Source organism: Lathyrus oleraceus, chromosome 7, assembly GCF_024323335.1.
Source record: "Lathyrus oleraceus cultivar Zhongwan6 chromosome 7, CAAS_Psat_ZW6_1.0, whole genome shotgun sequence".
Taxonomy (NCBI): Eukaryota; Viridiplantae; Streptophyta; class Magnoliopsida; order Fabales; family Fabaceae; genus Lathyrus; species Lathyrus oleraceus.
The window spans coordinates 983843-1055931 of NC_066585.1; the positions used below are offsets into that span (position 1 = coordinate 983843).

Sequence of the window (72089 nt, forward strand, 5' to 3'; positions counted from 1 at the left end):
GCTTAAATGGTGGCACTGTGAGCTTGAAAAGTTCAATGCAAGATGCAGTTGCTGATTCTACAACTGAGGTCGAGTATGTTGCTGCCTTAAATGCAGCAAAGGAAGCTGTTTGGATCAATGAACTTGGCATAGTCCCTAGCATTGTGAATCCCATTGGTCTCTGTTATGATAACAATGGTGTTATCACACAAGCTAAGGAGCATAGATCTCACCAATGATCCAAACACATACTTAGACGTTGTATGAAAATATGTAAAGTACCTACACTTGACAATATAGTTGACCCACTGACAAAGCCTCTTGCGCAGCAGAAGCATGATGGCCATACTAGATCAATGGGCATACGGGGTATGCCTGATTGGCTCTAGTGCTAGTGGGAGATTGTTGGTGTAAGCCCTAGAGGCCAATACATTTTGGTACTTGTATCGAATAACAAAAGGCATTCTCTTTATTATGGTTGATTAATAAAGTCCCTGGAATAGATAGTCCGTTTAATGTATTAAGTGTGACTTAATCATGAGAACACATTAAACATAAGGACACTATTCCTAAAGTATCCGTAGTCGAGCTTTAGTGTGAAGTGGGATAACATTAAAGCATTAAGACTATTATGTTTGTAGACTGATGATCACATCTCATGGATCATGGATAAAGAGTTATCAAGTCTTAAACATAGGTATGAATATTAGGAGTAATATTTATACCGGATTGACCCGCTATGAGAATACTATATAGAAAGTTATGCAAGGTGTCATAAGTTATTCTCATGGTGATAATAGTGTATTCCACTCTTCGACCTGAAACCACTATGGATCCTAGATGTTGAGTCGAGTGCTTTATTGCTGATCCAACATTGTCCGTAACTGGATAACCATAAAGACAGTTGATGGGTACTCCACAAAGCATGCTGAGGGACATGAGTGACCTAGATGGAATTTGCCCATCCTGCATAACAGGATAAATGTCTATGGGCCCAATATTGAACTGGACAAGGATGACACGGTCTATGCCTTATGTTCAATATAGACATAAGGGCAAAAGGGTAATTATACACATAAGTATTATCACATAAGGAATTGTCAGATCACATGACATTTTCGTGTCTTGGGTAGCAGTGATGTGTTGCTAGATACCGCTCACTGTTTATTATGTTAAATGCGTGATTTAATATAATTGCCAACGTCACGAAAACCTACAGGGTCACACACAAAGGACGAATTGATGAGAGATAGAGTAACTAAGGAATATCGTAAGGTACGGTGCCCTTAAGTGAGTTATAGAGCATCGTAAGGTACGATGTACTTGAGTAGAATACGAAATATGGTAAGGTACCATGAGATTAAGTGATTTTGGGCATATTATAAGATATGGGCCAAAATACACTTAAGTGGGCTTTTAGCTTGAAGCCCACACAAGTGGTTCTATAAATAGAACCCTTGTGCAGAAGCAAAAATTTGCGGTTGCATTATTTTCGTTTTCTCACTCTCTCTCTCTCACTCAAAGCCTTCATTCGTACCAGCTAACACTGAGATTGAAGGAACCCGTTCGTGTGGACTGAGTAGAGACGTTGCCATCGTTCAACGTTCGTGATCGTTTCGTGGATCTACATCAAAGGTTTTGATCGCCACAAGAGATCTGCACCAAAGGTTTCGATCATCACAAGAGGTAAATATTCTATCACTGATCATGACCATTCGTAAGGATCTCTAAAGGAGAAAATTTTATTTCCGCTGCGTTTTGGACCGCAATTCTCCTTCAGTAATATGCTACCTGTTTTGAATGATCGATTTGATCTCTATCCGCTGCGCATTGTGCAATGCTTTATGTTTTGATTAAATAAATGAGCATGACAGGATATTTTGGAAAATGGTGTGAAGTATTTGTGTGACACCCTTAATTGCACCTTTACTCTGATGATATATGTTGTTATTTTAATTAAATAATTAGGGTATTTTAGAAGGGTGTTACATCCATCATACTTCACTGCTGTATTTTTGTGAGTCTTGTATTAGACATATCTTGTAAGCCAAGCCATTGTCACGTTGATGATTGCTTTGGTATAGGGTGTTCATTGAGTTGTAAGTGTTGTGTCACTCAAAGCTTTTAAGCGTGAGTGTTGTGTATCTTGATTAAAGCTGTGAAGCACAATCAAGAGTTGTTTGAAGTGTGACTTCAAATTGTCTTTAATATTGATTAAAGGTAGTAATCACTGAGGTGATTGAGGGGGAGTGAGTAGGAACTCTGATCTTAGTGTAAGATTGAAATTGCATTGGGTAGGGATTAAGTGATAAGTTGTAAACGGGTGAGTTTAGCTTTGAATTGATACTACTAAAAGTGGATTTCCTCCCTGGCTTGGTAGCCCCCAGATGTAGGTCATGTTGGACTGAACTGGGTAAACAATCACTTGTGTTATTTACCGCACTTACATTTAAGTTCTGTATAATTCCTGTCTATGCAGAATTGGATGTCATAACAACCCGTGTGACATCTAAAGTCTGATAACTAGAATTTCAGTAAATCCTAATTCTAAGTCCTTTCCCCTTTTGCATTTTGGTTCAAATCAAAACAAACACAAAAACAACACAAGATAACAATATATTTATATACAATAATGGGCTCAAATGAGCAAACGAAAAATGGCATAAACATAAAATATATGCTCAAGTGAGCAAAATGAAAATCAAGATGAATAATGAGCAAGAAATAAATGACATTAAAACTAAATGACAAGAATTTAAAAGCTCAAATTAAAGTTAGTAGTTAGTAGAGTTATGTTAGCTTGTCATGAGACAATGTAGCGCTATGTTAAGCAATCGTAAGTGGACTAATGTAGTAGTCACACCTATCTGAGGCCGGTCACTAAGAATATAGGCAAAGAACACAAGTTAGAGATCATGACTAGTAAGCCAAGCTCCATAAACTTGCCATGCCAAACAAAAAGGGAAGGGCCTTGTATTGACTTTTGGTTATTTGCTTGACCAAAAAGTAATCTATCTTTGACACAAAATAACTCACTTGATCATGGATAAAGTTGAATTTGGTTTGGATCAAAGAAGATTAAACTTTTATTTGTCAAGACCAACCTTAAGACTTTAACTCATTGGCCATTAAGGGAAAGAAAGGGATGAAGATGAAAGGGAGGGGGTAAGAAGTCAACAACAAATCCCAATTGATCAAGGGATAACTCATCCTTGATCAAATTCATTCATCTTTCTAGGTGATGGTCCTTAAGGATTTTCAAACCACAAGATCCAATGAATTTGATCAAAGTTGAATCAATTCAACCTCAATCAACACCAAACAGAAGAGAAATGAAGATAACAAGTCAAGAAGTCAACAATATTTTTTGGTATTTTTTGAATTAAAAGAAAATATAAATAAAAGATAAACAAACAAAGTTAAACCTCAAATTCAATTCAAAACAACTTTAATAAGTCCAATTAAATTCTCATAGGTTCAATATAGTCAAACAAACTTTGACTAATTTTCTCACAAATTTTTGAAATCAGAAAGTAATTAAAATCAATTAAAAACAACCAAAAATTATGAGCAAATTCTTTATTTTGAATAAGTTTTGAATGATAGCAAATTGTGTGATCATTGTCTAATTGTTGGTTGTGCATTATTTTACATGTCTCATTTGTGTTTTTAGCCTATACTATTGTATCATGTCCATACATAAAGATCCACATTGATACATTTCTTAAAAGAACTCATAAAAACTATTTTGTGTCAGTATGTATCAATACATGTTCATATGCATCGATCCATAAAATTGTTGTAAATCACAAAACGTTTTTGCTTTAGTATGTATCGATCCATACGAATCTTGTATCGATCCATACTTAGTTAAAATACTCTATGTATCGATACGTACGAGTTTTGTATCGATCCATGCTAGTTAAAATGTTCTATGTATCAATACATACGAGTTTTGTATCGATCCATGCTAGTTAAAATGTTCTATGTATCAATACATACGAGCTTTGTATCGATACATGCTTGTATTAATCCTCAAAAATAAACCAAAGCTACAGTATGTATCGATGCATAAACTCTTGTATCAATACATAATTCTGTTTTGTCTACTAACAGCTTCTGTCTTTCATATATAAGAAGTATTTTGACAGCAGTAACATGAAACGAATTCAGAAGAGAAAAACAGTTGAACACAAGATCAAAGGAGTGTGTAGCAGCAAATGTTTTTGAGCAGTTAGAAACCTGAAAGAGACTTCATCTTCTTCATCTTCTCAATCACTTTTCTTCAAGAACATCAACACATAATCATTCTTGTTCTTTGGATTAAAGGATCAACGAGATAACGTTCAGTGGAACGATCAAGGATCTAGCTGAGGTGTTCAGTGGAACGATCGAGGATCTAGCTGAGTTGAAGGTTGAAGGGGGTTTCGAGGAAAAACCAGTCGGTTTGTCCTTCAAGAACTGGAGTGTTCTTGCGGGTTTGTTAGTCACGTTTGCATAACAGATTCAGCCGTAGCGTAGGGTTTGGAAATCGGGTGATTTCGCAAACAGGTCGTGGAACCGGTGAATTGTTTGCAATTTCTTGCAGGAAATTCTTGATCGAGCTCAGATCAAGTGGAGGTTTTATACAAGAAGAAGTTCTTGGGATTTAGAATTCTGTCTGTGTATTGTAACCTTGTATCAACGAATTCGGCATTATTGATAATTACAGTTCTCAATTTCATTTGAAATTGAGAGGGAGACGTACCCACACGCGAGGACGACGTGGGGAACTTCCTTACCAAATCTCTGCGTATCGTATTCTTTCCTTATCTCTCTTTACGTTTTCAACAGTTTTGCAATTTCAGTTAGTGTGTTGTGGCTGTATTTTTCACGATACAATAGTGGCAAGAAAACTTCTTTAACTGAAGTCCACCATTGTTCATCATTGATCACATACACACCAATTATTTAACAAAACTATCTGCTGAGTTTTATTCATTGGAATTAGGATCTAGTGATAAGTGCATTCAATTTGATAAGACTCTGGTGTTAATAATCTCTATCGTTCTAATTCAAATCCAACAATAAATTCGCGTGTCCGGTTTTCTAGCAGCGGTTCAGAATAGACGGAAGTCGATTCGGGACTGTAATTTTCCACTAAGTTTCAATAACTCTGATAAAATCTTTAAATCCGTTTATTTTAAAGAGGTGATCTATTCACCCCCCCCCCTCTCGATCACTAGCCACACCGTCTAACAAGTGATATCAGAGCGCCGGTTCGCTGGTGCTCTGTGGCTGCCTGTAACGATATGGATTCTGAACCAAAGGGGGCGTATAATAGAGCGCCTATTTTCAACGGTGAAAATTACGCCTACTGGAAAGACTGCATGTGAGTTCATATAAATTCTGTGGATAGGCTAGTATGGGCTGCCATTGAAAATGGTCCTTTTCAAATTACTATGACAAATGCGGCTGGCGCCATAGTTCCTAAACCAGAAGCTGATTGGAATGAGAAAGATGAGAAAAAGTGGTCGTGTGATTGGAGAGCTCGAAATATGCTAATTTCAGCACTTGGTGTTGATGAGTATTATCGGGTATCCCACTGCACGACAGCTAAAGAAATGTGGGATGCTTTAGAAGTTGCTCATGAGGGTACTACTGAAGTAAAACAGTCCCGCATTAACACACTCAATCAAGAGTTTGAGCTCTTTCGCATGAAACAAGGAGAATCTATCTCTGACATGCAAAAGAGATTCACTCATCTCACTAATAGGTTGAATGCACTTGGAAAACCTGTTTCCAATGAAATAGCTACTAATAAAATTCTGAGGTGTCTTGGTAGGGAATGGCAACCTAAAGTAACAGCTATTAAGGAAGCCAACGATCTAACGACACTTACGATTACAACTCTGTTTGGAAAGCTGGAAGAACATCAGCAAGCATTAGAAAGTCTTGAAAAGTTTGAGAACAAAAGTAAGAAGGAAAAGGAGAAGAAGAGAGACAAATAAGGAGAGAAGAAGCCAATAGCTCTTGTAGTGACAAAGATTCGGATGATGAAGAAATGGGACTGTTTGTAAGAAGATATAATAGATTCATTCGAAAGAATGGAGTCAAGCATTCCGACAAAAACCTCATGAAGTTTCGAAGACAATCTACAGATTCAAAACAGGAAGAGAATAAGAAGTGTAGAGGAAGAGGATCTTGCTTTAATTGTGGTAAATCTGGACATTATAAAACAGACTGTCCTATGAAGTATAAGGATCAAGGAAAAGCTCAAACAAAAGGGTACAGCAAACAAAGAAGAGCTTACATTGCATGGGAAAGTGATAGTGATTCATCAAGCACACAAAGTTCAAGTGATAGTGATGAAACCGCAAATCTGTGCCTTATGGCGCACACCAAAAATCTGTCCTACCACAAGAAGAAAATCAATGATAGAAAGGTAAAACAAGCCTACTATAATAATTTCTCTTCTATGACTTTTTCTGAACTGAAAATAGCTTTTGAAAAACTGCATAACGAAGCTGTAGATGCTTTTAAAAGATTATCTTCCGATAAACAAATTTTTTCATTTCTGGAAGGCAAAGTATACAAAGCTGAAAAAGATTTAGAATGGTTAAAAGCTAGTATTGCAGAAAATTCAAAAGATATTGACATTGATGGATGTAGTAAAGTTAGGTATTGTGAAGCTTGTCATATTTGGCAAAAAGAGGTAAACACTCTCAAGGTCAAATTGGAAAAAGCTTTACAACCTAAGGTTACTTATGCCGTTGACTCTAGGTTGTTTAAGAAGTCATTAAATCCACCATATGCAAAATACTCTTTTATTCCAAAGGATTTAATGAACAAGAATAAACAAACACATCATCATGGTTTATGTCATTATTGTTGTCGTGCTGGCCATACCATTGAGAAATGCAAGTTTAGGAGATTTCTTGTTCCTAAAGGTATTTATCAATGGAAGCCAAAAGGCAACCATGCTAGCACTTACCCACTTGGACCCAATGAAAATTGGGTACCAACTTCTCTCTTTCGATATTGTAGGATGAGTGCCTTGCTTCCGTAGATAGGAGATGGTTTCTTGACAGCGGTTGCTCAAGGCACATGACCGGTGACATATCGCTTTTTATAGACTTCAAAGCAAAGAAGAAGGGATATGTTACTTATGGAGACAATAACAAAGGAGCTATACTCGGCAAAGGTAGTGTAGGTAATCCCTCTACCATTACTATTTCTAATGTCCATTTAGTAGAGGGGCTTAAACATAATTTGTTAAGCATAAGTCAATTGTGTGACAAGGGTTATAAAGTTTCCTTCACAAAAACTTGCTGCATAATTGAACATGCTGAACAGAACGTTGTGTTTAAGGGAGTAAGAGTAAATAATATCTATATGCTTGACCTTTTTGATGTATCTTTAACAAGTACTAAATGTCTAGTTACCTTGAATGATGATTCTTGGCTTTGGCATAGACGTTTAGCGCATGTTAATTTCGATTTGCTAAATAAGGTTGTATCTAAGGATCTAGTGGTCGGTCTTCCAAAAATAAAATTTTCAAAAGACCACCTATGTGACGCGTGCCAAATGGGAAAGCAAACAAGGGTCTCTTTTAAATCTAAAAGTGTAATTTCAACTTCACGACCCCTTGAGCTTCTCCATATGGATCTCTTTGGACCTTCTAGGACTAAGAGCTTAGGTGGAAATTATTATGGTTTTGTAATCGTTGACGACTATTCTAGATTTACTTGGACTATATTCCTTCATAGCAAAGATGAAACTTTTTTTGCTTTTAAGAATTTTGCAAATCTGTCCCAAAACAAAATGAATTCCAAAATAGTTACAATTCGTAGCGATCATGGTGGTGAATTTCAAAACTATCACTTTGATAAGTACTGTGACAAGTATGGTATTGAGCATAACTTTTCAGCTCCTCGAACTCCACAACAAAATGGCGTTGTGGAGCGTAAAAATCGTGTTTTAGAGGAGTTGGCAAGAACAATGCTAAATGAGGGTGGATTACCAAAATACTTTTGGGCTGATGCAGTTGGCACAACTTGTTATGTTTTAAACAGGATCTTAATCCGTCCTATTTTAAATAAAACTCCTTATGAGCTTTTAAAAGGAAGAAAGCCAAACTTGTCACATCTTCACGTATTCGGTTGTAAGTGTTTTGTTTTGAATAATGGTAAGGAAAATATTGGGAAGTTTGATGCAAAAGCGGATGAAGGTATCTTTCTTGGATAATCACAATCAAGTAAAGCATATAGAGTGTATAATAAGCGTTTACTTACTGTTGAAGAATCTGTCCATGTTTCTTTTGATGAGTCTTATCCGAAAAATGTCGGAAAAGGTATTTCTTTTGATGACGCAGGTGTATCTACAGAAGACATACTCAAGGAAGCTGTTACGGAAACTGATCAATCCATAACAGCTGCCCATGAGAAGGAGGAAGATACTAGTCATGAAGAAGATGAGGAAGAAAGGACAGCTGAAGTGAATGACCTTCCACCAGCTTGGAAATCTTCAAAAGACCATCCTATTGACAACATCTTGGGAGATATTTCAAAGGGAGTAATGACTCGTTCTAAGATAAGTAATTTTTGTTCTCACTTCGCGTTTGTTTCACAAGTAGAACCTAAAAATGCCAAAGAGGCCTTGATTGATGAATGTTGGCTAATGGCCATACAAGAAGAGCTTAATCAATTTAAAAGAAATGACGTTTGGGAACTTGTCCCTCGTCCGCGAGATCATCATATCATAGGTACTAAATGGGTTTTTAGAAATAAGCTTGATGAAAACGGAGTGATAACTAGGAACAAGGCACGTTTAATAGCACAAGGGTATAACCAAGAGGAGGGCATAGACTATGAGGAAACTTATGCTCCCATTGCTCGCCTTGAAGTTATACGTCTCTTGCTTGCCTATGCGTGTTCTAATGATTTTAAGCTTTACCAAATGGACGTAAAGAGTGCGTTTCTAAATGGTGTCATAAATGAAAAGGTGTATGTCTCACAACCTCCTGGTTTTGAGAATGCTGAAAATCCAGATTATGTTTACAAATTAAAACGAGCTTTGTATGGTCTTAAACAAGCCCCTCGGGTTTGGTATGAAAGGCTTAGCAAATTTCTAATTGATCATGGATACTCAAGAGGTAAAGTGGATAATACTCTCTTTATTAAACACAAGGGAAAGCACATCCTTTTAGTTCAAGTTTATGTAGACGATATAATTTTTGGTTCAACTAACATACACTTGGTCGAAGAATTTTCTAAGGTTATGCAGGGTGAATTTGAGATGAGTCTAATGGGGGAGCTGAATTACTTCCTAGGACTTCAGATAAAGCAACTTAATGAGGGTACAGCAGTATGTCAAACAAAGTACTGCAGAGAACTACTCAAGCGCTTTGGAATGAATGACTCAAAATCAATTGACACCCCTATGCCTATCAATGGAAATCTAGATAAAGATGAGCATGGTAAGAGTGTAGATGTCAGAAAGTTCAGAGGTATGATTGGATGTCTTCTGTATCTTTCTGCCTCCAGACCTGACATCATGTTTAGCGTTTGTATGTGTGCACGATATCAATCAAATCCTAAGGAATCACACCTAAAAGCTGTTAAGCGTATATTTAGATATCTTCATGGAACATCTAAATATGGGCTTTGGTATTCCAAAGGAAGTGATTGTAGCTTAGTAGGTTACTCCGATTCTGATTTTGCTGGCTGCAAATCAGATAGGAAAAGCACGAGTGGTACATGTCACTTGTTTTCAAACTCCTTGGTAAGTTGGCATAGCAAAAAGCAGGTATATGTGGCTTTGTCAACTGCAGAGGCTGAGTACGTTGCAGCCGGTAGTTGTTGCGCTCAGATTTTGTGGCTAAAGCAACAACTACAAGACTTTAACTTTCAACTCAAACGTATTCCAATAAAATGTGACAACACTAGTGCCATCAACCTTACTAAAAATCGTGTTTTACACTCACGCACTAAACACATAGAGATTAGACATCACTTTCTTCGCGACCATGTTGAAAAAGAAGACGTTGTATTTGAGCATGTTGATTCTAAAAACCAGCTTGCTGATATTTTCACTAAACCTTTGGCAACGGAACCGTTCTTCAACATTCGTCGTGAATTAGGGATTTTAGATCTCTCTTCGTTATTGTCTTAAGCATGTTTATTCTTATCTATATTATGCCTCACCTTGGTTGATGAGATTTGTTTTAGATTTCATTTATACCTCACAAGATTACATCAACAGAGGTAATATCACTCCTTTCTATATTTCTTTTACACCTATGTGATTGTGTATGTTAGAACAAAATTCCTCACTCTCGTTTATGTGAATTTCTTTGCATATATTGTTTGAACATTAAAATCTGATTTGTGAATCATACTTGGGCATACTTATCATAACATACCTCATAATGCATATCCATACTGCATAAAATTAATAAAAATTTGGTGTAGCATCAGTATGTATCGATACGAACATGTATGTATCGATTCATGTCTTTCTCATTTCAAATCTGTCAAAATTGGTACAGTATGTATCGATCCATCTGTCGTGTGTATCGATACATAGACCCTTTAAAAACAAAAATGCGTGACATGGATCGATCCATGCCCATATGCATCGACACATACTGACTCTTATTTGGATTAAATGCACCGACACACACTGCATTTCATTGCATGTTGCTTGAGTTTTTTTCGGATTAGTTGCACAATATATGTCTTAGCTTATGTAATTGTTAAACATTTTCTACTAGTTAAATGCTTATTTCCTGTTGCTTACTTCTGGTGTTATGGCCCTTATTTGTCATTCTTTGTGAGTAATTCTTTACTTTTTAAGCTTTCTTCTTTGTGATTGTTAGCTTCTTTATCATTTTGCTATGTCCTGCTACAACATGTTGCCTTGATAAAACTGTTTTTTTTCTTTTTGATGTTGACAAAGCGGGAGAAAAATGCAGATGCTGACAGATATGCACAAACTCAGGGGGAGAATCACACATCTTGCTAAAAATTTGCCATCATCAAAAAGGGGGAGTTTGTGAGCAAATTCTTTACTTTGAATAAGTTTTGAATGATAGCAAATTGTGTGATCATTGTCTAATTGTTGGTTGTGCATTATTTTATATGTCTCATTTGTGTTTTTAGCCTATACTATTGTATCATGTCCATACATAAAGATCCACATTGATACATTTCTTAAAAGAACTCATAAAAACTGTTTTGTGTCAATATGTATCGATACATGTTCATATGCATCGATCCATAAAATTGTTGTAAATCACAAAACGTTTTTGCTTCAGTATGTATCGATCCATACGAATCTTGTAACGATTCATACTTAGTTAAAATACTCTATGTATCGATACATACGAGTTTTGTATCGATCCATGCTAGTTAAAATGTTCTATGTATCAATACATACGAGTTTTGTATCGATCAATGCTAGTTAAAATGTTCTATGTATCAATACATACGAGTTTTGTATCGATACATGCTTGTATTAATCCTCAAAAATAAACCAAAGCTACAGTATGTATCGATGCATAAACTCTTGTATCAATACATAATTCTGTTTTGTCTACTAACAACTTCTGTCTTTCATATATAAGAAGTATTTTGACAGCAGTAACATGAAACGAATTCAGAAGAGAAAAACAGTTGAATACAAGATCAAAGGAGTGTGTAGCAGCAATTGTTTTTGAGCAGTTAGAAACCTGAAAGAGACTTCATCTTCTTCATCTTCTCAATCACTTTTCTTCAAGAACATCAACACATAATCATTCTTGTTCTTTGGATTAAAGGATCAACGAGATAATCTTCAGTGGAACGATCAAGGATCTAACTGAGGTGTTCAGTGGAACGATCGAGGATCTAGCTGAGTTGAAGGTTGAAGGGGGTTTCGAGGAAAAACCAGTCGGTTTGTCCTTCAAGAACTGGAGTGTTCTTGCGGGTTTGTTAGTCACGTTTGCAGAACAGATTCAGCCGTAGCGTAGGGTTTGGAAATCGGGTGATTTCGCAAACAGGTCGTGGAACCGGTGAATTGTTTGCAATTTCTTGCAGGAAATTCTTGATCGAGCTCAGATCAAGTGGAGGTTTTATACAAGAAGAAGTTCTTGGGATTTAGAATTTTGTTTGTGTATTGTAACCTTGTATCAATGAATTCGGCATTATTGATAATTACAGTTCTCAATTTCATTTGAAATTGAGAGGGAGACGTACCCACACACGAGGACGACGTGGGGAACTTCCTTACCAATCTCTGCGTATCATATTCTTTCCTTATCTCTCTTTACGTTTTCAACAGTTTTGCAATTTCAGTTAGTGTGTTGTGGCTGTATTTTTCACGATACAATAGTGGCAAGAAAACTTCTTTAACTAAAGTCCACCATTGTTCATCATTGATCACATACACACCAATTGTTTAACAAAATTGTCTACTGAGTTTTATTCATTGGAATTAGGATCTAGTGATAAGTGCATTCAATTTGATAAGACTCTGGTGTTAATAATCTCTATCGTTCTAATTCAAATCTAGTAATAAATTCGCGTGTCCGATTTTCTAGCAGCGGTTCAGAATAGACGGAAGTCGATTCGGGACTGTAATTTTCCGCTAAGTTTCAATAACTCTGATAAAATCTTTAAATCCGTTTATTTTAAAGAGGTGACCTATTCACCCCCCCCTCTCGATCACTAGCCACACCGTCTAACAAAAATAGCATAATATGAATTAAAATCTCAAATAATCTCAAAACAATCAAGAAATTTTTGAGACTATTTTTCATTGACTTATCATGATCCATAGATGTTATGAAAATATTTTTGTATTTTTTTAAAAGTCAGAAAGTATTTTAAAATGAATTAAAATCAATAAAACCAAGTAATTCATAAAAAATATCAAATGAAGTCATAAAAATAATTAAAAATCATAATATGAAACTAGATTTTTCAAGAAAATTTATGGAATTGGTCTCATATTTTTCTGACTTCAAATGATTTTTTAATGAATTTTTGAAAATGAAATGAATTAACAGAAAATAAAAAGAAAAATGAAATAAGCGAAAAAGCCTGAGCCACATGATGCGCTTCATTAATTGATGTGGCACTTGTGTATGGTCCAGATCTGAGGACACACGGTACACTCAAGTCAAACGCGCCACAAAACGAATTAAATGAAGTAATTAAAATGAACGCACACGATTAGATCATGGAAGCAAGATCCAAAGGCCAGGGAGTAACACACGTGGTGGTGGTGGTGGAAACCACCGTCTTCTCCGGCGAAGCAACAGATTCCAGCCAAAAGTTGCAGAAAATAAATCTTAACAAAAATAAGAAACAAGGATATGAAAATGAAGCTCGTGTGATGTAGATCATCATTATACCATTGGATTTACCTCACTCTTCCTATATTGAGAGAAAGATGAAGGAGAAAACCATGGTGACCACACGGATTGCTCATGAAATGGAAAATTGAATGCATCAACAGCTTGCCTCAATTATGAGGACTTTAGAGAACCACAGAAACACAAGCAAACTACATTGAATTAAGAGTTTCAGATCCAAAAAGTTTGAGTTTATACCTTTGAATTGATGAACTTCTGGCCACGAATTCTCCAAGATCTTTGTTCCTCTTTGATCCTTGAGTGTATGGAAGATGATTGACTAAGGAATCTAGCTTTAAAACTCAGCTAATGATACTGAATTTCAAGCTCGAAAATCTGGAAAAAAATTGAGTGATTCCTTTGGTGAGGGTTATGGTTTCAGTGCAGCAGCATATGAGATCTCCAAAAGGTTGTGAAATAAAGCTCATGAGGTGTTTATTTATAGCTGAATGTGGCTGATCACACACTTTTCTCATGTGCATGAGAATTTGAAATTTGATTGCATGGGCCTTTGTGGATGTGTGGAAGGCCCATGAATGGTTGCAGAAGCTTGTTGAGTTCACATGAAAGGCATTTGGACGTGCACATTGAATGGGAAATACTTGCATACCAAGTTATAACATGAAATATAAAAAATGCACATAAATGAAGATAATTTCGAAACTCAAAAATGGTGAATCCAAAAAACTATTGTGAGTAATGGTTAGAAAGCTCCTGAAATAAGGAACAAAAGTCATGTTGGGCAAAAAATCATTTGGCATGTGAAAATTGATCAAAACTGGCTTGGAAAGTCCAAAGGTAAAACATATTCAAATCACTTTGAAAAATTATCCCAAAAGTAAGCTTAATCAAACCCATCCGTCTTCATGGTACAAGCTTCAAATGAAAAAATCTCCAACATAAAAGTTGTAGTCCTTTCAAGATAGTCAATATAGACTCAAAGTTTGCATCATTTGGATTTTCTATGACAAAGTTATGGGCATTTGAAGTTGGGTACTTCTTCAAATTCAATGAATTAGGTCCAAGATGACCTATAATGTTTTGCATTATCACATGTATTTCTTTTAGGATTATAAAATTTTGTCCAACATAAAAGTTGAAGTAGACATCTCAAGCTTTCCAATTCCTTTGGTATCACCTCAAAATCATAAAAATTAAGGAAGTTATTTCCTTGGTAAATTGACCCAAAATTAGGGTCTTAGTCAAAATGACCTATAATGTTTTGAAATCATTGATGATCTTACAAGCTTCAAATGGATTTTTGATGAACATGAAAGTTGTTAATATGGTCCATAGGAACATTTTTTCTCTTGGGGTCATCTTTATTTGACAAACACATCAAAAAGTATATCTCATTGAACCTCAGTTTAGTCAGATGACTTGACTGATCAACTTTTCAAGGTCAAACTTCCAATCTTGATGAATAAATGATTGAGGGGCCTCAAATAGGATCATATATGCATAAAATGATGAATGAAATAACTTCCCTTGATTAAATTTGATCAGAGATTGAGATTGCTTCATGGTCAAGGCACAATCAAAGCTCAGTGAAATAAGGGTTTCCTTGGGAAACAATCTTCAAGCCATTTGGGTTATCTTGATCAAATTGGAAAATTGAGATACTTGGGAGACATATATGATGATTAGTATATTTGTGGATCATTGTCATGCTTTTTCTCATCTTCATCTAGCCATTGCATTGGGCTTAGAAGCCTCCTAGGAGCATTGTGGAGCACATGATCACTTGAGCTTCAAAACAAAAAGAGTTAGTGACATATTTTTGTGCTTTTGGTTAGTAATCAAATGCAATAATATACAATACAAGCATGCTTGGTGGTCCCAAAACTCTCAAACAAGTCCCAACCTTATGGTTAAGGAGCTAAACATGTTATGATCCTAGAGGTAATGCACTTGTGCAATAACATGATGCCATGAGGGATCTTAGGGTCAAAATTGGGGTCTTACACCAACCAAGACTCCCATGCATACTACTTGCATTCTAGAGAAGGAAGAGGTAAGTTAAAAGGTTTGTCAGAAACTATGTCGTGGTATGATAGTCTTTTTCCTTTATCTGATTGCTTCTCGTCCTGATATATTATTCAGCGTATGTTTGTGTGCTAGATTTCAGTCAGATCCAAGGGAACCTCACTTAACTATTGTTAAGAGAATCCTCAGGTATCTGAAAGGAACACCTAATCTTGGCTTGATGTATAAGAAAACATCAGAGTACAAGCCTTATGGATATTGTGATGCAGATTATGCTGGAGATAGGTTAGAATGCAAAAGCACATATGGGAACTGTCAGTTTCTGGGAGAAAACCTCATCTAATGGGCAAGCAAAAGACAATCAACCATTGCACTGTCAACTGCAGAAGCAAAATATATCTCAGCTTCACTTTGCAGCACTCAGATGCTCTGGATGAAGAATCAGTTTGAGGACTTTCAGATCTATGAGAGTAATATTCTTATCTTTTGTGACAATACGACTGCTATTTTCTTAAGTAAAAATCTAATTTTATATTATAGAGCAAAGCACATAGAAATTAAGCACCACTTTATAAGAGATTAAGTTCATAAAGGGACAATTGTTTTAAAATTTATAGATACAAACCATCAATAGGCTGATATATTTACAAAACCCTTAGTTGAAGATAGATTTCCCTTCATTCTGAAAATTTTAAATATGGCAAATTACCCATAATGACTCTGAACCCGTGCTTCTCATCTCTAATGTAAAATTAGACTTTGACTCAAGCATATGATGTTTTTTTTGTTCTGATTCTGACACTTCTACAAGTTATAAGATATCTTTATCATAAACATTTCTAGTCAAAAACCTTTTGGTATTCTTGACTCCGAATACATATACACATGGCCTCTCAAACGTGTGGCTCTGGCTCATCTAGACACCTGTCTAGCTCAGAACTCAATGACCAAACTGTTGAAATCCCCTCAAGCAGTGTGCAAATCTTGAGATTAGAATCTCATCATTAGTTGCATTTAATTTTTCCCATGATTGTCAAAACTCGGTTTTAGCAACAATTAATTTTGTGTGCCTTCTTAAGTTACCATTTTTTTACAATAATTAATTTTGTTTATATACTCCCACGACTCCCACTTTCACACCTTCACTCTTCACTACTTACACAAACCTAAACCACCAAATTTTCTCTGTAACTTCTCTTCATCTTTTTCTCTGCAACTTCATCATAAATGCTCAAGAGCAACAAGTCTTCGAGTTCTCTCAAGAAATGAATGCCCTAGAACAACAAGTTGAATCCTCACAACAAGTCGCCTCCACTACTGCTCTTCAAACAACAACCTCTTATTAAGAACCTCATGTTCTTGATCGTCGAGCCCACATTAACTTGTCAACACCATTTGAACAACTGGAAGTTATTGGTGAGTTGCTGATGGACTTTGAAAACCTAAAAGAAAATGGTATGGATCTAACACCAGAATTGAAGAATCAGGGTTGGCTCACCTATTTCAACATTCTCTATGGTCCTATCTACACGAATCTAGTGAAAGAATTATGGAGATTTGCTGACTACGATGATCATTACATCGTCTCTCATGTTCTGGGTATCAAGATAGTAATAACTGAAAAGTCTATTGTTGCACTTCTGAGCATGGAGAAGGCTAGGGGCAGAAGAATTTACAATATCAATCATAGGGCTAAGTACATGTCCCAGAAAATCATCCCCGCCATATTTTCCTAGAACCATGAAGGACAAGCATCCTCTAAGAATCAAGAGCTCCACAAGAATCTGAGGGTGTGACACAAGATAATTCTGGGATGCATCCACCATCGTCCATCATCCAGCTCTTCTGACTACGTCAACACAGATCAGAAGTGTATCCTCTACTGTTTGCACAATATGAATCCAAGGAACTAGATCCCTCTGCGTAGGTTGATTTCATATGTTCTGATTGAGAGTGGTTTGGTGGATCATCTCATTCATATGAATCTCATGGAAGACGTCACAATGGACGTTGGGAAGCCCCTAAATGGGAAGAATTTGAAGAGTATGAGACGGATTGACAAGGTTCGTGTTAAACCCACCAGAAACACCTCCTGGAAAGAACTGAAGGACAAAAGAGAGAAAGCGAATGAGATGTACCTTTTCACCAAGATTGATCCTCCAGAAGTTATAGCATGTTATCTGCAAGATCTGGAACCTCAAGGCTACGACATCTCTGGCTTCAGAATGGATTGGCTCCCAGATCTTCCTCCTAACTTCTTGAAGAGAAAGAGAGAACCCTCTCAAAAGACGATTGTTTAGAAGAAGAAGATTCTCAAGCTGGGAAAGTCTTCAGCGACTGAGAAGAAGCCAGCGTATCTGACCTCTTCTTCAACACCTTCTGGTAAGATCTTTATCTCAGAAGATCTGAACTCCTCCGGCTCTAGGCAACTTACTTAATCACTCCCTCTACCACCTCCCATAATCTCAACCATAGTTACAACTTCCTCCACTCCAGCTACCACACATATTAATTCTCCAATAGAAAAATCCAAATCTCAACAACCAACAACCTCATTCTCTACCTCATTTGAACCAACACCATCCATACCAACTCATTCTGAACCAAACCCATCTAACCAAACCCACTCACAACCTACTCATTCTCAAACCTTTCCATCAGATCCCACAACCTATGACCCCATCCCTCTCAGAACCGTCACATTTTCTCCTTCATTACCTCTCTCCAACCTCCAAACAACCTCCATCCCACACTCTGAAACACTCTTGTTCAACGAACCCTTATCACCAACCCTCTCGACCACCCATAGCTCCCCTCCTTATTATGGCCTAACCCCATACTCTAAACACTCTAGTTCAGATTACACCGACCCAACCTCCCCAAACCTTGAAGAGTTTCAAGCCATAACTGATTCAGAAAGAACTCCTTCTATACCAGCATGCAAACCAATTCCTGAACCCTTTAAACTTGAACTCACCCTACCCACCTTTGATGAGGCATTAGCCAAATTCTCATAAAGTTCAGATTCTAGGTTCAAGAAGCTCTCTTACAAATCTAACACCAGTGAGAATCCTTCTAAAGTAAGTACTAACTATAACAAATTCATCAGGTGGATGACATTTGAGATCTTCAAGATGAAGGGCCTCTCTGAACAAGTCAGAAATGACTTCATCAAAAGTGTTGAGGAAAGGCTAGAAGCTCAGTTGGTGAAGGAAGTGGCTGAAAAGGCTGAAAGGGAAGCAATAGAGAAAGCTGCCAAGGAGGTTGCTGCCAAGGAGGTTGCTGCCAAAGAGAAAGCTAAGCGAGAAGTAGAAGCAACAATGGTTGCAGAAGCTCCTTAGAAGGTTGCATCTGAGAAAGCTCTTGAGGTTGCTCTGATTCATGGATAGTCATCAACAACTAATTTTGCCCATATGGTCATCAAAATTCTGGAAGAGTTATATAAGGAACAACAATTGGTCAAAGTCAGACTTGACAAACAAGATCAGTTCAACACTAACATTCATAACTTGTTAGCTGAGCTACTTCAGAGGATGCCTCCTCCACCTAAACCTTAGACACTTTAGGATTTCTCTGTAATATTTTTCTAAGTGTTTTTAATTTTAAGGCTTTGTTTATGCTCTTTTCTCGCTGTACTCTCTGAAGTTTTTCTTCCAATCAATGAATTTCTGGCTTATTTACTTTTTAAGTCTGACAAAAAGGGGGAGAATTAGATAGAAGTCTTTTGATGAATTATTTTATCTAAATCTCATAAATACACTGCTTACATTCTGACATAAAATAATTGCATAGTTCTAAGTCAATTCTCAGGACCTATCTGAATCAAGGGAAACTAAATTTCTATCTGAGAAACTACTAAATCAAGTCAAGAAACCTCAGAAGATCTGGTAAGAAATTCTCTACCTCAGAAACCCATATTTGATACTAAACATCTTTTAAACTTTTTTAAATATCAGACTTAGGGGGAGATTGCTAATCTCAGGGGGAGTCACTTTTCTATCTGACTCTGGTCATTTTCAGTTTAGTATCTCTGAAAGTACTTATTGTTTCATCAAAATTCTAAGTTTTGTCATCATCAAAATGGGGGAGATTGTTAGAACAAGATTTTGATTCTGCAATATATCTCTAAGTTTTTATGATAACAAATAATGAAACAATTTGGTATCCTAACAAGTTTCTTAAAGTATGAAGGATTCTAAGTTAAAATGACTTTGATAAGTCACCTTTTGATTATTAAGAAACGAATATCTGACCTCTGAATTAGTCCAAAAGCGTTGACCCAACACAAAGAGAAATCACATCTGACACTGAACAGAATGCATCTGAGGAGTAATCACTTGAAGAATCAGACTTTGAAGTTCAAGCTCTGATGATCTGATTCTAAGAACTCTATCTGAAGAATCTGCAAGAGATATTTGAAGACTCTAACTCTAAAGACTCTGATCATGCTCACCTCACTCTAACACATGCTCAGAAACACGCCATCAGATGTCACCTGTCAGAAACTTAAGCTGGAAGTATTCAAATTATAGTACAATCCTTTTAAGGAAACATTTGATTATACTCTGAGTCTGCTATGGAGAGGATAAGGAGTTTACTACATTTAACTCCCACAACTGGCACAAAATCTTTATTGATTTTCCCCCAATGGTATTTTCTCAAGTGCTATATAAGGGTCTCTTCACAACTTGCTAAAATACACAACTTTGATACAACAACATTGTCATACAACTTTCTCACCACTCTTACGAAGAACAACTCACTACATACAATATTATTTCTTTACCATTATTGTTGTAAGAAAAAGTTTCCATACAAGAGTTGTTGCTCAGTATTGTGTGGTTATCTTTTACTATTCTTAAATTGTGTATATACTGCTTATCTAGAAGCATCTAGCGAAACACTTTATAATTCTTGTAATTGCTTTCGATTCCTCAAGTGACTTATTTAGGTTTGTAGACTTGAGAGGGCAAAGAGGTTGTTGAACCCTTAGACAAACCTTGTAATTTGTTGAGATTAGTGGATTAAGTCCTTGTTGAAGGCGAAATCACCTTGGTCGGGTGGACTGGAGTAGCTTTGAATTTCAAGCGAACCAGGATAAATCATTTGTGTTGTTACTATTAATTTTGTGTGTGTTGTTGAAAAAATCTTTTAATTCCTGTGAAAATAATTCAAACCCCTATTTCTTATTTTTCTCTACCTTCATTTCTCTCAATCATTAAACCCTATTGATCAAATCCAATTCACAATGTTGAATGTTGATTTACAACTCAACTAGACAAACCTACAACCATATCAAGTTACTGAAACATATTGTGGTGTACATACAACAATAACAAAGACTCAAATAAACCATAACATTCTAATATATTCAATGTATTGCTTGCTTCTCAATGTAGGTTTTGAGCTCCTTATATAGCATAAGTATTCTTAGATTTTCTCCTTGGTTCTTTGATTTAATTTCGTCCCAAATCTTTGCACAATCTCTTGGATATGATTTGTTTCATAAATATCTCCAACGAAAAGATATGATTTGATTTGTTTCAAATTCAAATTTAAAAACAAATTTATTATCCTATAACATTAAAAATAATGCATTGTTAATGCAATATAATTTTACATAATTATTTAATAAAGTTTTATCATTCAATCATGTCATATCCATATTTTAGAAATAAAATTATAATTTAACCTAATACACTTTGTAAGAAAAAAAATATAAGATAAGAAGTCTAATTATTTTAGAAGGACAAAACCAATTCAAAGGAAAGCTATCACTTACGCATTGTAATGTGAATTTCCTTTTTATTTTATTTTTGGAAAGTCGGTGACTTAAAAAAAATCAATTTTTGTTTAGCTTTATTGTGAGGATATTAATCTTTAAAAAAGAAAGAGAAAGTAATGAAGGTAGAAGTAGATTATTTGGTAAATGCGGCGGGTAAATAATAAAAGAAACAAGAATGACTAATAGAGGAGATGCAAGATGAGTATCGTTAGTAAGTATAAATAATATTGCTATTTTATCATTTAAAAGAGAGAGTATAATTAATAGTACTAGTAGAATAAAAAAAAGAGGAAAAGATATAGGCGAAGTACTAGTAAAAAGAATGAAAAGGAAAAAAAGAAAAGAAAAGAAAAAAGAACAGTTGACTAGTTGCTTTACTGTAGACAGTAGTATATATCTACTCTTACTCGTATTGATTGATGCGTTATATGTTGTCTTGATAATCTCACAGCCTGTACCTCCAACTCATTTCTTCATTTTTTTATTCTTTCTTTTCTTTATCCTCTACTCTAACCCAACAACAACAACCATCAAACGAACCTTCTTCTTCTTCTTTTTTTGACGGTTACTCCTTTCACACAAACAACTAACCATTCATTCATCTCTCTCTTCTCTTCTGTGTATTCTATCTATGTATATGTGACACACAGAAAGAGAGAATAATGAGAAGAAAACACAGATCAATGGATCCAATCTTCACCCTCTTACTAATTCTACTCACTGGACCACAACTAGCTCGAGCAGATCTAGATTCCGAACGAGCTGCATTACTGGCTCTCCGTTCCTCTGTCGGCGGCAGAACCCTTTTCTGGAACGCAACCAACCAGACTCCATGCAACTGGGCCGGTGTCCAATGCGACGACCACCGTGTCGTAGAGCTTCATCTTCCCGGCGTAGCTCTTTCCGGACAAATACCTACCGGCATATTCTCCAATCTAACTCACCTCCGTACTCTCAGTCTTCGTTTCAATGCTCTCACAGGTTCACTCCCTTCAGATCTGGCTTCCTGTGTCAACCTCAGGAACCTTTATCTTCAGCGAAACCTTCTCTCCGGCGAAATCCCTCACTTTCTCTTTAACTTACCGGATTTGGTTCGGCTCAACATGGCCTTTAACAACTTCTCAGGTCCCATTTCAACTTCATTCAACAATTTCACCAGACTCAAAACCCTCTACCTCGAAAACAACCACCTTTCAGGTTCTATACCGGAACTCACTCGTTTAAGCCTCGACCAGTTCAATGTCTCTAACAATATCTTAAACGGTTCTGTTCCCGATAAGCTTCACACTTTCCCTCAAGATTCCTTTTTGGGGAATTCTCTATGCGGTCCACCTCTTTCTCTTTGCCCCGGAACCGAGACAAATGCTTCTTCTTTCACTGCCGACGGAGGTAACACTGGTAAGAAGAAGAACAAGTTGTCTGGAGGAGCCATTGCTGGAATTGTCATTGGATCTGTCGTGTTCCTTCTTTTGCTCGTTTTCCTTTTCATCTTCCTGTGTAGGAACAAGAGTAGCAAGAAAACCAGTGCTGTTGATGTTGCTACCGTGAAGCATCCTGAGTCTGATGTTCCTCGTGATAAGTCTATTTCCGACCTGGAGAATGGCAATGGATATGCTTCAGCTGCTACTGCTGCCGCGGCGGTGGTTGCAGTCAACAAGGTTGAAGCAAATGGAAATGGAAACACTGCTGGTGGAGCTAAGAAGTTGGTGTTTTTTGGGAGTGCGCCGAGGACTTTTGATCTAGAGGATCTGTTGAGGGCTTCTGCCGAGGTGTTGGGTAAAGGGACATTTGGGACAGCGTACAAGGCGGTTTTGGAGTCAGGGCCGATGGTGGCGGTGAAAAGGTTGAAGGATGTGACAATAAATGAGAAGGAGTTCAGAGAGAAAATTGAAGCGGTTGGAGCAGTAGATCATCAGAGTTTGGTGCCTTTAAGAGCTTACTATTTCAGCAGGGATGAGAAACTTCTTGTTTATGATTACATGTCAATGGGAAGCCTCTCTGCACTTTTGCATGGTCAGTTTCTTCCACAATCATTGCTACAATTTACCTTTTTTGTGTTTATTTTTGCCTTTTGGGAATGCATCATACTATGATGAATGCCATTAGATTACAATGTAGAATGATTTAGGAGTTAGAGTATGAGATTATGATGGTTGCCTCTCAAATCCACGGTTAAGGGATTGGATGAATGGTTAATTGACTCAATTTTATTAATTTTCTTCTATTAGATTGATAATCTAAAGCAAATACTGCTAACAGATATTTGAGCTGTATACAATAATATTCCTTATTTGAATTGTGGGACATAGGAGATGATCGAAACCCTGGTCGATGATGGATCGGTATAATGAATTCTGTGATATCTGTTGTTGCAGGAAACAAAGGAGCAGGTAGGACACCATTGAATTGGGAAATGAGATCAAGCATTGCACTAGGAGCAGCCCATGGCATTGAGTTCCTTCATTCACAAGGGCCTAATGTTTCCCATGGAAACATAAAGTCATCGAATATCCTCTTAACTAAATCATATGATGCAAAAGTGTCTGATTTTGGGCTTGCTCAGCTTGTCGGACCATCTTCCACCCCAAACCGTGTTGCTGGGTACCGTGCTCCAGAAGTAACTGATCCTCGCAAAGTATCTCAAAAGGCAGATGTGTACAGTTTTGGCGTATTGCTCTTAGAACTTCTAACCGGGAAGGCACCTACACACGCACTCCTAAATGAAGAAGGGGTAGACCTCCCAAGATGGGTTCAATCTGTGGTTAGAGAAGAGTGGACTTCTGAGGTGTTTGATCTTGAGCTCCTAAGGTATCAGAATGTTGAAGAGGAGATGGTTCAGTTGCTTCAACTTGCTGTTGATTGTGCAGCACAATACCCTGATAAGCGACCATCGATGTCAGATGTCGTACGAAGCATTCAAGAATTACGTCGATCTAGCTTGAAAGAGGAGCAAGACCAAATCCAACATGACAACAATGATATAGAATTGTAGTAAGTTAAGATGGTGGTACATCACTATCTTCTCATTCGGCTTGTCTGCTCCACCTACATGCTGGACTTTGCTACATCAGAGTCACATCACATTCCAATTTTTTTCTTTTTTAAATTGTTAAAAATTAAAATCTTGTGCTTATGTTTGTATTTTATATCTTGAGCCTCAAATTTGTTTGCTCTTTGAATTTCTTCTTCATTTCTCTGCCATCTTCCCTCTTTTTCCTTTTTCTTTTTTCAATTAGTACTTTGGGGGAAGTGGATGGATATCTGTTCCATTCCATTATTAGTTATTGTTGTTGGATTATGGTTGATGTAATTATTACTTTTGCTTTACCATGGCTTTTGCTTTTTGTTGAAAACCTGTATTCCAATTGAGATACTATTAAAGTTGCTGTCATTGGTTGGTTGCTATGTCTTTCTTTAATTGTTGCCAAAAAAGTTGGTTAGTCACCGCTTTGATGTAGTTGGATGAATGATTTATACCCTGGAACCAACCTTGATTGATCGTGGCAGTTGGTTTCAGATTTATTTATATAGTAGGGTAGGGTACTCACATCACAGAGGAAAGAATAATGCTGTGCCTTTACATAAAATAATAACTAGGTACACTAAGGATAGTTGGCAATATGATATAGTGAAAAAATCTATAGAGGACAGAATATCATGGCACAACTTGCATATCATGTTACACTATTTTCAAACCACAACTTGTCAATATATCATCATTTCTAGAATTCTAATATTGACGGAAGAGATTTTAATACATAAGATTCAACAAAAAAAAATCATAAATTTTACATTTAGACACACTAATACACTTAGACAAAAAAATCTTGTTAATGAAAAAAATGAGAGATTTGTTGAAAATCCACCATAAGTTATGGAGACTTTCAATCAATCTTGATGAACAAGATTGTTATCAACCACGCAATGACAATAAATAAATAAAAGAATGATTGAAAAAGAAAGAAAAGAACGTTGGAGAATAAGAATATTTTCTGCGAAAGAAAAGAACATTGAAGAATAAGAATATTTTCTGCAGAGTTTTCTCTCTGCCTACAACGTAACTACAAAATTCTGTGAATACAATGTTATGAGTTTTTCTTACAAGAATAGGCGTTACTCCCTATATTTATAGATTTAGGTTAACTTACTCCCTAAGACAAAATCCAAAACTATAAAAGCCCAAAATAGTTAACACTACTAAAAATAGATCTAAGTCGAAATCTTGTGTGAAGCAACATGCTTCGACACATCGACACATTAATACAACTCTACACATCCTTGTTATGTCGAGCAACCTGCTTTGACACAAGGAATCATAATTCAACACAAGACCTAATTTATTGTGTCTAAGATATCTACATTCATCATAACTCTTAGTCTTCTGAATATTTCGACCTGCACTCCCTTCGTCATGATGTCTGCAATCTAATTCTCGGTTCTGCAGTGTTCCGAATTCATCTTCCTATATGCTACATGCTCTCAAAGATAATGGAATCTTATTTCGATGTGCTTGCTTCGACCATGTGCTATCAGATTCTTTGTCAGATTAATAGTTGATATGCTGTTGATCTTCATGGTAATTGCTCAACGACTCTTCGATGTTATCTCTTCGACCAGATTCACCATCCACGTTGCTTGACATGCACAAAGAGAGGCATCTATGTATTATGCTTTGCACGACGATAATGCCATTACTGGCTCCTTTCTCGAACTCCAAGCAACTGGTGCACGGCCTAGCATAAACGCATAGTCAGTTGTGGATTTTCGATCCTCAGTATCACTACACCAACTTGAGTCGGTGTATCCCACTAGTTTGCATTCTTTTCCTTCATCAGCTGTAGGACACAAAATGCCATAGTCGAGATTTCCTTTCAGATACCTTAGTATCCTCCTCGCCGCTGCTAGATGTGATACCTTTGGCTTCTACATGAATCTACTCACCATACTTACACTGTATGCTAAGACATGCCTTGTGTGGCAAAGGTATTTAAGTGACCTAATAAGTCTTCTATATTTAGTTGGTTTGACATCATCTTCATTTGAATCTTTCGACAGTTGTAATCTGGGCTCAGCTGGAGTCGAAGTTGGATTGCAATCTTGCATCTCAATCTCTTGAGTATTCGCTTGCATACCTTCTTTGATGCATCATCAAACCTCTACCACTCTTGTAGAATTTGATGCCATGAAATATGAAATGTCACCCAGATTTGACATTTTAAATTCCTTGTGGAGATCACCTTTGAAGTTTTCGATCCCCTTCTTGCAGCCACATGTTATCAACAAGTCATCGACATATATACATAGTATAAGCAATTCTCTCTTGATTCTTCTTACATATACTCCATGTTCAGTTGCGTACTTCATAAATTCCTTCTCCCTTAGGAAGTCATCTATCTTCTTGTTCCAAGCTCTTGGAGCTTGTTTAAGTCCGTACAGGGCTTTATGTAGTCTGTACATCCTTCTTTCTTCGCCTTGTTTCACAAACCCAACTGGTTGTGCAGCATAAACTTCTTCTTATAAGGGGTCATTCATGAATGCACATTTCACATCCATCTGACACATCTGCCAGTTGTTCATGTTTGTTAGACCAACAATCAACCTGATTGTTTCGATCCTAGCAATAGGTGCAAAAACTTTATCGAAGCCGATTCCTTCTTTCTGAAGAAATCCTTTCGCCATAAGTCTCACCTTATGTCTAGTCACTTTTCCTTTGGGATTCAAATTCACCTTGTATACCCACTTCACATCGAATGCCTTCTTGTCTTGGGGCAATTCGACAAGTGACCAAGTGTTGTTGACTTCGATTGACTCCAGTTCTTCGTTCAATGCTTTCACCCACTTGGAATCTTTTAATGCCTCGGCTGCATTGACTGGTTCGACATCTGTGTAGAAAGCATAATGTACCAGCTCACCTTCTTCATTTACCACATCATCTGATGTAATCACACATTCCTGTAGTCTTGTAGGCATGTGTCTTGTTCTTTGAGGTCTGCTTGGGACTGCTTCCCCTCTGACTCTTGGCGAGATTCATTAGCTGGTTCATCACATAAGATTCTCATTGATTCTTTCTTAACATTCTCAGTCCAATCCCATTCCTTAAGCTCATCTATGATCACGTCCCTGCTGATACCACTTGCTTGTTCACTGGGTCGAACAACTTGTATCCTTCAGTCGAACGATATCCTATCAGGATTATCTGAATCAACTTGTCATCAAGTTTTCTTCTCAATTGATTTGGTTGTGGTTTCCCTCATGCTGCAACTTTGCATATCAGGAATTTCATGGAGCAATGGTGATGGATCAAACTGCTGCGTTTCAGGTGCATCACTTGGCAGATTAGTGTGGGGTTGATTTATGAACTTCAAATAGGCATGTCCTAACTTCATGTGGTTGCGGCAAGGCATGAGGTTTGTGTTGTTTTGATTCTCCTTTTGGCTTATGTTCCTTACAGTTTGGATTTTGCTTTAGGCAGCTGGTCGGGAAAATATCAAGTGTACTATTTTGTCAATGTAGTAATAATAGGGATGGTGTATGAATATTTCCTACAATGACCCTTGAGTGTATATCTCCTTAATAATGCAAAAGGTTTCAATTACCGGATCTTAAAATTGTTTTCCCCTAAGACCTCAGAGGGAAACCTTTGGATATTCAATCTAATCTCTAAGTCCTTAGGCGATTATGATGAAACCAAGCAATTGCAAATTAACAAGAATAAACCGATAACCATAAGGTATCCCTAGTCCTAGGTGATATCTATTATGGTTTCACTGTACAAAAACCTTAACAATTGCAATCCCGCTAATTGTTAACCATATAGCAATCCTAATTTTTCTGATAAAGAAAGCATTATGAATATTGCACAGTGAAATTAACAATAAACATCATATATTAAGGAAATTATCAATTCAGAGTCATTACACGATCAATTCAGGGGCATCCCCCTGGCTTTGGGGGGTTTAGCCTTTCATATTATTCAAATAAGATACAAAATAAAATTTAGACATTACAAAAGTATGGGAATTCTGTTGATCTTCAATTGCATCCGCTCTTGAAAGACCTTCATTCTTCGCCGCTCTTGATCGCTTCAATCTTAATCGTACCAAATATGTAAACGTGTAAAACTCCTCTTCTCCGTATTCAAAAATCCCCTAAATAGTTCTTGATCACTAGTTTGATGTAGCAAAAGTCCAAAATGCCCTCCGGGATCAGCCGTGCCAAAATACAGCAAAAACTGGAAAATGAGGTATCCAAGCCAACACTGGCCGTGTCAGGAAACATGACAAGCCGTGTCAGGCAACACGACAGGCTGTGTTAGTTGTCTGGCAACCAAGGCTTGACACGCCCTTTCCAGGGACGCTGACACGAGCACCCGTGTCAGCTCCCTGTTTTATGCCCCTGGCTCTCCTCTCCTGACACGGATCGTGTTGGGCAACACAGGTGGTCGTGTCAGGGATATTGTGTCATCCAATTTCCTTTTCCGACAGGCCCGGAACGTTCGATTCCCTTGGCGATCCCTCCGGTATTCTTGGTTACACCTGAAACCAGTAAAACTACCACAAAGAGACATAAAATGGAGTATAACGATGCAAACCAAATATAATCAACAAATTGAAATGATAATGCAAAACATCTAATTTACTAAATAGAACGACAAAACAGGTAGGCTAATGTGTTACCGACTTCGTGAAATTGTATCGAATGAGTGTCAGAAAACAAGTAGAATTGGAGACTGAGCACAACCCCAAACTTATCTCATTGCTTTTCCTCAAGCGATGCTCGAGAAATCAGGACGGTCACCCCTAAATTCTGCATCCATAATGCTACTGTGATCTTTCGCGATTCCTTGTTCATTTTTCATTCACTGTTTTACTCTTTCCCGACTTCCGACTTCCGCTACAATTTCACAATGACACATCTTTTGGCTTGTAGCTTTTCACACTCTCACCAAATCTCTCGGGATCAAAGTGTTTGCACTAAAAAAAACAGAGCATGCAAAGTCAACTCTTAGGTTTGAATCACAGATACCTTCATAACAAGAACACACAACACACATTATTCGATGGCTTTTTGGGTTGTAGTGGGGCTAAGGTGCAAGGTGGGGAAACTTAACAAAACAAAAAGGGAAAAACTAGAGGTTCACGCTCAGAGTCCGTGTTGCTACCCTCGTAATTGTGTTCAATCTTTTAATCAGGAGGTTTTTCTTTTGGGCATCGTTCTTGTTGGGATTCATTGGCTCTTATTTCTCTCTTCTTTTTATTGCTCTTTTGAGCACGCTTTTTGCCAATCTCAATTCTTCTAGATAAGTGCTTCATGATACTTCTCATTTTTTTTTTTGAAGTTTCGTACTTTTCTAATTTTTTCTACACTTATCTACTTTTTATCGGTGTCCCAAAAATTTGATGAAACCCCAAACTTAGGGTTTTCCACAAATCTGGGGTAAACAACACTTATCTAAGCAAGGTACGGTAGTGTTTGGGCTACAATTATTTACAGTGGTTAAACAACAAACAAAAGGAAATATGGCTCGAATTGGGTGAACGAAGGGTAATAATGGCGGGTTTCCTGGAAAGGCTCAGGGTTAAAATAAAATAAAAATGCCTCAGTGTGTACATGTGTGTTATGAAATTCCAGCATCTCTTATGCAAACCCAGAGAGACATAGACATACCTGAAAAGCTCTCATGATGACTAGTGTTTGGCCTTTTTATAGTTCTCACCATGTTTGGTATAGCTTGCAGGCTTCCAAGATACCTCTTAGTGTGATGTAGCTTCGTCTTTGCTTCGGTTACAGAGTATTCCTGAGTAGTCCAGTGACAGAGAGTCGCGTTCGATTATTCAGATCAGTAGCATCAATTTTTGGGGGTTTCTAGAAGAGCGAGTAGAGGAGTGTGTCTTTCATCCAACCACTCCAAGCCTCATTATTCATACGGGACGAATGTCCTCTATCTGTAACACACAGAATACCACACAACTAATTACTTTAAACAAACATAATAAAATGCTGAAAATACTAAGAACAAAAATAACAAATAATACCCCCCCCCTCCCCCCACACACACACACACTTGAACCAAACATTGTCCATAATGTTTAATCCAAGATAGAGAGGGACTCGCACAGGATTAGGGTTTTAAACCCCCTATACTTTGATGCAAGTCCAAGTCACCTTTTTGAAATGATTCCACAGACAAACCTTATCTCCACAAGCCAAGAGTTACGGTGATCCACTAATGAAATGAATGATGCATGTGAATGAATTGCTAATGTATGCAATTTGAAAATGAAGGGTAAATTTTGGGGTATAACACAACCCAACAAATATAAAACACATAAATGCTTTTGTTATGGGGATTGTTCATCTGAAAGCATATTCATAAAAAATCTCATTATTCCCAAACTCATATCTGGAGTAAATCAGGTTACTTAACTTGCTTTTGTTATGAGGATTGTTCATTAGAAAGCATATTCTCAAACCCAGAAATGCTTTTGTTATGGGAATTGTTCATCATAAAGCATATTCATCAAAAATATCCTTATTCCCAAACTCATATCTGGAGTAAACCGGGATTGATCATCAGAAAGCATATTCATAAAAAATGCTTTTGTTGCGATTCTAAAATGTTTTTGCATTTGGGCCATCGATTAGATCCGGTATCAATATCATCTATTTTGATATGAATCGGCTTGATTGGTGAAATGATGAGTGATTTGAAGATATTTTTGCATCTAAATCGGTTGAGGATGTTTTCGGAATCCACAGTTATTGTTCTGTCGAGTTCATTATTCTTATTCCGACAGTTGTTGTTTTCGGAATCTGGAAAATATGGATGAGTCGACATTGTTCTTATTCGTTTTGATGTTCTTTACACTTGCCTTCAAATTCTAAGGATGTTGTTAATTGTGTAGAATTAATTAATTAATTACAGCCACACGAGGTTGTTTCTTAGACTGCCAAGAAATCTATTTATGGCCTTATAATGCACAAGACAAGACCTACAAGTGGACCTTATATCACCTGGGCCTACTTCCCAACCTGCATCACAGTAGACTGTTATGGCTACTTTTATACCAGGAAGATAATATTTAAGATGAAGACCAAGATTATTAGTGCCTCTTAAACATCTAAGAAGACTATGTACCACTTTATAATGATTCTCTGGAGGCTGAGATAGAAATTGATGCTATAGCCACCAACGATTGTAGTAGAAATATCTTTAGCTTGGGACATTTGTGCTCTACCAATAACTATTGAATATATTTGACTCGAAAAAGGATTAATGATATCGAGCCTCCTTACTTCAATCCTCATAAAATAGTCAAGTATCCCAAGATGCCTGTTAGTATATATTTTATTCGTGAAACAAATAAGCAGACATGATATACCCTAGTGGTACACTACCTTTTCAAGTAACTGTGGTGACTGTGATTTGATTCCAGTTGAACGCAAAATTTGGAGGGATTTTATTTTGTAATTTTGGTGACCTTGGTGATGAAGATGAATGTTCTTTTCTAACTCAACTGCCACACATGCATAAACAAATGTTGTTTGAGTAAAATAGATGGAAAAGACTTTTATGGACTTTTCTTGAATTGTTTGAACAATTAAAGGGCTACATTTATTCTTTTTTAAATTAAGGGACCAAAATGGATTCCGCGGTATAGTTTAGGGACCAAAAAGGATATTTTGCCTAAAGTTATCACCAAATAAAAAGTGTCAAGAGTATCAAATTTTGATGTAGTAAGTATAAGGCATAATTAGTCCTTAGGTCCCTTAACTTTAAACGAAGTTTCGTGTTGTTCCCCTAACTAAAAAAAGTTACGTATTGGTACCTTAACTTCTCTTTCGTTAAAGTATTTGGTCTCTTCCGTTAGTTAGGGTGAGAAAATGTTAAGTATGGTTGAGATGGCATGCCAGGTATACAACCATTCAAGTTAAGACTCGGTTGTTGTGTTATAAACCATTTAGGATTTGTGTTTTCCCAATCTTCATCTTCCTCCTTCGTTTTTCACTATTCATACATTCATCTTCCGTCTTCCATCATGCATCCGTATGCTCATACATCCATCTTCCATCGTACATTCGTATTCCTCAATCTTCCATCAATGCTTTAATGTTTAAGAATGCAAGCAATGGCTCAATCACAAGTTTTGGTACATATGGATCTGTGCTTCATAGAAACAAGATAATTGAGTGTTTTTGCCAAGATGATAGTGTTCTTCATACAGTTTCTGATGTGAATAGTGTCAATTATGGGAGAAAATTTTGGGGTTGTAGAAATTACAGAAATCACATGGACAAGAGGTGTAATTTCTTCAAGTGGTTAGGCGATGAATTTGTTGATGAAAGTGATTTGAAGCTTGAAAGACAAAAGAAGAAAATTAACAAATTGAAGAATGAGGTTATCCACACTAAAGGATGGTTGAAAATGTCCATTGTGGTTGGGATGTTGAGCTTAGGGTTGAACCTTGTGTTTGTAAAAAAGTATTTCAATTAGGATTATGGTAATTTAGTGTTTTGTTTTCACAATATGAATGTAATCTTCTATTTATTTAATGAAGAATGTTAGTGTTTGTTTTAACAAAGTGTTGTGTTTGTACCTTATTCATCTGTTTTAACACTGATACATAACTGGTATAAAAGTTGGAACAAAATATAACCTGTTATAATGCATATCTATAACATTCAAAAAGGCATTATAAGTCATTGTCATTAAGCCATTATAAGAAATATCAATAACATTACAAAAAGGCATTACAAGTCATTGTCAATAAGCCACTATAAGACACTAAAATAATATTACAAAAAACCATTATAAGCCACTGTCAATAAACCATTATAAGACACTAAAATAACATTAGAAAAAGGCATTATAAGCCATTGTCAATAAGTCATTATAAGGTACTAAAATAACATTACAAAAATCATTATAAGGCATAACAAACATCATAACAAACATCAAGGTTGACTTGAAACAGACTTCCCACCCTTTTGAAGTTTTTTTTCTTTTTGGATAGTGGCTGACTTGAAATTGTTGGTTATGGTGGTTGACTTGAAACTGTTGGTTGTGGTGGCTGACTTAAAATTATTGGTTGTGGTTTCTGAGTTGAGGCTCCTTCTGCTACCTGAGTTGGAGGTACCACTAGTTATGGCAGTTTACAGATGGCCTTGTTGTGACCTTCCTTGTGGCAACGACTACACTTGATTCCATGGTTTGCCATTTTCAAGTGTCTCTCATCCCTCACCATTTCTCCAGCTTCTCTATTTATCTTTTTCTTTGATCTTTCAAATTATCTCTTTATTGGTGGTGATTGTATTTGTCGTCTTCAGAAAATTATTTTTCCTTTAAAATATAAAAAATTAATTTCATCAATTGCTACAAATGCATGTCCCAAGTAAAATTGCTTGTTTTATGTTTTTGTACGGTTTTTATTCTTTATTTTACTTTTGTTGTGTATATTTTAAATTTAAATTTTTTTAAGAGATTAATTGTTATGCATTGTCAGTGTAAAAAGTTTTACCCTGTCAATGCATCACAATCATCGGTCTGTATTACTTTTTAAATGTTTAAAATAAAAATCAAAACTTTCAAATAAATTAATGGTTATGATGCATTGGCAGTGTAAAAAATCTTTACACTGTCAGTGTATATCAATTAATCTCATTTTTTAAATATAGATTCAATTAAATTTTGATCTCCGATTTTAACTGCCTCATAAAATTAATTTTATATTTAGAACTAACAATGTGTTTATTTTAAAATAATGTGTTCACTTTTAAATTACTCAATGTTAAGTAAATACTTATAAATATAAGATTCATAAATTCACATATTATTTTTCAACCAAAATTTAGAGAGACAGAAATTGTGAAGATCAATTAATGATCCAAAAACTAAATACTTTTTTCCATAATAATAATTATATTTGACGTTCTTTAAAAAAATCTATTTTTTATATGTCGAAATTAACATATACGTTTATTTTACTAACAATGCAAAAACTATAAGAAGAGGAAACCAATCAATAGATCTAAAAATAAATAGATTATTTTAAACGAGAAAAAACATATTTAATTTTTTTTTTAAATACAAACTACTCATTAGAAACCTGAAGAAAGAAAAAGACAAAACCAAGCAAAATAAAGTGATAAGGTGGCACTTGCTACCCGTGTCAAATTCTTATTCTATTTTTTTATGTTTATTTTTAAATTATATGAAAAATGATAAAATAAATAGATTTATCTAAAATATGTAATATTTTTGTGAAAATAATAGTTTGATTTATATTAATTAAAAAGTGATAAATATGATTAAAAAAATTAATTGTCATTTATTTATAAATCATGCCTACGACAAATATTTATTCTTAATTAATTAGTTAAAAGATGATTATTTATAAATAAATTAGCTTTTATTACTTTGACGTAATAAATAGTGTTAACGATTGGACATGGTAGATTATATTTTTTTTTATCTTGTGTAAGTATCTCAATTTTTTTTGCATATATTTATTTTAAAATTATTTGAAAAACAATAGAATTTTAAATTTTATTTTAATTATTATTAGATAAAAATGTGATACTGCGATAATATTATTAATTATAATTTATTATATAAGAGCAAATATTTATTTTAAATAAACTAGTTGAACCGGTCAAAATACTTTATAAAATGGAAAGGGTCTCAAAAAATATCGGAAGATTCTTATAGTGGTATCCAAAATGCCTATACGAATTCAATTTATGGTTTCCAAATAATAATTAAAATAAAATAGGTCATATGAAAAAAATGATATGATTGTTGGAACAAAATTGGTTTGTACCATATCTCTAAGGTTTTAATGATAACAAAGTATTTAAAGAACAATAAGGTATACTACCAAACGTTCAAGTGCGCAGGACCAAAGACTAAAATTTATGAAGAGAACCTAGTACTGGTACTGAGAATGAACATTTAAAGAGAAGCTTAAGATCCATATTCTGAAAGATCTGAAGTTGAAGACCAGACTCTGAGGACTCAAACTCTGAATGAAGTCAGCCTCTGAAGATCCAGATACTGAAGAGTCAGTCTCTAAAGATCCAGACTTTGAAGATCCAGTCAACGCAAGAATCAAGAAGATTCTGATAGGTCACTATCAGGCTCTGATGATATTTTGTCTTCTTCTAATCACGTGAAGACTTAAGCAAAAATCTGCAGAAGACATCTGGGATGCAACATATAGCAAAGGAATTTCAAATGAGTTTTTAACTGTATTAACCATATCAAGAAACATCTCAATGTCTCTGAATCAAGCTTCTCAATGACTCTCTTGTGCAAACTCTTCAACGACTATTTTCTTTATCTCTATATAAGAAGCTGAAGACTTGAAGAAAAAGAACGAACCAATTGACAATAAAAGAGTTGTTACGCTGTCAAACAAAAAAGCACAAGTTTAACTTAGAATTTCTTAACACTTGTATATCCTTAGAAATTCGTAAGTCTTAAAGAGTATTTATGTGTTATATCTTGTATATACCTCTGATTATATATCAAGTTTAGTTTTTCACAATCTCTTAATTGTAAGTTAGAGTTTAAGAAGTCTCTTGTGTGCTTAAGTATTAGAAGTCTCTTACTTGTATGTTTGAATTTTTGAGGTCTCTTGCTTGTGTGCTTGAGCAGTAGAAGTCTCTTACTTGTGTGTTTGAGCATTGGGAATCTTTTTCTTTGTGCTTGAGCAATTGTAATCAATTTTAATTATAGCAAATTTCCTTGGAAGTGAAAGGGGACTGAAATACTCTCAATTTGTGGGAGAAACCAAGATAATTGCTCGTGTCTCTCCTACTTTCCTTTCTACCTCTGAACTTTTTAATTTGCTTCTAAACACTTAACTCTGATTGAGATTCTAGACAATATGTTTAGAATCTCATAAGAGTTTTTTCAAAAGGGAAAAAAATCTAACATAATTCAACCTCCTTCTTGTGTTTTATTCACCTTCAGTTGGCATTAGAGCACGATATGTGCTTTTAACACTTAACAGTGGTATAGAAAAGATCTAGAGAGAAAAACATGCTTGATGTATCTGAAACCTCTGGTGGTCCCAGAAAAACTATTGTAAACTCTGATTCTAATACATCTAAAACTAAGAACTATACTTCTAAACCTCCAACTTTCAGTGGAGATTCTACTGAGTTTGAATGGTGGAAAAGTAAGATGTACACTCACATCCTAAGTGTTGATGATGAGTTATGGGACATCCTTGAAGATGATATTTACATCCTTGTTGACGGAATAAGAATGGTGGCTGATAAAAGAGCCTCACTCCCACTCAAAAGAAAACTTATAGAAAATATCACAGAGTGCGCGACATTCTGGTAGATGCTCTACCTCCTTCAGAGTATATCAAAATCATAAACAAATCTATTTCTAAAACCATATTTGAATCCTTGGTTGATACCTATTAAGGCAATCGACAAGTAAAAGAAGCAAAGGATAACCTTTTGGTCCAACCGTATCAACTGTTCATAATGAAGGAAGATGAAGACGTTGAAACCATGTTCTAAAGGTTTCAAGTTCTTGTATCTGGACTTAAAGTTTTGAACAAGAGTTATACAACTTATGATCATGTCAAGAAGATTCTTATGACTCTTCCTGTCAGATACAAACCAAAGGTGACAACCATTCAGAAAGCCAAAGACTTAAACACTATAAGTCTTGAAATCCTGGTAAGCAATCTCCAAAGTCATTAGATGGAGCTCAATGGAGATGAACCTACTAAAAAATCAAAGTATCTTGCTTTTAAATCTATTGCTCAACCTGCCAAGTCTCCTAAAATCTGGGAATCTGAAGAAGCAGCTCATGCAGGAACTTTGGAAGAAGATTTTGACGATGAATAAATGACTTTCATAATCAAAAGATTGCAGTATCTAGCCAAGAAGAACAAAATATTATATGGAAAAAGCAATGGCTTCAGAGGATCAAGCTCTAGAGAAAAGAAAGATTATTAGAAGGGATGTTTCAACTGCAAGAATCCTGGTCACTTCATTGTTGACTGTTCAGAGGTGCAAAAGGACAAGTCAAAGAAAATAAGCTATCAGAAGAACAACTTCAGAAACAAGTTCAAGAAGAGTCTCATAAAAACATGGTATGAACTTGACAAATGAAGAAGACTCTGGAAAATATGAAGAACAAACCAATATAGCTCTAATGGCTCTTACATATTCAGACACAGAATCTGACTGATATTCTAGATCAGAGTTTGAAGAAGAAGATGAGGTATTCTCTAAACTATCTCGTGTCAATTTAATTACTCTTATTCAAGATATTATGGGTCGTTGTCAAGAAAAATCCAGATATGTGAAAATTTTAAAAAAAGCAATATGATTTACTGAACGATGAGTTAAAATCTTCTTAAAATTAAAAATGAAGCTTTAAAAATAGATCATATTGCTCTAGGAAAATAAAATTTTGATAAACCTCTTGATGGACGTGAAATAGCTCTTTATAAGTTTATCATGTCTGGCTTTAACAGGACAAACCTTACATCCATGATTTATGGTGTAAGTAGGAGAAAATGAGAGGGTCTTTGTTATTCTAAAAAAAGCTTTTAATCCAATGGATGGAACCTTGATTAAACCAATAGAACATTATTCTTAAAGCTTTGCTAAAAAAGGGATAGATTCCTATTTTGTATCTGTTGTTGACAAATCAAAGGTTCAGAAACATTTAGAACCTAAAACTGTAAAGTCAGAGGTTCTTAAGAAATCAGAACCCGAGACTTCAAAGTCAAAGGTTCTTAAGAAACCATAACCAACAACTCTAAAGTCAAAGGTTCTGAATAAACCATAACCTAAGACATCAAAGTCTAAGGTTCTGAAAGATTCATAACCAAAGGCTAAGATTTATTCAAGACATCAAACATTTAAATCAAAAGTCTTGAATTATTCTAAGCCTTACTATATGAAAGCTAAGGTTCAAAATAAGAAGAAGTCTGTCAGAACTAACCTCTAAGGACCCATATGCCTATGGGTACCTAAATCTTAAATTGTTTTTGCATCAGATTTACTTTAAGGGAGAAGCAAAGCAACAATCTTGATACCTGGACAGTGTCTGCTCACGACATATGATAAGAAAAAAGCATATGTTCCAACCCTAACTCTGAAAGATGGGGGAATTATAGAATCTTGAGGAAATTAGAAAGGAAAGATCATCGTTACGTGTACTATTGATAATTCCTCTATCTCTATTATAACATGATTGTCCCGTTTCTCAATTAATAAGGAAGTTTTCTATTAAATGGTGGATCAAATTTAATGAAGAATTACTTTCTTCAGCAAAGTTGGATGTTTGGTTTAAAGCCCATCCAATCCTTTGTAAAATTACCAGTACTATTTCAGAAGATACACATTCCTAATACATCAATCCAAGTTATTAGCCTTTTTGTTGGCTACTACAAGTCACCAAGACTTTATTATTAAAATGAAAGAAGTTATGTCTACTTTATCGGAATGTGAAAGTGCTTTTAACATATCTGATCACGCCAACAATAACGAAGACGAGTGATATGGTATTCCCGATATTTAGGGATAAGAAGTACTTTGAAGATTACCTACAACTATTGGATAAAATCAATTACTATGATGAAAATAAGATTCGTCATTATCACTATTAAAGAGCTAGTTATGTAACTTTACTTCTATTTGTTTAGCTGTAATCATAAAAGGCTACGTGTTTATCAATTTTTTTTTTTGTCTTGTTGTAATTATAAAAATCCACGTGAGTGATCTTTACCTTTGAATTATTTGATTTTTGGACAATTATCAGCCTTGTAGGCCCCTTGTTTGTATATATATGTATGTAGTTTTAAGGTGAATTTAATTTTCAAAAAAAATTATGGGTCATTTCCCTCTATAAAGTATAAAGAGGGATAAGTTTGTTAGCAAACAACATGAATTTAATTTTCTAAAAAAAATTATGGGTCATTTATCTCTATAAAGAGGGATCAATTTGTTAGCAAACAACGTCCGAAAATCCAGCAATTTGATTTAGAAACTCCGAACATTGCAATTCTTGCAAGTATACCTTCCAATAAGAATAATGTTTAAGTATAATATGTCTTCCATAATATAATCTCTGCTTTAATTTCTACTATGATATCATAAATTATATTTCAAAAAATAATACTATTATTCTATCATAAGAAAAATAATATTTATAATATTAACAAATTTATAATGTATCTCACATATATATTTCAAGACTCATAATCATTATCACCCTAAAATCATTTGATTGGTTAATAAGATACATAAAAATTAACATCTTATAAAATTTAATCAAAATATTTAATTTTGATCCATTTCTTTAATATAGATTTTTGATTGATATTAAATATTATAAATATAATCTATACGACTTATCGGATGCATGAGTTAACATCTTAATAACATTTGATCATATATATTCAGACACAATAATTAAATGTAAAGTAACCCCTTGTTTTCTAAAATAAAAATATTCTAAGGGGGTGTTTGTTTCGTGGATACAAATATTATTCCCGGGAATATGACATTGGAATTCACATATTCCCTTGTTTGTTTCAAGTTTTGATAGTTTATGTCTGGGTACTTTTTATTCCCAGGAATATGTTTTGTTCATAAATTTCTCCATTTTTATTCCCATGTCAAATGATGGGAATCTTATATTCCCATGGGAATATAAAAAAACCAACCATAACTTCCCACTCTCATGTTATTTTAACACATTTATTTTTAATTTTTTAATTTTTAAAATTTAATTAAATAAAACTTAAAAATATTCCTAGGAACTTTATTGATTTTGCCAAACACATTGATGGGAATAAAGTTCCTGGCAATACTATTCCTAGGAATGATATTCCCGGAATTATAATTTTAATCCATCAAACAAACACACCCTAATAGTATTAGTAAATTGAAAGAAAGAAATTGATGAGTAACCTGACAAAGGCATAAGTGAGTCATCATATCATGTGAGAGTCATAACTCTACCAATGCAATAATTGGTTTTGCTGGTGGTTTATGGAAGACAACGTCCGATTCCAATAAAAATATGCATTGTTTATTTGATTAAAATTTTTAATAAACTATTCTTTACTTTTAAAATCTGCGTTTATACATAAAGTTATCACTAAGATAAAAACTGATATCAAATTTTGATGTATTAAGTATAAATACTACTTCAAATTCTATTTATAAAAAAGTTCTATTTTTATTTTATTGTTTATTTAGACTGTATCATCCTGGATCAGATAAATTAATTATTTAATAAATCTAATAAATTAATCTTTTTTTATTAATAGAATTTGAGGGAGTATAAAAAAACAGAGATGCTGTGTGAATACTGTATTTGTTATCTTTGGAAAATTATTTATCTTTTAAAGGGTAAAAAACTAATTTCATCAACAGCTGCAAATGCATGTCCCAATTCATCCTTTTTGCCAAATGTTTGTTTGTTTTTGTGTCAAAAAACTTATAAACACGTAATTCTCAAGGTTTGATTGGTTGGGAAGAGAAAGGTTGAAGATAGAAATAGATAAGAGAAAGATGTATGAAATTAAAAATATTTGAAGTATTGTATGTTACAATTTTATTATAATTAAAATATTTCTCTATTTTTCAATAATACAATTTTATTAAATTATTTGAAATGGTCTTAGATCAATTATTTTATTTTAAAATAAAATGAGTACTTTCTATCTTTCATAACCTACACTCATTTCAAAATTATATAGAAACCAAAGGACATCATACTAGTTGTCATCAAAATTATATATATTCACAAAATGTCCTGTCTCAATTTTTATATTGACAAAATTTTACAACCAAAGAATAGTTATCTACTAGTAGTAGAATAGTAGATAAAGTATAGATTCTTATTCTTATACAATCACTCTACAATTTGTGATAGTGAATTCTCTTGGACACATGTGGAGCAACCTACCCTTTGATGTTCTCTCCTCCATCTTCTCTTTTCTCTCCCCAGATTCCTTAGCAAGAGCAAGATCCTCTTGCAAGAATTGGCACACATGTGGAACTTTCATAACCCAATACAAACCTCATGAGAATCCTACACAACCATGGTTCTTAGCACTTCCTATTCGAAATTACCAAAAACCATCTTGTTATGCTCAAAATCCCATCACAAACAATTGGCATGAAATTTCACTAGATTTCATTCCAACCCAAACAATACTTAAACCAGTTGCACCCATAGGAAGCTTGATCCTTTTTAAGGTAACAAATTCAACCACACTTCAATTGGTTCTTTGTAACCCTTTTACAAGACAACTCAAGTACTTACCTAAGTTGAATGTTTCAAGAACCAATCCAGCTTGTGGAATTGTTACAATTAAGGAAGCAAGTGATGTTTGTTACTTTCCTCGTTTTAGAATCTATGTCGCCGGGGGTATGTCCGAGGCTAAACACGGTGGCGCCGTTGCCTATGAAACAACCGTGGAAATGTATGATTCATGTGTTGACACGTGGGAGATTGTCGGGTCGGTGGCGGTTGAGTTTTCGGTTAGGCTAACGGTTTGGACACCAAATGAGAATGTTTATGTAGAAAGAACAAGATCGAAAACGTTGTATTGGATAACCTCGGCTAGGGCTTATAGTGTGATGGGATTTGATGTTGGAGATAATTGTTGGAGGGAATTTGGTGTGCCTCATGCGGATAAGCTTGAGTTTGCCACACTTGTGAGATGGAATGGAGGGTTGGGATTGGTTGGTGGCACGTGTGGTGGGAGTGTTTGTGTTTGGGAGATGAGTGAAGAGGATGATGATAAATGGTGTTTGGTTGATGAGATGCCATTTGAATTAGGGTTGAGATTGTTATGTGGGAAGAGAAATTGGGAAGGTGTTAAGTGTGTGAGTGATGATGATGCTATTTGTTTGTATAGGGAACTTGGAAATGGAATGGTGATTTGTAGAAAAGTAAGGGGGTTATGGGTATGGGTTTGGGTTGATGGGTGTGGTTATATTAAGGGGAAAAAAGTGCTTAATTGTCCTATTAGAGGAGTCATTGTTATTCCAAGTCTTGCTTGCTCATCTATTTTCTTTTGAATTAGGAACTATCTTGGGGTGTGATTGTTTAAGTGTTTTTTTTAGAGGATTTATTCATGTATGAACTTTTTTGTATTGAAAATAAATGCTATTTTATGAAAATCTATTATGTAGAAGTTTAATAATTGAAATGTCATGAGATTTATTCATGCATGTCATGAAATTTAATAATTGTAACATTATTTGGGGTTGATGGGTGTGGTTATTTGGGCTTATGAACTTTCCTAAGATAAATAGATACATGGCCTTATAGATTTTCAACACTGGAAATTGTTTTCTCTCCCCCCAACATGTATTTGTACCCCTACAGCTTCCCCAATTTTTATGGCCTTAACATTTTTGAAAAAACAAAACTCTTTCAGATTCCAACAAAATCAAATTTTGAAATTATTTATATAGTTTTGTTTTTGAAAAGTAAAAAAAAATTGCTTTTCCAAAATGTATTAATTTTTTTATAAGAGAAATTTTTATAAAAGCTAAATGATGTGTTTTTGTTTGATAAAGAGTTTAGGAAATTCAAAAAATTTAGAATTTTTTTCTTTCTAATAACTCATTTTCCCCCACTTTTTCAATGTAATATTTCGGTTAAATGATATTTCACCTTAGACCATTTGAGCGAATTCTAAATTTTATGTCTTTAATTTTTTTTTATTTCACTACTATAATATATAAATTTAACTTAATTTCTTGACATATGACTGCATAATCTCTTAGATGAATTATCTTCTTTGTCTATATCTTATGAATTTAAAAAAGTTATGTTTTTATAATTCATTTGTAATCTATTTTTGAGATTTTTAATTGGTAATGAATTAGAGAATTGCTTTTATTGTTCTTTGAGATTCTTTAGTATCAATCTCCTCGTTTTGGGACATTTTAGTTTTGGGGTCGACCCCGATAACAAAGAAGGAATCCATAAAAATGTGGGATCCAATATCATGAAAAAATACTCCTAATTAGACTATATCCCTGAGATTTAAAAAAAGGTTCATTAGTTGTAAATATGTTGTAATTGGATAAGTTATTAGGAGTATGATGGAACGAAAGGTCGAGAAAAGAAAGAAGAATGCACCAAAATGCAGCACCAAACGCATGTGATTGACAATCAAGAGATTACCCACCTCTTACAATAATAAACCGTGTTCATTTGTACTAAAATGATTAATTAATTAACAATTTCAAAATAGAAGATGATACTATAAAGTTATATAATCTATATACCTGCAATATAGTAACACACCCATTTAAATGCCTTTGTGCCTTGTTTTTTCCCTCTTTCAACACAATCAAAGACTCATATAAACTAGCAACAACAAAGTTATAAACAACAAGACCCTAATTATAACTATCAAGTGAATCCAAATCATCGAATTGTTTAATAAATCCTGTAAATACATTATTCTATATTTTTGGAAAGTAGAACTTCGCAAATGCGAGTAATATGTAAAGTCTAAAAAAATTAACAAATCTATGATTGTGGGCACAAAGTTGTTTGCGAATATTGACAACGGTTATCTCATCCCCTTTAAATACACTTAATGTTTCACATTGTTGGTCTTCTACAACTACTAAGGATTTACCATAGACAATCCAAGAGCAAACCAAACATCAAACGGAGTAAAAGAAACTATTTTATTCTTAACCTTAATTTCTTACTACGTGCATCTCATCTACTTACTAACTTCCATAATAAACCACTAGAGATTGAGAATTCATTGCATATATCAACACCCATTTAAATGGGATGGATGCGATATGAGCTCATTGAACTGGTGTTAAGCTCTCACTTATCAAGATATAGTTATGCCTCATACGTACTTAAAGTTATGAAAAAAATTGATTAATTTTGTTGAAAATAAAATGCAACAGTCCAACCAAAATAACAAAGCAAATAAAGAACTCAACATATGTCTCTTACTTACTTCAGTTTCAGTTAAATTTCTTGAAGATGCCATGTTTCAGCAATAAATCACTCAAAGCTAATAACAAAATAAAACCAAAATTAAATCAGAATCAGTACAACAACCTGAGATTGAGAATTTTACTAGATATATCCAATAACTAAAGCTGATAAACCCTTAAACGCACCAAAACAGAAAAATAAAGATATTTAAATGGTTACAAATATACCTCTTTCAATTTGAACCTAATAGATGAAAGATATCAAATCCTGGTCACTGAGTTGTTGGCTCCCATTTTGAACCTGAAATATATAGGAGTTACTAAAGAAATGAAAATATCATTTAAATCTCAAATGCAAATTCAAAAATTTTCTAAACATCAAAGTTGATTAATCCCTTATAAAAGATCATTATAGTTATCCCTCTTCAAATTACACGAGTTACAATACATAGGAAAGTTCAATGATCATATAGTACCTCTCTAGACCCATAAACAACAACAATCACTTTATATTAGCCACCTCAAAAATGGCTGAGCTGGTTTTATTAGAAGTAATTCATATTTATTAGTTGTACTATTTTCTTAGCCCCTAAGTTTGTTAGAGGGTATTTTAGTATTTTATCCTATTCTAGTAACCCTAGTTTTAGCTTATAAATAGGGTGACAATCATTGTAACTTTTATCATGTTTTTGTAGCCGTCATTCTCTTAATAGAATATTTCCGTTCATCATTCATTCTACCTTTGCACCAACAATTGGTATCTAGAGCTCCGGTTCGGATTCATTGGGAAACACGGGAAACACGAGTGAACGTGAGGTCTTGTGTGTTTGATTTTGATTCTTAGATTCGTGTTGAATCTTGAACAAAATCTGATCAGAATTTTAATTCTGTGGGTTGGGAAACACTGTGAGAAATCTGAGTGTACTGTGCAAGATAGAAAGATGAACGGAAACGGCAACATGAACACCAAACTTCCAGTATTTGACGGTAAAAACTGGAATCGTTGGATGATCCAAATGCGTGTACTGTTCGGTGCTCAAGATGTTCTAGATCTTGTCACTGATGGTTATGTTCCGGTAGCAGCAGATGCGACGGATGAACAGAAAAACGCGCAGAAGGAAGTAAGGAAGAAGGATCAGAAAGCATTGTTCTTCATTCATCAATGTGTTGATGTAAATGTGTTTGAGAAGATTGCAGATTCAACGACAACAAAGGCTGCGTGGGACACACTGGTTAGATGTTATGGTGGTGACGCATCAGTGAAGAAGGTGAAACTTCAGTCCTTGAGAAAGCAATATGAGAATCTCAACATGAAGAATAATGAGAAAGTTTCTGAATACATCTCCAGAGTGATTCTGATCACTAATGAGATGAAAGCGTGTGGAGAAACTCTTTCTGAAGAAACAATCATGGAGAAGGTATTGAGATCCCTTACCTCTCAATTTGATTACATTGTGGTAGCAATAGAACATTCCAAAGATCTGAGCACCATGAGAATTGAAGAGCTGCAGAGCAGTCTAGAAGCGCAAGAGTTGCGTTTGACTGAGAGAACTTCTGAAAGGGAAGTAGAGCAGCAAGCTCTGAAAGCAACTTCTGATAGGAGGTATCAGAAGCAGTCAGAAGCCAGGAGAAGATCTGATGGTGGTCAGAAGTCAGAAAGCTCAACCTCTGATAGACAAAAGAGTGCTCAGAAGGGAAAAGAGAAGTATGACAAGAAGAAGATCCAATGTTACTGTTGTAAGAAGTTTGGTCACTTTGCTAGAGACTGTTGGTCAAACAAGGAGAGAAAATCAGAAGAAGCAAATATATCCAGAAGTTCTGATGACAAATCTGTGCTATTGATGGCCTCTGAATCTGATGATATGGATCTGATAGACTGGTGGTATATGGACACTAGCTGTTCAAATCATCTTACTGGAAACAAGAAATGGCTGGTTGACTTTGACTCTGAAAAGAGGACAAAGATCAGATGTGCTGATGACAAATATCTTAATGCAGAAGGTATGGGAAATGTCAGAGTGATTCTGAACAATGGGAAAACAACATTGATTCAGAACGTGTGGTATGTACCTGGCATCAGAAGCAATCTGATGAGTGTGGGACAATTAATTGAGAAAGGTTTTTTAGTTAACATGAAGGACAATCTTTTGAAGCTGTATGACTGCAATCAGAAGTTGATTATGGAGTCAGAACAAGGAAGGAATAGAACATTCAAGGTGAATGTCAGAACTGCAGACTCAGAATGTCTTAGTGCAACAAGTGCTGAGAAGGAGAGTGAGTTGTGGCACAGAAGATTTGGTCATTTGAATTTCAGAAGCTTAAAACATCTGAATTCAAAGAAGTTGGTACATGGAATTCCTGCAATTAAGAAGCCTGAAAAGTCATGCAAAGTTTGCATGGAAGGAAAACAACCACGATTGCCATTTGCGTCAGAAACTGCTCCAAGAGCAAAACACGCCTTGGGAGTTGTACATTCTGATGTGTGTGGTCCATTTCCAGTAGCATCGATTGGAGGGAATAAATACTTTGTGTTATTTGTTGATGAATTCACAAGAATGACATGGGTATCCCTTATTAAGTTTAAATACGAGGTGTTTGATGAATTCAAGAAGTTCAGAATGAAGGCTGAGAATCAGAGTGGTCAGAAGTTGAAGATTCTTAGAACTGACGGTGGAGGTGAGTATAACTCCAAAGAGTTCCAGAAGTTCTGTGAGGAGAATGGAATTGAGCATGAGGTTACTGCTCCTTATACCCCTCAACACAATGGTCTTGCTGAAAGAAGAAACCGCACTTTGCTTGATATGGTGAGAAGCATGCTAAAGGAGAAGAAGCTTCCTCAGAAGCTCTGGGGAGAAGCTGTTGCCACTGCAACGTATGTACTCAACCGATGTCCTACGAAGAAGTTGAAGGAAATAGTTCCAATACATAAGTGGACTAGAGATAAGCAAAGTGTTAGTCATCTGAAGGTGTTTGGTTCTGTTTGCTATAAACATGTTCCAGAAGCTAGAAGACAGAAACTGGATGATAGAAGCAAAGTGATGATTCTGATAGGGTACCACAGTACAGGTGCATACAAGCTCTATTGTCCAGAAACCAACAAAATTGAATTCAGCAGAGATGTGATTGTGAAGGAATCAGAATTTTGGAATTGGGATAAGTCTCAATCTGATTCTGATGTTAGAACCTCTGAAGAAAGGTCAGAGTTAAGAATTTCTGAAGTTGGAGTAAACTCTGACGTTGATTCTGATTCTGATAGTGATTCTGACTCTGGAGAAGACTCAGAAGATGAAGGTGACTCTGATGACCCAGACTCTGATGGTAATCCAGATTCTGGTGGCAATTCAGACTCTGGAAATATGCCAGCCCCTGAAGATGATCAAAGCTCTGGAGGAAGTCAACCATCTGAAGCTAGAAACTCTGAAGCTCAAGACTCTGAACAAGTTCAGAGACCACAAAGAATCAAAAACATCCCCAGAAGATATGCAGAATTTGACATGCTGCAAGACACTGAAGTAGACTCTGAAGGAGAAGTTATTCAGTGTGCCATGTTAGTAGACTCTGAACCCATAAGTACAGAAGAGGCTCTTAAGCAGATGCTCTGGCTGAAGGCCATGAAAGAAGAACTTGATGTTATAGAGAGAAACAAGACTTGGAAGCTGACAGAACTTCCAAAAGACAAGAAAGCCATCAGCGTCAGATGGGTTTTCAAGCAGAAGTTAAAGCCAGATGGTTCAATTGGCAAACATAAAGCAAGGTTGGTAGCCAGAGGATTTCTACAGAAACCTGGGCTGGATTACTCTGAAGTGTTTGCACCTGTAGCAAGACATGAAACAATCAGAATGGTGATTGCAATAGCTGCTAACAGGAATTGGCCTCTAATGCATTTAGATGTAAAATCTGCATTTCTGAACGGTCCATTAGAAGAAGAAGTTTACGTGTCACAACCTCCTAGATTTGTGAAAAAGAATCAGGAAGGGATGGTGTACAGATTATACAAAGCTCTATATGGATTGAAACAAGCGCCCAGAGCTTGGAATCAGAAGATTGATTCATTTTTCAAGAAGCAAGGTTTTCAGAAATGTGAGATGGAGTACGGTGTCTATGTTCAGCATACTTCTGAAGGAAATATGACTCTGATATGTTTATATGTTGATGATATACTGCTGACTGGAAGTTCTGAACAGAAGATAGCCAAGTTCAAGAAAGTTCTGATGAATGAATTCGAAATGACTGATCTATGCAAAATGACATACTTTTTAGGGATGGAGTTCAGATACTCTGAGAAAGGTATTATTTTGCATCAGCTCAAGTATGAATTAGAACTTCTGAAGAGATTTATTCTGAAGAATTGTAAGATTGCTGTCACACCTTCTGATACAAATCAGAAACTGGATTCTGACTCTGATGGAAAGGATGTGGACGCTACAACCTTCAAACAGTTGGTTGGTTCTCTGAGGTATTTGTGCAATACCATACCTGATATTTGCTATTCAGTTGGGATGGTTAGTAGGTTCATGAGTAAACCTAAGTGGTCCCATTACCAAGTTGCTGTCAGGATTCTGAGGTATATCAAGGGAACTCTGAAGTATGGAGTATTATTTCCTTCTGGAAGAAAGGATGAGTCAGAACTTCTGAGTTATTCAGATTCTGATTGGTGTGGAGACAGAGTTGACAGAAGAAGTACGTCTGGGTACTTATTCAAATTTCTGGGAGGTCCCATTTCTTGGTGTTCCAAGAAGCAACCTGTTGTGGCGTTGTCAACTTGTGAAGCTGAATACATTGCAGGTGCTGTTACTGCATGCCAAGCTGTGTGGATTCTGAATCTATTGCAGGATCTGAAGATTAAAGTAAACAAACCTCTGAAGCTGATGATTGACAACAAGTCTGCAATCAATCTTGCCAGAAACCCAGTGTTGCATGGGAGAAGCAAGCACATTGAGACCAATTATCATTTTCTGAGACATCAAGTTCAGAGGGGAGTGTTAGAAGTTGTACACTGCAGCACTCAGAAACAGTTGGCAGATGTTCTGACGAAAGCTATCAAGACTGATCAATTTCTCAGATTAAGGGATGGAATTGGTGTTACAAGTTTTGATGGAATATGAATTAAGGGATGGTATTAGAAGTAATTCATATTTATTAGTTGTACTATTTTCTTAGCCCCTAAGTTTGTTAGAGGGTATTTTAGTATTTTATCCTATTTTAGTAACCTTAGTTTTAGCTTATAAATAGGGTGACAATCATTGTAACTTTTATCATGTTTTTGTAGCCGTCATTCTCTTAATAGAATATTTCCGTTCATCATTCATTCTACCTTTGCACCAACAGGTTTCACAATGAAAAAAAACTTAATAGTGAGATATTTTGAACAAATTCACAATTGATTTTTAAAAACAAATCAAAAAGGAAAAAGTTTGAGTGTAAAGATAAAAATATATACTCATCAGCTTTTGATATAACACAAATCTTTATTTGAATTTGTTGTATTTAAGATAACATAACATATCTCTACTAGAATTTGAGCAGTTGAGCCTTTTAACCACGCTTGGTTTATCTAGTTCAATAAAGATATATCAATAAACTTTTTGATCCGCTGTCGCACACAGGTCAAAAACGAGTAATAAAATATAGTAAACGGGAAGCGACACCTCAAGTATCGTATCACAAGGACTCTTGAATGTTATAACCAAACGAATGGAAAAAAAAGGGTTTTAAAGCTTCAAAACTTAAATCGAAGATAATTAAAGGTAAAAGCAAAATTAATAAATAAGTCAATCTATTGTATCGATTTCCGACTTATCATTGATTCTTATAATTTTAATTCCCTAGCGGATTCAATCCCATTCAATTATAATACCCACTGACAAGCTCAAATTAGTATTATATGATGTATGTTCCTAATTTCTGAATTAAGCAAACGGATTTAAGCAGACGCGAATTAAGCAAACGTGACTTAATCAAACACGATAACGAAAAAGCTACGGTAACGTGATTATAGTTAAGGATCATACAAACAATCAAATTTAATCAACTCTATCCTATAAGAAACAATCGAATTAAGCAAAGGAAAGTGATCGAATTAAGCAAACGAGTTTATAGGAAGAATTAAAAAGAAATTGGAATTAAATTGAAATTAATAAAAACCTCAAAATGGAATTCGAATACAACAGATCAACTCTTTGGGAATTAGCTCTCCATGAAATCTTCTAAGCAATATTGTATCATCAAAATTCAGAATTAGGATTACTATAGTAGTGAAAGACCTAATATAATAAAAGGCAAATTCGGGCCCTTATAGGATCCGGCCCGAAAATTACAAAAACTGGCTCAAACTAACTATTTTAATTAAGTCTGAAACTTCAACAAATTATTCGACCATTCTTAATTCCGAATTTGCTTTTCACTTCAACATAAAAGTTATAGATCTCTCTCTTAGCTTTCCAACGACCGGTAGCACGCCTCGATCCGATACTCCTAGCTCCAGTTATGAATTTATTCGTGCAGACTGCTAATGCTGAAAATAAACTGCGAAAAATAAATAAGTGTAAAAATAAGATAAATTATAAAAACACATTAAAAGTGAAAAATAACTAAACTAAAATATGGAAATGCATAAGTATAAATATAGATGAATGTTCATCTAAATGCACTGATCAAATTCCTCCACACTTGAACTTTTGCACTCCGAGCAAAATTTAAAATAAAACAAAGAAAACACAAATACATCATTAGTTACTCATCCTAGGCTACAAGTCTTCCTCGGTTATGTTTGCATCGATAGATACTAATCTTGCACACTAAGGATATTATAGGAACACTAATCCACAATTGTACAGTCATAAACCTCCTGAATACACAAATCAACTCGAATCATGTTATTCTGTTAAAGCCTAACTTACTCATCCTTCTTTTTGCTCTTTTTCATTCAGGCGCAATCACATTAAGCCTGTTCTCTCCACACATCCATAGCAAGGCGACCGGTTAGTGACTCTGATCCTTTTTGCACGGGATTCTAGTACTTACGTGACATAACCCTTTGCTTACTCAGTTGTAGTTGTGGGGGATCAGACCCTAATCTGCCCTACCAAGTCCAGCACCAGAAACCGCTGAACCAACTGACAACGAGTCTTATTTTCAATTTTTTTTGAAGGTTCTACATCCGTTGGGTTAAGTGACCGGGTGAGGTTCACCAAACTTAGAAGGTGCATTCCCTTTTCTTTTTCTTTTCTTTTTCTTTTTTGGAACACTCACTTATATTCATCGGTTTCCCTGCGTAGAGTGTGTGTGAGATGGTGCTGACTGCTGAAATAAACTACTCAAGAGCTGTTAGAGGATGAAAATGTAAGGCTAAAACATAATAAAAATTCAACTCAATTTCCATATGCAGGAGACTTACGATGTTAAGACGATATCGATCTTGTGAATTTTTCCCAAGTCTCCGTAAACTAATCTCAAATTAGTCAGTCTATAGCCTAAAACTTTCAAGAAGATGCATTTTTTTATTTTTTTATGACTGAAAACAAACAAAACACTAACAAACACAAAGAAAACAAAACAAATAAATGGTTCCCTTCCCAACACTTAAAACATACATTGTCCTCAATGAAAGAGCATAAATATAAAATAAGAGTGAAAGAAAGGAAAGAACACACCCGAGGAGTCAAGGCGGATAAGTGATTGCATAAGCAGCCTTTCCCAAAGAGAGTTCTTCTACAGTCTCTTCTTCCAAAGTCGGGTTCTCATGTAGTAGCTTTGGGTAGTGTTCATTGACCTTGAAATTTTGATTAGTGCATTCGCCTTGTATTCTAGGATCAAAGAAGAATCTTTGATAAGTAAAAGTGTTGAATGGGCACGTGAAAGTGATCTCCTTTTTCATAATATCAAGAATCAAAGGATTACGGGGTTGCCTCACTACTTTTATTTCATCTTTAAGTAAGATCCTATGCATACATATGGAATGACTCATATCACGAGTGTCAGCTAAGGTCCATCCAATTCCCTTCTTATGTTTCTGCTTAAGTTGAAGCTTTGATGAATAATATGAATCCTCGGGAAGTGGTTTAGACTCTACAGAATATGGTTGTTCAATGGATGGTATGTTTGGGGCAGCCAGAATGTCAAGAGCTTCAGCTACATAAACAACTTCATTTACACTGTCACCCAGCAAGGCGACATCAATCTCAGCACAAACAGCACAAAGGTTAGTGTTAGTACAATCATCACATGAGTAAATATCATCAAAACCAGATAAAGTTGGAAAATCAGCTGAAAACAAATTAGAATAAACTTCATCAACAACTTCAGAAACCAACTCTATTTGAAAAACAGAATGATTTTCCTCGTCAATCTTCTTATTTTTCAGCACTCCTTGTGATAAAGGGATTGATGATACATACTTTTTTTCAACCTCAACAACAATAGAAGGTTCAGGTTTATTTTCAAGTGTTACACTAACAATGTTTTTATTTTTTTTCTGGGGTTGTTTCTGTAACCTTTCTAGATCTCAATGAAATCGCACTCACATTAGCATTAGAATCCTTTGGATTGACAACTGTTTGAGCTGGAAGCTGGTTCGACCCTTGGGCTTGCATGTTATTTATTTGAGTAGCAAGTTATCCCATTTGCGTGTTCAAGGTCTGAATGCTAGAATCGGTCCTTTGTTGGAATTGGAGATTGTTGGCGGCCATTTGTTTGACAAGTTCCTCTAGTGAAGGTTCAAAAGGTGAATAGGTGATTACTTGTGGAGGGTTATATGGTGGTGGTGGAATGGGTAACATCAATTGCTTCACTAAAGAGGTAAGTTCATCAATTCTAGTTTCTAGAGTCTTGTTAGAAGAAGAAACCTGGATCTCATTCACACCTTTTGCTTGGACCATAAAATTATCCCTTGTTATGAACTGTTGGGAGTTAAGTGACATGTTCCCAATCAAGGATTTGGTAGCCATAGGATATTCAATATACAAAGCATTATAATCAACATCAGGGACAACAAGTTCTCTCAGAGTTCTTTGGTCAGCCATGTTAAACTTAATAGAAAAGAAAAAAAATCAACAAAATAATGAGAAAACACAACTAACTCAGCAATGCAGCAACAAATAGGGAAATACCGACAATGTCCCTATTAAGTAAAAACAATTGAAATACGAAAAAAACAATTAAAAATAAATAAATAAAAGATACAAAAACACAAAAATTAATCTAATAACGTCAATTAAGAATTTTGAGAATTTTTGCGGAATTTTTTGAAACTACCAAAACAGAAAATAAATCATAAATAGAGGCTTTTGATTACTGATTTTTTCCTAATGAATCGACAAAAAATCAGAATAATCTGAGACAATTTGTTTAAAAACAGTTTTTTTTAATCCTAAACCGCAAAAAGACTAAGACACAAGAAGTTTAGAGAAAAAAAAAATGCTAAAACGCAATACCTAAAATTATAATAATGGTTAAGATCTACAAGAGTCCCCGGCAACGGCGCCAATTTGATCCGCTGTCGCACACGGGTCAAAAACGAGTAATAAAATATAGTAAACGGGAAGCGACACCTCGAGTATCGTATCACAAGGACTCTTGAATGTTATAACCAAACGAATGAAAAAAAAGGATTTTAAAGGTTCAAAACTTAAATCGAAGATAATTAAAGGTAAAAGCAAAATTGATAAATAAGTTAATCTATTGTATCGATTTCCGACTTATCATTGACTCTTATAATTTCAATTCCCTAGCGGATTCAATCCCATTCGATTATAATATTCACTGACAAGCGCAAATTGGTATTATATGATGTATGTTCCTAATTTCCGAATTAAGCAAACGGATTTAAGCAGACGTGAATTAAGCAAACGCGACTTAATCAAACACGATAACGAAAAAGCTACGGTAACGTGATTATAGTTAAGGATCATACAAACAATCAAATTTAATCAACTCTATCCTATAAGAAACAATCGAATAAAGCAAAGGAAAGTGATCGAATTAAGCAAACGAGTTTATAGGAAGAATTAAAAAGAAATTGGAATTAAATTGAAATTAATAAAAACCTCAAAGTGGAATTCGAATACAACAGATCAACTCTTTGAGAATTAGCTCTCCATGAAATTTTCTAAGCAATATTGTATCATCAAAATTCAGAATTAGAATTACTATAGTAGTGAAAGACCTAATATAATAAAAGGTAAATTTGGGCCCTTATAGGATCCGGCCCGAAAATTACAAAAACTGACCAAAACTAACTATTTTAATTAAGTCTGGAACTTCAATGAATTCTTCGAACATTCTTCATTCCGAATTTGCTTTTCGCTTCAACATAAAAGTTGTAGCTCTTTCTCTTAGCTTTCCAACGACTGGTAGCACGTCTCAATCTGATACTCCTAGCTCCAGTTATGAATTTATTCGTGCAGACTGCTAATGCTGAAAATAAACTGCGAAAAATAAATAAGTGTAAAAATAAGATAAATTATAAAAACACATTAAAAATGAAAAATAACCAAACTAAAACATGGAAATGCATAAGTATAAATATAGATGAATGTGCATCTAAATGCACTGGTCACTTTCCTAACTAGTTTATCCACGCGTTTCAGTTAATTAGATCCAATTTGGATATTTTCCCTACTTATATCTCCAAGGCATTTTCTGACATTACTTTAAATACTATTTATTCTCTGCACAAGTCATTGTTATCTTTATGTGCAACCTTTGGTATTACTTGGATTACCTTTTGGACCTTTACCTCCGAGCAATTATGGCAGGATTGTCCCACCTCTCGGTTAATAAGGAAGTTTTATATTAAATGGTGGATCAAATTTAATGAATAATTACTTTCTTCAACAAAGTTGGATACTTGGTTTAAAGTTTATCCAACCCTTTGTAAAAATACCATTATTATTTCCGAAGGTGCATATTCCTAATAGATCGACCCAAGCTATTAGCCTTTTTGTCAGCTACTACAAGTCACCGATAATTTCTTTAACGGAATGTGAAAGTGCTTTTAGCACATCTGACCATGCCAACGATAACGAAGACGAGTGTTATGGTATTCTCAGTATTTAGGGATACAAACTACTTTGAATATTACCTACAATTATTTGATAAGATCGATACTTTGACGAATATAAAATTTATCATTATCACCATTAAAGAGCTATGTGTTATGTAACCTTACTTCTATTTGTCTTATTATAATAATAAAAGACTATATGTTATCGAATTTACTTTTGTTTGTATTATTGTAATCATAAAATTCATGTGGGTCATATTTATCTTTGAATCATTTGGTTTTGGGGCAATTATCAACCTTGTAGGTCACTTATTTGTATATAGTTTTAGGGTAAATTTAATTTTCTAAAAAACTATGTGGGTCATTTCCCTCTATAAAAAGGGACCAGTTTGTTAGCTAACAACATTAAAAAATCCAGCCATTTGATTGAGAAACCCCGAACATTCCAACTCTTGTAAGTATACCTTTAAATAAGAATAATGTTTATGTACAATATGTCTTCAATAATTTCCGTTTTAATTTTCACTTTGATATCATAAATTATATTTTAAAAAATAATATTATTATTCTGTCATAAGAAAAATAAATTATCTTTGAATTATTCGTGTGCATGCTCTCGTGACCATTTTTCTTTAATGACCGGTAAAATCTTGTCTATTAAGAACATTCAACTAACTTCTTTGGTGATAGAAGAAACCAGTTTTGTTTCAAGTGTCCCAGAAGCTCTATTAACACTTGACCTTTTTGCTGGCACTTTGGTGACTAGAGGAAACACACCAATTTTTTCTAAGAATGTCTCTTTACCTTCATCATCAAATCTTGGCCTAGCCACAACAACTAAAAATATGACCTTATCAATGTAGTTTTTGTTCTTACACGTACGATATAGATCAACCTCATTTGCGATAAGATAATAGTTTGATGAATTTTTAGATAGAAAAAACCATTTTGATTTACGTGAACAATGTTATACATAGACTTAAATCTTAGATTATTCAAATAACATTGAAGATGTAGGCTGAGCTTAAAAACTTGTATAAATTTTAGAGAACACCTCGCCATCCTAATATATTTATATGGATAAGGTTGATCCTTCACCTAGAAGAATAAAAGACAATAAATGTATTTTCTTTGAAAAATACAACAATGCTAAAAAAAATAAAAAAAAATATATACTATGACAAATGACCTATAAATAAAATAAAAAAACTCTACAAAATCAAAAGAAGAAAGAAAGAGGTTGTTACCCTAAGTCCTACTCATTCTGAAAGCATGGTAATCATAGAGGTCTTCTTAAAAAAATTCATTTTATTTCATCACCATTCATTTCATCTTTAAGGTGTTGGAGGTTATTCTTAAATATTTTAAAAACTTCAATTATTTTTTAGTGAGCTAATACAAACAAGCTTATATTTTCTATTTTTGCTTACAACTCTTTTTTATTTATTTTTAAATTTCATTTCATCTATTGAACATTTTTGTAATGGTGTTTTTTACGTTTTTTTTTATTTACATTTTGTTAATTATTTTTATTTTGGGTTAAGCCTCTATGTAGTCAAGAATCGGCAGTGGCGAAGCCAGATAAAAAAATTTGGGATGGCCGCTAACGTAAAATAAAGATTAGAAATAAAATGTAAATAGTATTTTAAATAAAACATTAAAGTTAAAATAAATACAAAGTTAATTACTAAAAATTTAAATTACATGACTTAAAACTACCTTAAAGTAATGCTTTACGCGTTTCGAGTGACTTGAAATCATCAATAATTGACTCCGAACTAATGCTTGCACTAATCTTCCTTTCAATATATACTGTCATGCTATCTCCAAGAAACCCATCATCCATCTTGTTTCTCAACTTAGTCTTAATAATTTTCATTACTGAAAAAGACCTCTCAGTTGTGGCCGTAGAAACGGGAAGAGTCATGATAAGACGAAGTAGTCTATCAATCAAGAAGTAAGTTTCAGCCTGTCCAGATGCAACCAAACATGAACATAGTTCTTGAATAGTTGATAAATTATTCAAGTTTGATGCTTGACGGGCAACAAATAGAAAATGTTGGAGTTTAAATTGCAAATTATTCTTCTCTTGATCACTAAAATCCATAGGATAATATTTTTCAACTAGAGAACAAATGGTATCAATGCTAAAAGCTTTACATCCATCCTTAAAGAAGAAGAAAAAGTTAACAAATCCATTGCCTGCTCACTGAATCTGCTATTCAACTCTTGTAACTGTTTGTCAATGGTAGTGAAAAAGATTTCAACTTTAAAGTAATGTTGAATTGTGACTTGATTCTCTTCAAGACGGGAGCGTCCAAATCTTGTTGTTGAATGAACATCATTAAGATCAGGAATCTCAATACCATGCTTTTCACAAAAAGATACCACTTTAGTAAACAATATATCCCAACCATTTTCTCTCAAACCTTGAATAAGATGTTTTGTTGAACGAACCAAGTTCATAACATTAACTACATATTGATTTTTTTTGTAAGGCTTGACAAAACATATCTGTTATTCCCATGATTTCTTTCATCAAGTGCAAAATAAATATAAAATCAAATGCCTTCAAGTAATTGTAATAACTATCTGCATCCCCACGTGTAGCATAACTCCCTTTATCTTTTGCATTTTTTTTTTAAACTAAACAAGTTGCTTCATACATGTTTATCAAGCTAGAAATTGAATCGTAATGTGATCCCCAACGAGTATCTCCAGCTCGTTTCAATGTACCAACTTGATTTGCACCTTTACCAGTTACAATCTCATCAATCTCTAACAAATAAGCAATTTCTTCTAATTGGGAAGCTTGTAACTCATCATGACGCTTTGTAGAAGAACAAACAACATTCTCAATAAAGATCAGCTTCTCAAAAAATTTATGAACAGGTTTGACTTCTCTTGATGATGTAACTAATGTAAGGTGCAATCGATGAGCAAAACAATGAACATAGTATGCATAATGACAATCCTTCATAAAGAGGGCTTGTAAACCATTCCATTCTCCTCTCATATTGCTAGCACCATCATACCCTTGGCCACAAATGTTAGAAACATCAAGGTTATGTCGAGAAAGTATCACATATTGCTTCCTTAAGAGTTAAAGATGTGGTGTCTTTAACATGTGCCACATCAAAAAATCTCTCTTGTATTAAACCAACTTTATCAACAAATCTTAATACAAGAGCCATTTGTTCCTTTTTTGACTCATTACGAGCTTCATCAACAACGATACAAAATTTGGAATCACCAATTTCCTCACGAATACTCTTTTTCACCCTACTAGAAAGAATTTGCAAGAGCTCTTTTTGAATTTGATGTGAAGTATACTTGCAATTTTGTGGAGCATTTTCCAACATAACTTTTGCAACTTCATCATTGTAGGATGCTAAAAGTTTCAATAACTCAAGAAAGTTACCTTGATTTCTTGATTTTCTACTTTCGTCGTGACCCCTAAAAGCACAAGCTTGTAGTGTTAACCAACGAACAATGTCAATTGAAGTCTTGAGTCGTAACCGGTTATTCATTCTTTGACTTGAACTTTGCACTTGAATAACATTTCTAATATGATCATCTTGATTCAACAAGTCTTGACAAGCTTTCATTGCATTGTTGTGTGGTGACACTACGCCAAATAAGGGAAAAGAGGGCACTTTTTTTGGCCTATAACAGCGCTTTAAAGCGCCCTCTAATCTGGCGCTGGCATAGGTAAAGACATCGCTTTTTTTCCTGGTGAAAGCGCTCTCTAAAGTGGCTCTTTAAGCCCTTTAAGGGCCACTTTAGAGGGCGCTTTTTAAAGAAAGCGCCCTCTAAAGTGGAAACTTTTAAGGGTTTAGAGGGCGCTTTTACTGGAAAGCGCCCTCTAAAGTGGAAACCTTTAAGGGTTTAGAGGGCGCTTTTACTGGAAAGCGCCCTCTAAAGTGGAAATTTAAAGGGTTTAGAGGGCGCTTATTTTGGAAAGCGCCCTCTAAAGTGGGTGGTTATTTAACATTTACATGCATCACATGTCTCTGTGACCATATTCTCATTTCAGGTTATGTTGCAGCCACAAGAGGTAACCAGAAGAAAATGGCATACAGCTGCTTGTTATAATTCACAAGAGCAACTAAAGGTTCTTTTTATGCTTTTATAATATTAAAATACAAATACTGATATATGCTTATTGTTTATATGATCCTCTTGCTATTTGAAATGTCATGAACCGAAACCACTGCTACTCTAATTGAAATGTATAATAACCACTCTCTTTCATTTATTTGTTTATAATCAATCAATTACAACAAAAATGCAAGTATGCTGCTAGATTAGAAAATCACACTGTTTTGGTATTTTTCATATTTAACAAGACCAAAGAGCACAAAAATGAATTGAGTTGATTCAGAAAAAAAAATATGAATGTGAATACATGAGTGAACACTAGCTGAAGTGCTACTCGAAAGGAAACTTCATCTGAAAAACTGTTGTATTTCTTCAAGAGTTTTTCCCTTTGTCTCGGGGACCCAAATGGCAACAAATCCTGCTGTGAAAATACACACTGCAGTATATATTGTGAAGGTTCCTGATAAAAACATAGTTAATGTGTAATATCTAGGAGATTTTGAAAACACACACTGCAGTATATATAAACAAAAAATATATATAAAAATAAACAAAAAAAATGTTCAAAAAATATAACAAACAAAAAAATTATTATTACCTTCAAGTAGAATGATATTGAAACAACCAAAAGACTCAAAGCCATTGCAGATGAAGAAACCTACAATAGGAGATTTTGATTAATCTCTTATTACCCTCCAAACAAATAGTAATGTGAATGCAAAAATTATCGAAAAAGCTCAGACTCACAATAAGTAAAAGCCGGCGACCTGATTTGTCTACTAACCACAAAGTTAAAATCGTAGCAAGAACCTAAATGACATGTAAATATTGTTCAGATTATGGTCTGGTAAATATTGTTTAGTTGATGAAATTTAACCCATAATGCCTAGTCTCCATTGCTAGCATTGCAACACAATAATTATTGTTGAGAATACTCAATAAATGTATGAACCAAGAAAAATGAAACCAAAAATGAACAATAGCGAACGTCAGAAGAGAAACCAAGTAATATGAAGATTAGAAAAATACCTATGGTGTCAAAATCGAACAGCTAACAACGAATTAATAGAAGGAGGAAACGTCGTAGATCTAACAGAGGTGGAAGGAGAACGCCTTAGAAGTAGCGAAAATCGTAGCAGTGAGAACCCTAACGTGAAAAAGAACGAAAATAACAGAGAGTGAAATAACAAAACGCGCAGTATGTTATAATTTTAATGTTTACTAAAGGGGACCTTAGAGGGCGCTTGTGGAAAAAAAGCGCCCTCTAAAGGGGGCCTAAGAGGGCGCTTATGAAAGCGCTCTCTAAGGCTTTCCAAAAACGCTTTATAAACTGGAAATGCACATGGACTTATAGAGCGCTTTTTTAAAAGCGCCCTCTAAGGGTAACCTTAGAGGGCGCTTTCTGAAAAGCGCACTGTATTGTTGTCCCTCTATCTCCTCCTTATTTTTTCGCTTCACCTTAGAGGGCGCTTTATTACAAAAGCGCCCTCTAAAGTGCGCTGTCTATTCCAGTTGTTCGCTCCTTATTTTTTTGCTTCACTTTAGAGTACGCTTTTGTAATAAAGCGCCCTCTAAGGTGCGCTGTCTATTCCAGTTTTTGGCATAGTGTGAGCAAAGATCCTTCCCTATGTGTTTAAGAAAGGAACAATGTTTTCCATTCCTAACTTTCTTCCAATTTCTAAAACCCATAGAAATAAAGACAAGTGATCCGGGACGTCCACTTAGTTTTTTGCTAAAAAGGTAACATGGTAAGCAATATGCGACATCTTCAGATGGTGAATATTCTAACCGTGATGGAAATATGCTAAATCAAGTATGTTGAAACCTTCTCGGATGATCCTCGTTACCGGACAAAGAATAGTTTTCTAAATGAATTTGATATGGACCCAATTTTAGATAAGCTCTTCGTATTGCATCCACTTGATTTGGTGGATATTGCCAAATCGGAGGACGCTTTCCAGGATCACGTTCCAAAGAATTTTCAAAACCATGATGCTCTTCAATTGTTGGATTCTCAAGAACTGTTTCAGATTCGGATGTCGGGATTATAATTTCTTCATCTCTCTCTTCTCTTTCAATTTCACATGCTTTCCTTTTGAAAAAAGAATCAATTTTCCTACTATTCATCTTTATTCTTCCTATAATATCATATCAGATCCAAAAATCAATTTAGAGAACATAAAAATTAAAAGAGAAAAAAATTAATAAACTTAATTAATCAACTTTAATCCGTTTTCAAATACCGGTAACTTCACTATTAGAAATTAGCAGCAACAATGATTAACAAAATTTTATTACAGTGTATAACTATATTTGTAAATTACAGTGTTATGAATTGGCTTAATAAACCTCATATAGATTATTTTAACACATCAAGAAAGAAGAACCCTAAAAATCTCAAAAACACAAATCAAGCAATCACTTTAATTTGTTACTTTTTATAAAAGAAGAATGAATAAAGTTTTTTACCTGTTAGATGCCGATCACTTTAATCTGTTCCGATTCCGGTGCCGGTAGCAAACCCATATGAGAAAGAAAGGAAAGGTAGGAGTTTTTTACCTTATCTATATTTTAACCTAACTTTGAATGAAAAATAAAAAATAAAAAATAATTTTAATTTAAAATAAGGATGTTTTAGTAATTTAATATATATGAATTAAAAAAATAAAAAGTTGAGGGGTGGCCGTGACCTTCCCACGTCCCCCCTCAGTTCCGCTACTGAGAATCGGTGAAGTGTTAATTGATATTTTCTTGATTAAATTGTTATAACATTTTAAGGATTTTTAAAATAAATTGTTTTAATTTAATATCTTTGATACCTAATTTGAACAGATAGGTTTTAATACTAGTATTTTGATTTTGAAAGTAGATACATATGAAATATGCATACTTTAATATGGATTAACTTTTTTTTATATATATAAGGGTTAAATATACACCATCCTCTCCTTTGTAATATTAGGGAGTTTGAATTTATTCCTCTAATTTTTTTTTAGATTCTCTTCCTATAATGTTTAGATTCTTTGTGTTTGACCTCAGGTTAACTATTTTAACTCAAGTTTTTTTTAAAAGTAAACAATAAAAATAAAAAGTCACGTGGGCAACCACATAGAATTTAAAAAAGATTCTAAGTTGAAATAGTCAAACAGGGGTCAAACACACATAATCTAGACATTGTAAGAGGAATCTAAAAAAAATCTTACATGGGATAAACCGAAATACGCTAATATTACATGAGAGTGACATATATTTAACCCAAGAGATAATGAGGTTAAATATCTAAAATTAGAATTTAAGTCCATAAAATAGCTTTGCACTAGTAGTGTTACATGCGTTGATTTGATGCACAAACCTCGAAAAAGTAATAACTTTCTTAGATGCATAGTAACTAAGTTGTGAAATCCTCAAACACTAGATAACCTCAAAATACTTTGTGTGTTGCAATATTCTAATACATGCAAGCTGATATTTTCACTAAGTTATATCATGAGCTACGTTCTCTTTTGATTCCAAATTCAATTTTTATTTTCATTATTTACTTTTAAACTTTACATTAACTTTGTGACAAAAAAAAATGATTCCTTTTATTTTTATGCAAACACATCATTTTTGTTAAGAATCTTAAAATTATGAGCACCTCAATATTTGTGAGTTCGATATTTTCATACTACTTGTTGACAATGTATGCTTGCACTTGCAAACATAGTTAACCACACAACAGCCAATCTAGGGACGAATGACTCAAATTATTTGACTATTATGAAATGTATGATCAGATGAATAAATGATGGGAGTGGATGATGGAACAAAGATGATTTAGGCATGCAAACACACAATAAAGAAAGCGAATTAGATAACATTTAAAAATAATAAAAATTTATTTTTTATTTAATAAAGAATAAAGTTTACGGATGCCAAAATCAAATTTATCAACAAGCCATAAACCTTAAGCTCAGGATTGTTGCACGCATAATCAAGTCTTATTCCACTAAGTGGGGTCGACTACATGATCAACTTTTGCCATAATGTTCTATCAATGACCATACTTTTGTCCAAATCGTTAATGTCGACATCTTTTCTAATAACTTATCTTATAGTTTATCTAGGTTCTTCTCTGCATATGTAGTAAGAAGGATATGAAAATGATATAAGAGAAACAAAAATACTGGATAATTTTATTCATAAGAATATGTCCCTTTTGTAGGCATTACAAAGTGTAACCGCTGTTTCCAGTTTTCCTAAAAACTAGCTATCCACTAACCAACTAACAAACAATTCCTAAAGACCAGGTTTTAGCAACTGCCATTAGTTTTAAACAGAAACAATTCTAAAAACAAATAAATAAATCTTAACACCATCCCTTAAACTGATATCTGCAGATACTATCAGTTTAGAAACAAGCACAAACTTCTTTCTTTATTTTGTCTCCATTACCGAACAAACTCCTAGCATACTTCGAAGCTTGAAAAAGGCAGCAGGCTTTAGGGGCTTGGTCAAAATGTCTGCAACCTGATTTTCACTCTTACAATAAATCAATTTAATTGTTCCATCATTGCTAAGATCTCTTAGAAAATAATATTTCACATCAATGTGTTTACTTCTACCATGTAGTACAGGATTCTTGGAAAGTTTGATTGCTGAGTTGTCGTCACAAAAAATTGTGGTAGCTTCAACTTGTTTTGACCGTAGCTCTTCAAGAATCCGTCTCAACCAAATAGCTTGACAAACACAAGCTGTTGCAGCAATGAATTCAGCTTCTGTGGATGACAGAGTGACAATTTGTTGCTTCTTAGAAGACCATGAAACAGCCCCTGTCCCCAACAAGAAAGCATAGCCAGATGTGCTTCTTCTATCATCTTGATCTCCTGCATAATCACTATCCGAAAACCCGAATAATTCCAACTTTTTACCTTTCTTGTAGAACAACCCAAAATCTTTAATTCCTTGTAAATAACGAAGAATTCTCTTGGCAGCTAACAAATGCATTTCTGTTGGACTCTCCATATATCTGCTTATTAAGCTCACAGAATACATTATGTCAGGCCTCGTTGCTGTTACGTACATTAAGCTGCCAATAATTTGCTTGTAAAGTGTGTTGTCCACTTTCTTTCCATCATGATCTTTGTTTAGCTTCAAGCCAAACTCGGTTGGAGTGCTTACAGGATTACAGTCCTGCATTTTAAATCTGTCCAAAATATCTTGCACATACTTCCTTTGGGAAATAAAGATCCCATAAGTTGATTGCACTACTTCTTTGCCAAGGAAGTAATGCATCATACCAAGGTCAGACATTTCAAATTCACTCATCATAGATTTCTTGAATTCTTTCATCATGGCATCATCATTTCCAGTAAATATAAGATCATCAACATATAAACACACAATGAGCATTTTCTCGATATCTCCCCTTTTAGCAAAAAGTGTGTGCTCATATGGACATTTATGAAAACCCTTTTTCAGAAAATAAGCTTCAATGCGACTATACCAAGCTCGTGGAGCTTGTTTTAGTCCGTAGAGAGCTTTCTTCAATTTATAAACTTTATGTTCTAATCCAACCTTTACATAGCCAGGAGGTTAATCGACATATACCTGTTCTTCCAAGTATCCATGCAAGAATGCCGATTTGACATCAAGCTGGAAAATCTGCCAAGATTGTAGTGCCGCTAATGCAACCACTAATCTGATTGTGTCATGCCTTGCAACTGGAGAGAAAACTTTTGTGTAATCAATCCCATACCGTTGCTTGTATCCCTTGGCGACCAAACGAGCCTTATACTTGTCAACTTCGCCCTTCTCATTTAGCTTTGTTTTGAAAACCCATTTCACACCAATGGTTTCCTGTCCATTTGGTAGATCACATAGCTCCCAAGTATCATTTTTTTCTATTGATGCAATTTCTGCATCCATAGCCTTTTTCCATTTTGATTCCTTGATAACAACTTCAAAAGTAATAGGATCACAATCTGAAAAGAGAGCAAAATGTGTAAGTACATCCTCACCTTGGTCAACTCCAGTAACCTCATAATCTTCCATCCATGCAGGTCTTCTTCTATGACGTTGAGGCCTTTGTGATTCCGCTACAAGTGGACTTTGATCGGCTATAGGAACATTCTGATTTCCTTCTACTACTTGCACATTTTCCATAGGTTTCTCCCTTTCCTCATTATCATCGCAGGCTATTGGGATATATTGTTTAGCCTCATCTTCTTTCCATGACCAGGTTGCTTCTTCATCAACGACTACATCACGGCTAATGACAATTTTCTTGGTGCTTGGATTGTATAATTTGTAAGCTTTTGATGCATCGCTAACACCAAGAAATATGCATTTTCTCCCTTGTTGTCTAGCTTTTTTCTCTTATGATCTGCAATATGAGCATAAGCGATACACCCAAAAACTCGGAAATAGTGTACAACTGGTTTTCTTCCGCTCCATGCTTCTTCCGGTGTCATATTTTGAACAACAAGTGTGGGACTTCTGTTCAGTACATGTATGCTCCAGTTGACAGCTTCTGGCCAAAAACTTTTTGGAATACAACTCCTTGACAAAATGCTACGCACCATATTCATAATAGTGCGATTTTTCCTCTCACATACGCCATTTTGTTGGGGCGTATAAGCTGCTGTAAGCTGCCTTTTGATTCCATGAGTCTCATAAAAATTTGCAAATTCATGTGAACAATATTCTCCACCGCGATCTGTGCGCAGAACTTTGATTGGACTGCCTACCTCTTTTTCAACCAATGCTTTATAGCTTTTAAATGCTAGAAATGCTTCAGATTTTTCTTGCAAGAAATAAACCCAGACTTTACGACTAAAATCATCAATGAAAGTAATTATATACCTCTTGCCTCCATTGGAACATGGAGTAATTGGTCCGCATATATCTGAATGAACAAGCTCTAGTGTAGCCTTTCCCCTCCATGATTTTCCTTGTGGGAATTGATTCCGGTGTTGTTTGCTAACGACACACTCTTCACAAACTTCAGAGGGGATTGTGATTTGAGGAAGACCTGTCACCATATTCTTTTGTTGTAAAGTCTTTAACCCACCAAAACTAAGATGCCCGTAGCGAAAGTGCCAAAGCCATTCCTTTTCTTTTAACCTTGCAGAAAAACATGATTGAGTATTGTCTTGTAGATACAATGGAAACATTCTATTAGCTGTCATGTTCACTTGAGCTATCAAACCCAATTTTTCATCTTCAATTCTGCAAACTCCATTTTTGACATAGATTCCATATCCCTTTTCTTGAAGCTGACCAACACTTAGTAAATTTGTTTTCAAATCTGGAACAAAAAGAACATTAGAAATAGTTTGAACATAATCTTTTTTTGGTATGAATGCCAATTGTTCCTTTTCCCATGATAGACACAGTAGAGTTGTCACCAAATTTAACAGTGCTACGAAATGATTCGTCTAAGTCAGAGAATGCCTTCTTATCGCCACACATATGATTGCTGCAGCCAGTATCCAAATACCACAAGTTTGGTTGAATTTCTTCCTTCACGTGACACACCATTAGAAGAGACACCTCTTCCTCTCTTTCTGCAAAGTTGGATTTTTCTCCTCTTTAATATCTCAAATTTGTTCTGCATTCTGACTTGTAATGGCCATACTTATGGCATCTGTAGCATTCAATATTGGACTTGTTTAATGACTTTGTTAATTGATGGCCTCCACGTCCTCTTCCTCTTCCTTGAAAATAACTTTCTTGATGCTGATAATTTTGTTGGTTCACCCGATCATAGTTATTTTTGCCTCATATGCCTCGATGTCTTCCTCTATCTCGTCCTTTATCACCTCCACTAGATATGGTGTGATTTTCGGATACGGCCTTCAATGCTTGTTCTTCTTTCTCCTGCTGGTTAATTTTTTTCTCATGAACCAACAAGGAACTTTGCAATTCATCAATTGAAAGTTCATCCACATCATTTGCTTCTTCTATCGAACAGACAACAGAATTAAATTTTGGTGTCAAGGATCGAAGAATCTTCTCAACAACGGTGACATCTGTTGTCTTGTCTCCATGCATCCGCATCTTATTAACGATAGCCATCATCCTTAAAAAGTAGTCTGTAACTGACTCTCTTGATTTCATTCGAAGTAATTCAAACTCCGAACGAAGTGATTGAAGCTGCTGCCTCTTTGTTCTTGTTGTACCTTGGTATTTCATCTTCATGGAATCCCAAATATGCTTTGCAGTGTCCTTGCAAAGAATGGTTTCCAAAATTGATCGGTCAATTGCTTGGAAAAGATAATTCTTTGCTTTGAGATCCTTCAGCTTTAGTCCTTCCTGCTTCGTCTTTTGCCCGTCTGACAACTCAGCATCTATTGCAGGTTCTGCTACGCCAGAAACAACAACCGTCCAGTATTCTTTGGATCTCAAGAAGTTCTCCATGAGCATGCTCCAATGGTCATAGTGACCATCAAAGCGTGGAATAGCTGCTTGCACAAAGCCATTTTCTGAAGTCATTTGTGAGAAAAAAATTACAGTTTTTCCTGGTTCTCTCCCTCGCAGTATTTTTTTTCTCTCACAGCAATCCCTCTCACGTAACGAGGCTCTGGATACCACTGATATAAGAGAAACAAAAATACTGGATAATTTTATTCATAAGAATAGGTCCCTTTTGTAGGCATTACAAAGTGTAACCGCTGTTTCCAGTTTTCCTAAAAACTAGCTATCCACAAACCAACTAACAAACAATTCCTAAAGACCAGATTTTAGCAACTGCCATTAGTTTTAAACAGAAACAATTCTAAAACAAATAAATAAATAAATAAATCTTAACAGAAAAATGCTGGAAGATTTGCAGTTATGATAAATGAGATATGGAAGAATATGAATGATCTTATTTTTCACAATGAGTATTAGGAAGCCCCTAAGCTTGGTTGGTTAGCTTTTCACAAGTGACAAAAATGACTTATGGCCCAAAAAATTCAAGATTCTGAAAATGCCCAACATTATTCTATGACTTGGAATCCGCCAAGGGAATGTTGATTGAAATGTAACGTGGATGCCACTTTTAATAAACACTGTGGTACTACTAATAAAGGATGATGTGTGCGTGATAACCTCAAGAATTTTATTATTGGTGGTGTGATTTGGGATTCCGGTACTCTCTCCATTATTGAAGCTGAAGCTTTGTCCCTTAAACAAGCAATCCATGGAGTTATCATTTGCATATGGAGAATGTTATTTTTGAAAATGACTCCCCAAAAGTAGTCCACCTCATTCGTTCCAATCACAATAGTAAATCCAAATTTAATTTTATTATCAATTTTATTAAAGTTTTATTATCTATTTAACCAAACTTTAAGGTAAAATTTATTATGGTTGTCAATTCTCTTGCAAGGACAACCAATTTTTGGTCTAGACTCTATTGCAAGGACAACCAATTTTTGGTATAGACGTGTTAGATTTAATTCGATTCCTTCTTATATTAAACAAATTTTGATTAAAGAAGTGCATTGAATTTATTTTGATAAAAATATAATTAACTTTATTCTATTAATTAATACGTCTGAAATAATAAATCCGACCATTCCTTTGAGATGAATGAAAACGAGTTTTCAATTGAATATGAATGTCAATTTGTTTTGTTAACATGAAATGTTTATAAAAGAATTAAATAAAACACAATGTAATAAAAAAAATAGTACAACGGCAATGCATTGAATTAAATAATTTGAAATTAATTTGTCCAGTTATGATACAAGTTAGAAAAAAAAAAAAAAACACGAACAAGACAGTGAATACCGGAAGAACAGAATTGTAGAAACACAAACCCTAAAGAACAGTAGAAGCAGAAAAATGGATATTGGAAAAGTAGGTGAGCTGAAAGAATTCATAGAAGCATGCAAGTCAAATCCTTCTCTTCTTCACACTCCTTCCCTTTCATTCTTCAAAACTTATCTTCTCAGTTTGGGTGCCAATATCCCTCCACAACCCAAAACGGTACTTGTTCCTTTTTTTTCTATTTCTTATTTTCAATTATTTACTGCACACTGTTAGTTGCAAAATACTTGTATTTGTATGCAGGAACCTGTTGTTGTTGATGATCATGACATTATAGAATCTGATATTGAATTGGATAACACTGATCTTGTTAAACCTGATAATGACCCTCCTCAAAAGGTATCTATTATCTTATTTTCCCTCTTCATTTCAATCTTCATATAATATATGACTCAATTGCGTTTACAGATGGGAAATCCTTCTGCTCAAGTAACGGAAGATCAGAGAGATGCTGCTCAACTCGCAAAGTCAAAAGCACTTGATGCTTTATCACAAGGCAATGCATTTCACTCTTTTTTTCATTTACTAGTATCTTTCAATTTTCAGATTATTTATTTTGTTATCTTTATTTCAATTTTCCAGGCTATTTTGATCAAGCCCTAGATTTACTCACAGAAGCCATTTTGTTGAATCCGCATTCCGCCATACTTTATGCCACTAGAGGTACTGTCTTATGAATCTTCCTCACTCACATTCCACACCTTTATTGTCTGTTTTACTTTTACCTTGGAACCTCAATTTCTTATTTTCAGCTAGTGTGTTTATTAAGTTGAAGAAACCAAATGCTGCTATTCGTGATGCTGACACTGCCTTGAAGGTTCGTTTGTTTTCTAGCTTGTTGCACACGAAACACAGCATTAAAGAAATTTCTGTGTGATATCTATGTGTTTACTCAGAGGTATATTATTTATTCTAGATTAATCCTGACTCGGCGAAAGGGTATAAAATACGGGGATTGTCAAGGGCTATGTTGGGACTCTGGAGAGAAGCACTCAGTGATCTTCATGTGGCTTCAAAGATAGACTATGACGAAGAGATTGGTGTGGCACTTAAAAAGGTAATTTTCCTACTTTGTTCGGAGGAAGCCTGCAAATTAAAAGAGTCCTTGTCCGTTTCTTTGTTTCTAATTATATTATATTTTTATTTTTTACAACACAGGTTGAGCCTAATGTCCACAAAATTGAGGAGCATAGGAGAAAATATGAACGCTTACGGAAGCAGAAGGAGCAGAAAAAAGCTCAACCCAAGAAGCAACCACAAGATGAAGCTCAAGTAAGTATAATACATAGCTCTATCAATTCCAAACAGCAACTCTCCATAATTACAAAAATATTGGTGTCGTACTCCTGTCTGTTACTTATAGCTATTTTCTGCACGACATTTTAGGTCTTAGTTGGAGTTTGTCGCATTTGCAAAATGGAATTTCAAAAGAAGCTGATAACTTCAATTTTTTTGGGCATTCTAGTCATGTTCTAGTTTTCTTAAAGTAGATTTCTCTAGACTACTATTTATTAATGCTACTCCTGCAATATAACAAAAAAAAAATAATAACTCCGAATTTACAATTCATTCTATTGTAGTTACCCAATTATATTAATCAGATGTCATAAAAGTGATGACAATGGAAAGTTGTTGACTTCCTCTATATGCACTTAAAAAACAAGGCTATCATTGATATTTTATTTCTGAAATTCCTCATGCATGACCTTTTTGCAGGATAAAGACGCATTCTCTGCTTTAAAAGATGGTATGCCCTTATATTTCCCTCTGCCTTATGAGATTGAAATTCCCAAAATCTTTTTGTTGAATTGCCTAACCTCCGGTTAATGTGAAAAATATACTCCATAGTGTACATCTGATCTTATTATTGCATCATGCTGTTCACGACACTAAAAAGCTCTCATAGAATAGAAGATTTAGTCTGAATATATGTCAGTTATTATTCTCACCTGCCTCACAGCCTAAAAATTCATATGAATAATGACTACATTGACATTGTTTAGGTCTGTGTTTGCCATTGTTTTTTTTTTGCATTTAGGGGTATCTCAGATTTTCAAGAATAGATAATGACTAGTATTGGATCTTCTGGTTGGATATTTAGGCATATATTAACTTAGACCATCAAATGTTCTTTAGGTGATTTCTAATGAAAAATGACAGCCTTGCTCCACGCATTTAATTCAACATTTATTGGCAATATATTGTCATGGTTGAAAGACGAAAGGTCTGATAAAATTAAGGGGTTTTTCCTTTGTTTGCTGTGTTATGGTAATGCATACATATTGGCTTGAATTTTGATAAAGTGCAAACCATACTTGGTTGTTGATTTGACGAGTAGATTGCAAATTTGGCAATAGGATATAGCGAGGAAAGACAATATATTATATTGTGTGGAAATGTATTGCCAAATTAGCTGTAAGTTCATGTAACAAATAATCTTAACAAATACCAAAAGCTGAACCCTTGAGAGTAATTTTTCAGCATGCTGATTGTGACATTTTACTTATATTCTTCAAAAAATACTGTCTATTTGTTTTTTGTTTTGTTATTCCTTTTTGCCACATTGTTTTTCTTCCCTTGAACTATTTTTTTGTTGTCGACAAGTTGAGCTATTAAGTTAAAAGGCATCTTTGAGATTATATTTCTGCGTGTAGCCATTACTTGGTATTCAAATTGAGACTTGGATGATTTATCAATTAAATGACCTATTGCTTTGGTGGCCTTTAAAAGGGAAAGTGATTGGTATTCACTCTGTTGGTGAACTGGAAACAAAGTTGAACGCTGCAACAAAGACATCTCGGTTGGCAATCCTGTACTTTACTGCAACATGGTGTGGTCCTTGTCGCCACATTTCACCACTTTATACAAGCTTGGCTGAGAAGTATCGGAGAGTGGTTTTTTTAAAAGTTGATATAGATGAAGCAGTGGATGTTGCTGCACGCTGGAAGATTAGCAGCGTTCCAACATTTTTCTTTGTAAAAAATGGCAAAGAGGTCGACAGTGTGGTGGGGGCTGACAAAAATACACTTGAAAGGAAGATTGCTCAACATGCCGACCCTCTTTAAGTTCTTACCTTAGTACACTAT

General features: G+C 34.8%; 3 protein-coding genes across 3 annotated transcripts in view; all 3 read left to right on the forward strand.

Annotated features, from left to right (window-relative positions):
• The first annotated feature begins 21543 nt into the window (after positions 1-21543).
• LOC127108004 (probable inactive receptor kinase At1g48480) lies at positions 21544-24516 on the forward strand. The gene is made up of 2 exons (XM_051045369.1): positions 21544-23138; positions 23501-24516. The coding sequence occupies exons 1-2, from the start codon at positions 21788-21790 to the stop codon at positions 24115-24117; spliced, it is 1968 nt and encodes a 655-aa protein (XP_050901326.1). The 5' UTR covers positions 21544-21787; the 3' UTR covers positions 24118-24516.
• A 16437-nt stretch (positions 24517-40953) lies between these two features.
• On the forward strand, positions 40954-42302 carry LOC127108005 (F-box/kelch-repeat protein At5g15710). Its single transcript, XM_051045370.1, has one exon. The coding sequence runs from the start codon at positions 41064-41066 to the stop codon at positions 42198-42200; it is 1137 nt and encodes a 378-aa protein (XP_050901327.1). The 5' UTR covers positions 40954-41063; the 3' UTR covers positions 42201-42302.
• Positions 42303-68932: 26630 nt separating this feature from the next.
• The window catches only part of LOC127108006 (TPR repeat-containing thioredoxin TDX), a 3365-nt gene continuing 208 nt past the window's right edge, over positions 68933-72089 (forward strand). Inside the window, exons 1-9 of the mRNA XM_051045371.1 lie at positions 68933-69162; positions 69247-69342; positions 69412-69499; positions 69586-69666; positions 69756-69820; positions 69920-70060; positions 70162-70275; positions 70720-70750; positions 71734-72089. The exon at positions 71734-72089 is cut by the window's right edge and continues 208 nt beyond it. Of these exons, the coding sequence (XP_050901328.1) occupies positions 69019-69162; positions 69247-69342; positions 69412-69499; positions 69586-69666; positions 69756-69820; positions 69920-70060; positions 70162-70275; positions 70720-70750; positions 71734-72068 (1095 nt within the window). The 5' untranslated portion in view covers positions 68933-69018 and the 3' untranslated portion in view covers positions 72069-72089. The remainder of the gene's footprint in view (positions 69163-69246; positions 69343-69411; positions 69500-69585; positions 69667-69755; positions 69821-69919; positions 70061-70161; positions 70276-70719; positions 70751-71733) is intronic.

Coding starts and splice junctions, on each gene's coding strand:
- LOC127108004 (XM_051045369.1), top strand. CDS start 21,788: ATGAGAAGAAAACACAGATCAATGGATCCAATCTTCACCCTCTTACTA. Junction 23,139..23,500: donor CCTCTCTGCACTTTTGCATG/GTCAGTTTCTTC, acceptor CTGTTGTTGCAG/GAAACAAAGGAGCAGGTAGG.
- LOC127108005 (XM_051045370.1), top strand. CDS start 41,064: ATGTGGAGCAACCTACCCTTTGATGTTCTCTCCTCCATCTTCTCTTTT.